The sequence below is a fragment of the Hyalella azteca genome, unplaced genomic scaffold (genome assembly GCF_000764305.2).
Source record: "Hyalella azteca isolate HAZT.00-mixed unplaced genomic scaffold, Hazt_2.0.2 contig14358, whole genome shotgun sequence".
In the NCBI taxonomy this organism is placed as follows: Eukaryota; Metazoa; Arthropoda; class Malacostraca; order Amphipoda; family Hyalellidae; genus Hyalella; species Hyalella azteca.
In genome coordinates, this window is record NW_025944248.1 from 1 (window position 1) to 51,441 (window position 51,441).

General features: G+C 36.9%; 3 protein-coding genes across 4 annotated transcripts; 1 reads left to right on the plus strand and 2 right to left on the minus strand.

Annotated features, from left to right (window-relative positions):
• Positions 1–3,662: 3,662 nt before the first annotated feature.
• LOC108670611 (ras-related protein Rab-4B) lies at positions 3,663–11,421 on the plus strand (the record flags this gene model as incomplete). Its single annotated transcript, XM_018158082.2, is given in 5 exon segments — positions 3,663–3,743; positions 6,641–6,755; positions 7,780–7,997; positions 8,248–8,343; positions 9,381–11,421. Coding segments are annotated over 5 exon segments (632 nt in total), but the record flags the coding sequence as incomplete, so codon positions are not given.
• A 2,712-nt stretch (positions 11,422–14,133) lies between these two features.
• On the minus strand, positions 14,134–31,530 carry LOC108670612 (ubiquitin-fold modifier 1). The gene is made up of 4 exons (XM_018158083.2): positions 31,352–31,530; positions 19,334–19,390; positions 16,469–16,599; positions 14,134–15,067 (listed from the first exon to the last, which is right to left on the minus strand). The coding sequence occupies exons 1-4, from the start codon at positions 31,354–31,356 to the stop codon at positions 14,994–14,996; spliced, it is 267 nt and encodes an 88-aa protein (XP_018013572.1). The 5' UTR covers positions 31,357–31,530; the 3' UTR covers positions 14,134–14,993.
• Positions 31,531–33,623: 2,093 nt separating this feature from the next.
• On the minus strand, positions 33,624–40,506 carry LOC108670613 (SET domain-containing protein SmydA-8-like). 2 transcript variants are annotated; one of them, XM_047884033.1, is made up of 6 exons: positions 40,453–40,506; positions 37,507–37,644; positions 36,792–36,897; positions 34,743–35,790; positions 34,373–34,488; positions 33,624–33,991 (listed from the first exon to the last, which is right to left on the minus strand). In XM_047884033.1, exons 1-6 carry the CDS (start codon positions 40,476–40,478, stop codon positions 33,851–33,853), a joined length of 1,575 nt encoding a protein of 524 aa, XP_047739989.1. In that variant the 5' UTR covers positions 40,479–40,506; the 3' UTR covers positions 33,624–33,850. The 2 variants fall into 2 exon arrangements, with proteins under 2 accessions (XP_047739989.1, XP_018013573.1); XM_018158084.2 differs by lacking the exon at positions 40,453–40,506 and adding an exon at positions 39,697–39,969.
• Positions 40,507–51,441: the final 10,935 nt, after the last annotated feature.

Genomic DNA, 51,441 nt, shown 5'->3' on the forward strand with positions numbered 1-51,441 from the left:
AAAGTTTAGCAGTTTATCCCATCATTTCGTGTGGATTCGAGAACTTTGTGGGTATCGATGAAATCGTGAGAACTTTCTGCGAAAGATGACGTAATTTTTATTTTATTTTGGAACATATTCGTTACAAAAAATTTGTCGATACGGATACACGACTAGTGTTTGCATTTGGGAAGAGTTGCCGACTTTTTATCGGTTTTCGAACCACACGCAAGCAAGATAAAGGAAGCGTGGCTGTCCGGGTGTCCGCAGTTTCTGAACTGACGAGCTCAGTGTAATGAGTATCAATTGTCACTTTGGTGGAAGCTGTAAGGTGGTAAGTTTTCGATACATTTTATTATGTTAACATGATAATATATTACCTATACAGAATTCCATACTGTCCTGGATACCAGACTTATCATACATAGGAAATTGGTTTAAATCTTGAGTAAATGAGGGAATTAAAAATGAACTGATTCTAAAAAATCTCTGGTTTGTCACTATGCAACACGGCTTTGAATTAGATTATTAGAACACTAATGAATATTGAACACTAGTCAATTATGCTTTTAATTAACAACTATTAAGCTTTTATTTAAGCAAATTTTAATTTTTGTACATAGCTTGGAACAATCTGTGTGTGTCCAATTCAAGTTGTGACGGAATTAGTTTTCATGTGTCTAAATCCATTTCTCAACTTATTCATCTATTAATTTATTTACCACTTGAAATCAGTGAATACAAGTACGGTATACTTAAAGGATTCCTAATATATTCACAGATATATTTAAAAGTCTCAAACCATAATATTCTTCCTATACAAACAGTTATTCACTATTTGGTAGAGCAAGGTCAACTGTCAAATTTGACACATTTTTAATGATCTCACTGGGTAGCGTGCATTGTCCCTCTTTGGATCTCAATATTTTCCCGCTAGACGGCCAAGACCTAGTGTTTTGGCAGTAGTTCGACGCGCAAATGTATGACGTCACCATTTCAACCATCAACGAACGCATGGAACTAAAACAAAGCTTAATATAATGGAAAAACTAGAGAGGTGACGGAATTACCCACGATGTCGGAATATACCGCGTTTACCCTAATTTACAGGATTGGAATTTTCCTACTTGTTTCTGAAATCTGGTGGCTCCAACTGGACAAATTTTTGATACCTACATTTGGATTCTTGTGGCCCGATCCTACACTTTTGTTAACAATTAGATAGGATTTGATTCATCTGGCAGAAATTTCACAGTTCCGGAAATGGCGGGAAAGCTTTAGTTGCGACTTGCAGCCCTAATCTAATGGTAGAAGTTTTCCATGCTTGCTGATAAATACTCTTGGTTAGATACTAGTTGTGAAAATTACTATTTCTTTTGAAATATTGCAGGTCTAATCACTTTAATGTAATGTCATTATTGTCTATAATTCCATTAGGTCTGAAATCTTGCACTCACTCGCAGCTTCTAATGTCACGTATTTTTTTTCATTGAAGAAATTGCAGTTCACAAACCTGTCACTCTGTCATTTCATAAAATTTCCAACTTCCGTAATCCAAAATACTTGGTACTGCATAGTGGCAAAGCAAGAGTTTTTTAGACTCTATTTCAAGTTCAATTTCAAGTCCTATGAGCAACCAGAAAAGTATCATGGATACCAGCATCATCCTACTGCCTACCATAAAATGGGGTTACTTTGAACGGCGAGGTATCTTTGACCACTTTTCGTTTTTTGAACAAAAACCCCCAAAACTCAAAAACGATTTGACATAGAAAAATTTTGTCAATGGCCATCAAAGGCCTAATACTGAGGCTATGTAACACTATAGAAAGATTTAAAAAGTTTGCATATCTAATAGGTTAAAAAAATTAATAATGTAACCCACAAAAAAGAGCTATAATATAAAGCCTGTCAGAGTACCCCCTCCAATTTTTTTATTTTTTGGTAAAATAAATCCAGGTTTTGATGCATTGTAGTAGAACTCTTCTAGTTACATATGCAAAAGACAAATTTTAGGAAAGTGTCATAGTTTGCAAATGGGGGGCATTACCTCCCAGTGGGGTAACTTAGACCACCTAATGGCAGCCGTGACGGAGTAACATTGACCGGCTTGGAAATTAAGTTAAAATTACCATAGGTACCTATATAACATATATTATGTTTGATACACCTATTAATGTTATTTTCTTTATGTTTCAGACTCTACAGAGTCTTATATATGGTAATTTTAACTTAATTTCCAAACCGTGTTTCAGACTCTACAGAGTCTTATATATGGTAATTTTAACTTAATTTCCAAACCGGTCAATGTTACCCCATCACGGCTGCCATTAGGTGGTCGCATTTCGCCCATTGGGGGGCGGCGCCCCCCATTTGCAAACTATGACACTTTCCTAAAATTTATCTTTTGCATATGTAACTAAAAGAGTTCTACTACAATGCACCACAACCTGGAGTTATTTGGAGTTATTTTACAAAAAAATAAAATTGATTTTACCACCCAGTCAAAGAAACCCCAAGAGCTGGGGTAACAAAGACCATCACTTTTTTTTTTAATTATATCAAAACTATGAGAGGCAGGAGCCAGCAATTTATGGTGAGTAAAGCTAGAGTATAGACCTGTATTTTGCAGGTTTCAATTTATGTTTAACTTATCTAGTAAAAAAATGGCATCGTTTCGAAATAAAAAAGTGGTCAAAGTTACCCCATTTTACGGTACTACTTGAAACAGAAAGAAATATTTTATTGTCAACCATCATATTTTTTGGAGAAAAAAATTGTAATTTAGGTTAATTACTTTTCATTCTATGTTGCCTGGTGCACAATTCTATTTATGACATTCAATGCACATTTTTGTGATGACTGGTGATTATTAATTCTTTGTTAAGTGAAATCTTTTTCACTGAGCAACGAGCGTGGTAAATTTTTATCAAAATTTTTTGTTGTTGATTGATTTTTTTGGTTAACAGTACGTAGCCTTTGCTGACTGAGGTTCTACTGTGAATGCATTAGTAGGGGTGTCCCTTATTACCCTGTTCTGCAGAAATGGCTGTCATTTTTAAATGAGATAGGCAAACTCTGTCAATCGTATTTTTAAGCTTACATCTGTGTGCAACTTTTAGGGAAGTAAAATTTTTAATACGCCAAATATATATATATATATATTTTTCGCTACAGACCTTAGCAGAGGTACTTTTCCAAAATCACGCTTTTCACACTTTTTTTCATGGATTTTTTAAAGGTAGTAAATGTATGATTTCCTAACTAACTTATTATATGCTACATAGATAGTAAAAATGTTGAATTTTATGCCACTATTTTTAGTTTAGCAATATTTTGATTAGTTTAGCTGCTACAACATTTCTACAAAATGTGGTACGACTGTCCTGATTTACCCTGCCCATCCTTTATTACCTCTTTTGATGGTATATTAGAATAAAATTTTTATTCATACACAGGCATGTTACTGATTGATTTGATTTTAAAGTAACTTACTGCCAGTGAATTCTGTGAAAAATATTCCATTTAGTTATTTTTGTATCGTGATATTTATTCTGTTCACTTACCTTGTATTGGTATAAAAAAACTATTTTACCAACTGAATGAATGCAAAGTGGTACATTTATTACTTTCTTACTGTATATTCATAAAAATGTGCAACTCTAATTGCTCAAATCTTACAGATTTTCTCTTCAAGTTTTTAGTCATTGGAAGTGCTGGGACTGGGAAATCATGTCTGCTTCATCAGTTTATGGAAGGAAAGTGTGAGTTAAGTAATTTTATTGCATTCAAAACACAGATAAATTGTAAAATTGAATTTATATTTAATTGTACTCAAATATAAATTATGCAATTCCCATACAGCAATCCCTTGATTAACGCGGTTAATAAATCCCCGAGTTTTACCGTGTTAAGCAAAACCGCGCTAATCAAACTTAAGAATATATGGGAATAATTATAATGAATCCTCAAAAATAGCAAAGTTACATAATAATTTTTTTTTTTCCACTAAAATTCATCATATTTCCACTAAAATTCATCACTGAATTATGTTTCGAAAGTGAAAAAACAATCTGAATTACTTTTCAGATCACGAGCAGTCTTTGTGATGTATGTACTGGCAGTAGCGGCGCGCCTAACTCCATCGAACGTCGTTCGAACAAGTTCACAACATGTGACGCTACCGTCACACTTATACATCACTGAATTATGTTTCGAAAGTGAAAAAACAATCTGAATTACTTTTCAGATCACAAGCAGTCTTTGTGTTGTATGTACTGGCAGTAGCGGCGCGCCTAACTCCATCGAACGTCGTTCGAACGAGTTCACAACATGTGACGCTACCGTCACACTTGCGGCTAGACTTTAAAGAATTATTGGCTGAAATTCATAAAGTAACAACATTTGGCAAATTTTTCCAAAAGTTGTAACAAAAGTAACAACATAAGATCTAATAAGCAAAAAGTAACACTTTTGTTACGAACGTACCTCTGGCTAGAGGCGGGAAAATGATGCGTTGTGAAAAAAAAGTCGCGCTAATCAAAACTGGCACCGCGTAGATTAAGGGTAGGTCGCAAATTTTTTTTCCGCGTTAATCAAAACCGCGGTATTCAAAACCGTGCTAATCAAGGGATTGCTGTATACACTTGTGCCCAAAATTATTCATACCCCTTCAAAAATATAATGAATCCTAATTTTAAAGAACAAAAAAGATCATTTATAACTTATTCTTCTATGAAAAGTTGTCATCATAATGTACAACAAATTTAATGCTAGAAAATATTTAGAAAATAACTTAACAAGAATTATTTTGGATTTAGTGAGTAACTAACTGTTCATAATTATTTGTACCCTCTTATTCTGGATTATTTATCATAATATTTAAGAAGAACTATTAATGAAAATAGTATCGTAGATACTCAATAATTGTATTTCAAAATTTGGTGTTATTAGGCATTGTAATATTTTTCTCCACAAAGTCTGAAAATATCATTTCTTCCACAATTTAGGGAAGAGCTAATATTTTGCTAAAAGTTTGAAGATGGCAAAGAAACACAAGCTTACTAATGATCTCAGAAACAAAAATGTAAATTCCCACAAAGAAGGACTAGGATATAAAGCAAGATCTAAGAAGTTTGGTGTTCCAACGTCTACAATACAGAGCATTATAAAAAAATTCAATTCTAATTCTAAATTGTGAAAAATTCAATTCTAAAATTCAATTCTAATTCTAAATCTAAACTGAATTCTAAAAATTCAATTCTAGTGGATAACATAGTTGTTAATAGAAGAAAGGGAAAAATTTCACCTAGATGTGCCAGAAACATAATACGGTATGCTCCATTTTCAACAATCCTAGGATTACTAGCAAGGAAATTACATTAAATTTGAATACTTCTGGTGTATAGGTAGGTAGTATCAAGACAAACATTGCAAAGAACAATGGTTCGTAATAGACTGAAGGGTTGTCTACTGAGGAAAACCTCTTTGCTAACAGAAAAGCATGCAAAAGCACGTCTGAAGTTTGCTAAAACTCGTGTTGATTCCCCTTCCTCATTTTTCAGCAAGATTTTGTGAACAGATGAGACTAAAATAGAATTATTTGGGCAAATGGATGTTGCTTACATTTGGAGAAAAAAAGGCAAGGCTCATAATCCAAAGAACACAATCCCCACAGTTAAACATGGGGGTTGGAATCTTATGTTTTTGTTTTTTTTTTCTTCTAGGGGACCAGGAAGTCTGATTAAAGTTAACGGGATCATGAAAAAAGAGCAATGTATTGATATTATCAAAAATTACATCAAACAGGCTGCAGAAAAACTTTCTCTTTGTCCTGATTGGATTCTTCATCAGGATAATGATCCAAAACACACATTGAAAATAGTCAAGAAGTGGTTCAAAGATTGTCAATGTCATGGAATGGCTTAGTCAAAGTCCTGATCTCAATCCAATTGAGAATTTGTGGTGCGGATTGAAAATAGTGGTGAAAAAGAGACAACCTAAAAATTTGAAAAATTAGAACAGTATGCCAAGGAAGAATTGACAAAACTTAGCATTGATACATGCAGGAACCTTGTTGACCATTACCCAAAGCGTTTACAACAAGTAACCAAGAGTAAAGGCCAAGACAACAACGTCAAGATAACAAGTTATCAAGCATAAACAAACAACAAGTTATCAAGAGTAAAGGCCATGCTATTAACTATTGATTCAGGGTATGAATAAATTTGGTCATGCGTCAGTTTTATGTTTCCTTTATATCTCTTTACAAAACTGAAAAAATAATGTTTTTGATTTATAAATACATGTTATATGGTTCATCAAGGGTTTAGATCTCCTTTGAAGTTTTAGATAATTATTTTTTGGTTTATTTCTCATAATTTGTCAAAATGAAGTTAGGGTATGAATAGTACTTTTGGGCACAAGTGTAGTATATGTATGAATACATCATTACACATTTATCTTCAAATCATTTAACTAATCTTTTCACCACTAATAATTTTACTTTTTGCTGCATTTACTGGTTTGGTTGTTGCAAATAATCTTGAACTGAAAAATATATGTTTATTTTCCCCTTTTTGTTTTCTTGTATTTATATCTTTTACTGCAAAAAACTACCTACCTATTTATGCTTCTATGGCTTTTAATGACCAATTTGCAGACAAATCTGACAGCAACCACACAATTGGAGTCGAGTTTGGCTCCCGCATTGTGAGCGTCGGGGGGAAGATGGTCAAACTCCAGATCTGGGACACGGCTGGACAGGAGCGCTTTAGGTTTGAATAACCTCTTTTGATTATAAATATACACATTATGTAATATTTTTTTATATTTTAGTACATGATCAATGATATAGTATTATAACTATCTAAAATAATAGAAAGAAAAATTTCCAACAAAATTTAACAATAACATTAAAGTCTATAAAATTTTGTATTATTTGAAAGCTTAAAAATTTATTTCTTGCTTGTATATATTATATGTACCTTTTTGGCAGATATAAAGTGCAATGGCAGTTCATGTGTTATTTTAACAGTAAATAAAATGAGGTGCTACATATTGGTTTGAATTTTATTATGAAATTCATAACATAATTGTTTAAAATTACATATTTTTGAATGTTCATTTAACAATTTAACCCACTGAATGGTAACAATATTAGTGGTTGCGCCTTCAGACGGGGTAGTTGCAATGATAGAATTCCATTCAGCTTACCTTTTTTGGCAATATAATGGTTCAAACATGATAGCTTAAACTGATATTTTTTCGTTAAGTAGTACATACCAGATGATGTTTCACACACAATTTCCTTGTTGACAAATTTTGTTATGCCAAGTTTTTCCAACAGCCTTGTAAAGAGATTATTACTTCACATTGTAAATCGTGTAACAGATTTTGAATTTTTTCTGATGGATGTTTTTCTTGACAAATATTTTTCACCAGATTTTGCAACAGATTTGAATTTTTTCTGATGGATGTTTTTCTTGACAAATTTTTTCACCATTGATTTCATAATAGAATGCTGTTTGCCAGTTGATATTTACATGAGTTTTACACTCGCTTTGAATGTACAGGTCGGTCCAGTTGATATTTACATGATCTTATTTTATATTTACATGATCTGTACAGGTCGGTGACGCGTTCAAACTACCGTGATCTTATTTTATATTTACATGATCTGTACAGGTCGGTGACTCGATCATACTACCGTGATCTTATTTTATATTTACATGATCTGTACCGGTCGGTGACTCGATCATACTACCATGATCTTATTTTATATTTACATGATCTGTACAGGTCGGTGACTCGATCATATTACCGTGGTGCTGCTGGAGCTCTGCTGGTCTACGACATAAGCAGCAGGGAGAGCTACAATGCACTGGCCAACTGGCTGTCAGATGCACGCACTCTTGCGTCACCGAACATTGTGGTCTTGTGTGTTGGTAATAAGAAGGACTTGGATGCGGAGAGAGAAGTTACCTTCTTGGAAGCGTCTCAGTTTGCGCAGGAGAATGGTAATTTTTGTATGAAGCCTTAACTTAACAATTTTTGTTTGAAGCCTTAACATAACAATTTTTGTTTGAAGCCTTAACAACAATTATTGTTTGAAGCATTAACTTAAAATTTTTTGAAATCTTAACTAATAACTTTGGCTTTGTTCATGGCTAGAAAATTTTAACTTTCTGAAAGCTACAGTCCTATAAACACAGTTAGAGCCAACATTCATCTAGGAAATAAATGTTCTCATGAGGCCACATCTTGCAGAGCTGCTGTTCCTGGAAGCTTCAGCTCTCACGGGAGAGAACGTCGAGGAGGCGTTCCTCAAGTGTGCTAAATGTATCCTTGCTAAAATTGAAACAGGTATTGTCTGGATGATTGTTATCTGTGTAATGACATGTGTGTGAATAAATAATATAATAATAATATATTATAATATAATATAATAATATAAATAATATAAGGCTAAATGTATCCTTGCGAAAATTGAAACAGGTATTGTCTGGAGGATTGTTATCCGTGCAATGACACGTGTGTGAATAAATATAATTGAGGTGACTTACCTGGGCCCATACTTTCAAAAAAAGTTAAGAGATCGTAAGTTCATCAGCCAATCATTGACGGCCTTCCAAGCAAAATCCACCAATCATAGACAAGAAAATAGAGCGTACGTTCTTACGTTAACTTAGCGAGTTTTTAAAGTATGGCCCCTGGAATGTACTGAATGTAGCAGTCTTGTGTCGAAAGTTATGTTCTTGTTAAGGCTGGATTGTCGCTAAGTAGATGCTTATATTTGAATAGAATACCTAGTCAAAGTTCTTGTAAGTTAATCAGTATGTCTCGAGATCGTTTTTGGCGGAAATAAAATGTGTTTCCATGATCCTCAGTGCACTCTATATATTCAGGGTAAGCCATCACTTACCACCTATCTTTAGGATGCTGTTAGTACCTACAAATTTTTTTGTTATTTATTTTCCGTGTTACTATTAGTACAAATTTTCCTTTTGTTATTTATTTACCCTGTTACTATTGGTACAAATTTTCCTTCTGGTATTTATTTTCCCTGTTACTATTAATACAAATTTTCCTTTTGTTATTTATTTACCCTGTTACTATTGGTACAAATTTTCCTTCTGGTATTTATTTTCCGTGTTACTATTAATACAAATTTTCCTTTTGTTATTTATTTACCCTGTTACTATTGGTACAAATTTTTCTTCTGGTATTTATTTTCCCTGTTACTATTAGTACAAATTTTCCTTTTGTTATTTATTTACAATGTTGCTATTAGTACAAATTTTCTTTTTGGTTATTTCTGGTATTTACTACCATACTCTGTGGGCATATGTTTGAAAATTCACAACTAACAGGTATAAAAATAATATTTTTAATCTACGCAGGCGAGCTGGAGCCAGAACGCATAGGGTCGGGCATCCAATACGGCGACGCAGCTCTCAGAAAGCTGCGCCAGACCTCGTCACGACCAAGACCGACCTGCAGTGCACCATCATGTCCTCTATAGTCTGGTCCTTTGTCATTGCCTACAGTTTACGAAAAACTGAACAAAGTTCGGCTGATATTTCTTGGCTGCTACAATGCACTTAGTTTAGTCTGAACTTCTGGCAGAAATTCCTATATGAGATAATGAATTAAATCGGGAGGTCTGCATTTCTGTTTAGTCTGAACTTATGGCAGAAATTCCGATCTGAGATAACAAATTATATCAGGAGGCCCAAATTTCTGCATTATTGCTTCTTCATAACCTCTGATGAAGTCAGTTTTTGGACTCGCATGTTGACTGCTTGTTTAGAAGCAGTGAATGTGCTGTGATGTGTTGGTAGTGGAGCTGCAGTTCGTTAAAACTTCCTCCATTTAAACTCATGCCACAACTGCATGATGAGCACTTTAATAGTGCCTAGTACAGCGAGTAGTGAAGCAAAGTTCAATGAGTATAGTGTTTTAATAGTGAACCGTGTTCTTAAAGCGTAGTCTTTTGTAATGGAGCCTGCGTTGCCTGGGACCAGTCAGGAAGACATTGGGTTTACAGGCGTAGGTTTATTAGGATATTCTATATAAAATAAAGCAATATCACTCCGATGTGCCGGAAGGCGTATTTATTAGCTTTAGTTTTTTATCTGTTCCATGTGCAATTCGGTGATATTTACTTGAACCATAGATATGGTCAGTGCTTGGATGCATGGGTAGGTAGACCTGTCCTTATGTTGAAATTTTGCGTTGGAAAGTTAATTTTATAATATGACTTTGTTGCAAAACTTTTTCTCTTCTTAAAATAAAATAGGCAGAAATATCGAAATGAATTCTTGTAAAGTTACAATGTAAGAAACTTTGATGTTTTTACGTCTTTCCTCGAATTTAGTCGCGGAGTGAGAAATCTCTTGAACGTTTTATAAAATATTATATTGAGCTACATTTTGGAGTATGGAACTATTCGTATGTTTCGAAATTTTTTTTTATAAATTTACGCTCATTCTATTCTATTTCTGTGCGAATTAGTCTAGTCTGACTGCAGTGTTATTGTGACTGAAGAAATTGTGTGGTGGAGGTTTTTTGTTGACGGGGTGCTTGACATTTTAATGATTTTTATGGTCACTGCAACCGTGTTTTATTACAAGAATTTCTGTTTGTAGTGATTCACCGTTGAACGAATCTCTTTCTGTCTATATTTATTGGTCATTTGATGCCTTAACATTGATTTTCAATGCATCAAAACTAACTCACACTAATTAAAAATTAAAGTGTTATTGGTTGAGTCGTGTATTAGCAATGCACCTTTGATGATGATACCATACAGCGATAAATAATCTGCTAATTCTTCAGAATATATTGGCGTAGAAATTGTTAGGGAATGTACATGAAAATTATTGTTACTCAACCCCATGCCCGTCCCTTCTTTGCAATGCTCTCTTTTTCTTTGAAGCTCTCCTTAAGTTCCAAGAAATAAGTCGAGAACTAATGATTTATTTGTGAAATTATACCTTTTTGTAGGAATTCCGCTGTGCATTATTTCAACTAGAATTAGAAATATTGTTACTTTTATTAATGTTTCAATACGCTCTCTCTTTCTTTTGAATGATTTAAAATCAATCCGTGAGTAAGGAAAGTTTTTATTGTCAGCTCTCTCAGGCTATCTATGTTACCGTGACTAATGAGAACTATGGTAATGTTTCCGTACAACGTCTTGACTATTAGTCTTGGTAATTTCCTTCAATTCTGCTAATTGTTTATTTTTAACTTTACATTGTTTATTTTTAGCTTCAACTTTGACTTGCTTATCATCAATTTCAGTGTCAAGAATTCTTTTTATTTTAATAATGGAATTTTGGAGGGATCCACAACATCGCTGTACATTGTCGCAGTCTCAATAGCAGACCCTTATGTTAATTTAAAATGTAATCAACAATTCATATTATTATGCTATTTAAATACTTTTAAATTTGCGCTATATAATATTTCTACTATATATTTTACTCATAAAAAACGCGAAGTGGTAGATTTATCAAACATGATGTCTTTTGGCCAAGTTATGAAGATCAGTAACCTTATTTAATTTAAGTTTTGCTCCTTTCGATCAGGCTGCACATATTTGAATCTGATTTCATTTTCGAAAACTTGATATCAAGTTGGAGACTTCAAGATTTTATGCTTAACTTTTCAACCTGTTTGTACTAGTTTTTTGTTCATAGAATAGGTATGTTGGTTGAAGCCTAACCCAAGATTATTGACGTGTTGCTTAACGTTGTTTCTCTTTCACTTGGATCATTAGAGCAACTTAGATATTCTTTTGTATATTTTCTTGTATTAATGACGTCATACAAGATTCCATGAAACATGTCGCATATGATGACGTATAAGATCCGTTACTCATATATGTTTACAGCACGAGGGCAACACGTGCCGGCTTTTATTAATTGAATCTCAAACACAAGTATTTTTCAACCATGTATGGTCAAGGGGCTCAAGCCTACAGGAGTTATTTCCTTGTCTAGACATGATTGGTATATTATATTTATCTCTTCCCTCTTTATGGTAACTATAATGTGTTTTTTAAGTTAATTATAACGCTATTTTCCCACCGGTTCTTTACTTGGAGACAATTGTGGTTGAAGTTTCACTCGAAATCATCTTTTTTATAGCCTCGAATTTTACTCTTATATGTAATTTCAAATTTTCAATTGTTAAGCCGAGACTTGACATAGGATTCGTGATACAGGAATAATGTCATTAAGAGAACATATTCGGTTATTCTTACTAGTTAATGTCTATGAATTAATATTCTGCCGTTAAACTCTCAAACTAATCTTCAGAAGATGAGGTTAGATAGCCTCTAGGTGGTCAGTGATGGCCGCACAGAGACGAGCGGACTTGGCTGTCCAGCCTCGGGAAACTCAGTTTATTGCTCGGGTGTCGTAGGTGGACTGAGCTTGGTAGCCGTCAAAGGTGGTGCTTCCAGCATGGTTTTGGGTTGATATGCCTGAACAAACTCATGGTACGTGTTACCTGGGGGAAATCTTAATGTCTGGACCTGCTGGGACAAGATCTTGCTCGTCTGGACCTGCTGGGACAAGATCTTGCTCGTCTGGACCTGCTGGGACAAGATAGGTTTTGCTTTGTTGTGGACTGTGCGCCCGACGCGAAATGGGTCAATATTGTTCACCAAGCAGGCACTGTTGACCAGATGCTTGACACACTTGTCACGGTCAGTCGTTTTTCCCAGCCCGGCGTTTAGATCTTTGAATATAATACCGAGATTGTATTGGTATTAGTGAGTTAGACAGGTTTTACTGGAGGTGAACGGTTGAAAATCGCATTCAAGTAATGCAGTTTGCGTTATAAAGTTCATTTTATGATACGACTGTTGCAAAGCGTATATGTGGATCCTATTTCAGAATCTTGTTATTGTACAATCTTGCATTAGTCGGCAACTGGCGTTCCACGGATGATCAGTTCTTTCTTTGGTTTGAATCTTTTAAATATTATTCGGTTATTGATTTGTGTATTGTATTATTAACTGGAAACTATTGCGTTCTACTTACGCTCATAAATATTAGGCTCGTGTTCTTGTAACCAAGTATTCATATAATGATATGGTCAATATATTTAATATTATTTGCCATTATGAAGTATTAAGGTATCCGTACCGGGAATAACTTATATCTACGTGCTACGTAATCTTGGCCTTATGTTTATCTCTCTATTATCTAACAATTCTAAGAACTCTCAGCGGTCATGAGAACCTTAAGTTTTAAGAATCTTGAATTACCGTCAAATAACATCCTTTTTATTTAAAAGTTTCAGTTCATTTAGGCTCGAAATTGGAAATGATGAAAAAAATTGAAAGTTTTTCGATGTAATCCAGTTTCGGAAAGAGCACATTTTTAATGCATGAACTTCACCCGTCCTACATATGGATTGAGATTTTACTCACTATGGTACACATTATTATTTTAATTATTTTAGATTATCAACCATTCAATGTTACGATATATTTAAATGATAACCTACGTCATTCTTTCAGTGGTCCGAACTACCTATCGATACGGATCGTAGTTGTGAATGTGAAAGAAATGTCTCGCTGATCAAAGGAAAAACCTTCCTGGCTGTTATCTATCACTTCAAGACGTTAATGAAAAGCTTTCGAGAATTAATACTCCGGCTTTGAGAAAGATTTGAGCTTAAACCAATATTTGATTGTGTTCACGCACTCCGGTGCACTACACCGAACCTCTAGTGTACTTTACTCATTTTCTTGTTTGACAAATTATTGTACTGCCTCCACAATTTACAGCTCATCAGGGTTAGTTAACCTGCTTTTTATTGATGGTTTTACATATCTAACTGACGTGCCGTTTAAGATCAAAAAATACTGACAAATTGTTTTTTCCATAGGATCCTACAGTGGTGAACAGTCATGCGATTTAAGGTTCAAAATTTGTATAACTTCGCTAGTTTCCATTCTCGGCCGAAAAGCTTCGACTGTTCCTACTTCACGTCATGAATATAATTAACATTCCAGCTATCGATAAACTGCGTGTATTTGTAAAAATATATAATGAGAATGAAATATTGTTTGATTATTTCTTATAATCCTAACGCAGCAAGTTAAGGAAATAATCATAAGGAAAGAGAAAATAATTTCAAGACACCAGTTGTATTCCTTCGAAAAAATTCAAGTAAGAATAAATAGGACCCATTTAGCCATTACACTTGCACTTATATTAATATTAAAAGTAAAAAAAGAATTTAAGGAATGAAGAATTGTGAACGTTAACGAACAATTCGGACCAACACTACAATTGAATAACATTTGGATAATTTTTTACTTAATTCAATCTAAACTAAACTCAGAAGTTTAAGGCGCTTAACCAAAACATGTGTATTTGAAAAGTAAAAAAAATTAATATATCCACAACATGACCAAGGCTAATTCCAAGCGCTTCTAATGATCCCTGCAGTTCTCTGTGAATTTGAGAAAGTTACTAATTTTTAATACATTTTATTGTTCCAGGACCGCTGTAGAGCTGTCAAGCTCAGCGTTATTAGATGTAAATGCAGCCACGAACCAAATCCCAAGTCATGGTTTAATGCAAACAAATTCACAAAACTCGAAGAAATTTGATTAACTTCAAACATTGAAGCAATGTTAGCGCTATGTATGTCACCTAGACCCCTTTGTCCCGGTAAAAAAAGAGCATAAGTGTTACGAGCAGAAAGTACATCAATCTTTGGGCAATGTAACCTATTTATTCTTCCGAATGTAAGCAAGAAAGCTATATCTACGCATAGGCTACCACAATATCCCCCTGATAACACGATTATATCAGCATGCGCCTCTTCTTATTTAAATATGGAATAAAACCGGGCCCTGTGAACGGACTCAGGCGGGAAGAGAAGAAGTGGAAAAAGAAAAGATCGAAATTAGGAAAAAATCGAAAAAATTAAAAAAGAAAATTCGAAAAAATCGAAAATAAGCAGCCATGAAGGAAGGACGAGATTCATCTCTGCCGGGCGCCGACTCGGTCACGTGGTATGAGACGCAGCTCCGACCCGTGCTTCAGAAACACGGTTCCTGCAACACACGTGATTTATAGAACAATAGTTCCAGCAACACAGGTCATTTATAGCACAACAGTTCCTGCAACACAGGTAAATTTTAGCCATACAGTTCCTGCAACACATGTAACACAGGTAGCACAGGTAAATTACAGCACCACAGTTCGTGCAACACACGTAACACAGGTGAATTATAGCACCACAGTTCCTGCAGCACACGTAACACAGGTAAATTATAGCACAGCAGTTCCTGCAACACACATGAATTATAGCACAACAGTTCCTGCAACACACGTGAATTATAGCACAGCAGTTCCTAACGTAAATTGTTCCTGCAACTCACGTAAATTATTGCACAATTATTCCTGCAACTCACGTAAATTATAGCACAACAGTTCCTGCAACACAAGTACCTAACACAGGTAAACTACAGCACAACAGTTCCTGCAACACACGTAACACAGGTAAATTACAGCACAAAAGTTCCTGCAACACAAGTAACACAGTTAAATTATAGCACAACCGTTCCAGCAACACACGTAACACTGTTAAATTACACCATTACGATGCGTTGATAGTACCAACACAGTTCCTTGCAACGCAGGTGAATTACGAGCACTGTGAATGACACACGAGTCGCCACAATAATTAAAGTAGCTCTTCTCCGTTAAAAATGTTATGTCTTATCGAAAGTATTGTACTACGCTATGTTTAACCCTAATTCAGGAAAATGTGCATGGTTAGTAATATCTGCTGGCGAGTTAAATCCACTGGCGGCTTACGAGTCATTGACGGTATAACTCAAGCGAGGCTAAAATGATCTCATACTTCACAATCGTTAGAATTTATTTAGGTACTCATTGTGATGCGGAAGCTCCAATTGCGTCAACGGGAGTGCGGTTAATACGGCGCACATAAATCCAATTAAATTTATCCCCCCTAATAAATGACATATATGTACATGAACCATTAGTGTCAAATGGGAATGAAAGCAAAAGATGGCAGATTTAACCCACTACCGCCGTATGTCACTCCCCGGGAACTAACTTTCAACTTAAATTATACGTAAAATACCTATTGAGTGTAGCAACCTGAGGACGTTTGTACGCAACAGAGAACATTTTAAAGTTGTCGTACGTGGCGGCAAATTATACGTAAGGACGTTTGTACGCAACAGAGAACATTTTAAAGTTGTCGTACGTGGCGGCAACCATCAGTGCAAGTCATTTTGCGCTCACTAGAACGTATCTTTTTTTGGGAAGTAGGCGCGTGATAATATTGCTCCGGTTACTCGTGTCAGGCGGCAGATGTAAACCTTAAGGATCAACATAAGAAATCAAGTTTTTGCCCATTAACATCAACTGATTGAAATGATCTCAGAATGTACCGAACAATAAGTAATAACCACGGCACTTACCGGCAGTTTGGCTAGGGTTGATGCCGATGCCGTCATCAGTGATGATGGCCGACGTCTCGGGCGGCACTTTGAACTCTTCCGCCGCGAACTTCAGCACTGCGGTGAACGGCGTCCCATCGGGCACACTCAGCCTGAGCACATCAATGGCATGTCAGTTCTCCGCGCACATTATTTCCAGTAAACTGTATTTCTGGACAACACCAAATTATTTCTACTCAAAACTTTTCATTCGGTACACTCAGTCTCACCGCGTCAATGTCATGTTAGTCTTCCCCGCACATTATTTCCAGTATTATTTCCAGTATACTGTACTTCGGGACAACACTAAATTATTTCGTCTCAAAATTTATCACTCGGTACACTCAGTCTAGCCGTATAAATGTTAAGTCAGCATTTTCCTCACATTATTTCCAGTTCTTTGAATTCTTTGTACTAAAAATTAATCACCCAGTATACTCAGTCCGGCCAGCAAAGCGATTTCTTAATAAATAAATAATGAACAAATTTTCGTAAATAAGTCAGCATTTCCCTCACATTATTTCCAGTTTTTCGAATTCTTTGTACTAAAAATTCATCACTCAGTACACTCAGTCTGGCTAGGCACAGCAATTTCATGGCAGTACCAAGCCACACAATGAATATAGCAGTGGATCGATTCACTGCTATATTCATTCTAATCAATAGTAATAGCATATCAGTTTACTGATTCGTTATATAGTACGGCACGCACACTTCATATCAGGTTCAGACTTTTTTAAATTATTTTCAGCAAGAGCGTAGGCTCATTAACTAGCCTGGACACAGAACACTCGCGTCATCTCCCGGGTGCACTTTAATCAATATTTTAAGCTTACAAATTCTCTTTAATATAAACTTATGACGCGTGTAATTGTTATAAAAACGTTATACTAGATATAGAGAACCCTCATAAAGCTCAAGTTCAGCATGAGTGGAGACCAGCTTCTCGGAATATTGAATGCCAAATGGCGGCTTGAGGCGAACAAGCGAAGGTGGACAGAGCTTGTGACAACATTGCATGTATGGCTGCATGGTGATCGCTGTGTGATTTCCCAGGTTTTCTATGCATTTTTTTCAACCGATCAACTGTGTGGTTAGTCTCAACTAAAATATAGTTACCACTATGAATAGAATAGTCCAATTTCTTATTGCACTTCAGCAATTGCTTGAAAAAAACAGCAAGCTTGGAACTAGTGAAAGATGCAGGCTTGGCATTTATATCAGGGAGGGGATTTTCTACATGATTTTCTGAAAAGTCATCACACCAAACTCTTGATGCAGAGTTGTGCATTTCCGAGTCAATCATGCAATAGAAAGCTCGTATGAGAGAAACTAGAACTTTAGATAAAACTCCACAGAAACATGGATATTTTTTAAATCCTGCAAGTGGATCTTCACTGCTGCACTTGGAGCACGGCGCTGGCACAATTTGCAGCCATTGCTTCAAGAGCATTTGATGGCATTTGTGTTCCCTGTCACTTTGAACTTTAGTGATCCACGCAACGAACTCAAGATATAAATTAGAATCTTCTTCAACAAGACAAAGTGCTGAAAGAAGTCTTTGGAGAAAATTTAGCTCCTTGAAGCAAAATTTACAAGAGAGACGCCATTTGCGACTTCTTCTTTTAGATGTGGTAGACTGCTGGATCAACTGTTGAGAAAGCCATCTATCTGTGCGTTGCAAATTCACTGCAATTTGAAAGCTTCTTAGGAGCGTGTGGGAATCAACAAAGCAGGTAATTTTATCATCAGATAAATCCTTCAGCTTATTCTGAGCCACGCTAATTTGATTTACAGTTGATTCCAGCTTTGCCTGAAGATCCTCAGTCAAATTTTCAGTAATGAATTCTTTCAAAGTTCTAGAAGAATCTACGCACAAAGAGTTATTCAGCATTAATTTACTTAACAAGATGAATTCAGCATTGTCCATATCAGTGAAACTATAGCCAAGTTGGGAAAGCTTGCGGAAGAGTTTTTCACGGAATTCATGTGGCCTTCTTGGTGAAGGAAGGGCAAAATTCGACAACTCGCTCCCAAGTGATGCAGAAGTTTCAGGATTGTCAGGAATACGAGAGTTCGTTGCAGAAAAGAACTTCTGTACAATACCTGCCCAGCTAATGGCTTTCTTTACATTATCAATGGGCCAAAAATTGTGATGTTCTGCTTTAGGTAAAATAACTTCAAAAAAATACAGTACGCCTTCACCTTGAGATTCCAATTCATTTTGTATTGCACAGCTCTGGCCAGGTTCTTCACCCACCATCATTAACAATACTTCTTAAGAAGAACCAGAATAAGTTAAGACCAGACTTATCTTTCACTAATGGCCAGGCTTATTTATATTTGTTTCAAATTTTTACATCACTATTGACCTGAAAATAAATTAGGAACATGTATCAATGTTTATACAACAGAAGAATATAGTCTATAGGTATGACACCAATCGGGCAAATGTATGATTACAAATTGAAAAGACACCTAAGACATTATTTTTAAAGTAACCATTACTATTGATACTACAGTAAATCAGTACCTATATGTAAAGCAATATTTATATGACTATCAATAAATCAAAAAAATTGTACAGCTGTTATAAAACAATTTTATTCACTTTTAAATACAAACTTCTTGGTATAATAATGAGTGAAGTAGTAGGTATGTGAAATACAATAAAGTTCTCAATCTCAAATCAACGTTTCAAGACAATGAAAATATTTGTTTAATTTTTTAAATATGAGCACCTGATTAGAACATCAATAATTTTTTCCAAATATGATCTTGAATATAAAGAAGGAAGGAATTCATAATTTCTCTGTGGTGGCATGGGTTCCTAGTCATTAAACTTACACTTTGAAGGGTAGTTTAGGATCAGAAGTTAAGGTGATCTTGAAGGTGACTTTAGTTCTGGAAGAAAAACAATTATAATTAAATGGTAATTTAAAAAAAAAATACATAGGTACCGTAAACTGGGGTAACTTTGACCACTTTTTTTTCAAAATGATGCCATTTTTTACTAGATAAGTTAAACTTAAATTGAAACACGCAAAATACAGGTCTATACTCTAGCTTCACTCACCATAAATTGCTGGCTCCTGCCTCTCATAGTTTTGATGTAATTAAAAAAAAATTGCTGGTCTTTTTTACCCCAGCTCTTGGGGTTTCTTTGACCGGGTGGAAAAATCAATTTTATTTTTTGGTAAAATAACTCCAAATAACTCCATGCATTGTAGTGGAACTCTTCTAGTTACATATGCAAAATACAAATTTTAGGAAAGTGTCATAGTTTGCAAATGGGAGGCACCACCCCCAAATGGGCAAAATGTGACCATCTAATGGCAGCCATGATGGGGTAACATTGACCGGTTTGGAAATTAGGTTAAAATTACCATATATAAGACTCTGTAGAGTCTGAAACATGAAGAAAAAAACATTAATAGGTGTATCAAACATAAAATATGTTATATAGGTACCTATGGTAATTTTAACTTAATTTCCAAGCCAGTCAATGTTAACCCGTCACGGCTGTCATTAGGTGGTCAAAGTTACCCCATTGGGGGGCGGCGCCCCCCATTTGCAAACTATGACACTTTCCTAAAATTTGTCTTTTGCATATGTAACTAGAAGAGTTCTACTACAATGCATCGAAACCTGGAGTTATTTTACCAAAAAATAAAAAAATTGGAGGGGGTACTCTGACAGGCTTTAAATAATAGCTCTTTTTCATGGGTCACATTTTTAATTTTTCAACCTATTAGATATGAAAACTTTTTAAATCTTTCTATTGTGTTACGTAGCCTCAGTATTAGGCCTTTAATGCCCATTGACAAAATTTTTCTATGTCAAATAGTTTTTGAGTTTTGGGGGTTTTTGTTAAAAAACCAAAAGTGGTCAAAGTTACCCCGGGAGTCAAAGTTACCCCAGTTTACGGTATGTATTTAAAGGGCAAGGCAAAGATTGGACAAGTGCCTAAGACGAATTTCAAACAAAATTTTCCTACAATTTTGTGCACTTTAAAATTCATCCTTCAACTTAAAGATTTTTAAAATCATATTTAAAATGATTTAATAACAGTACCATAAAATGGGGTAACTTAGACTCCCGGGGTAACTTAGACCACTTTTCATTTTTTCAACAAAAACCCCCAAAACTCAAAAACTATTTGACATAGAAAAATTTTGTCAATGGACATTAAAGGCCTAATACTGAGGCTATATAACACAATAGTAAGATTTAAAAAGTTTGCATATCTAATAGGTTAAAAAATTTAAAAAGTTTGCATATCTAACAGGTTAAAAAATTTAAAATGTGACCCACAAAAAAAAAGCTATTATTTGAAGCCTGTCAGAGTACCCCCTACAATTTTTTTATTTTTTGGTAAAATAACTCCAGGTCTTGATGCATTGTAGTAGAACTCTTCTAGTTACATATGCAAATGACAAATTTTAGGAAAGTGTCATAGTTTGCAAATAGGGGGCACAACCCCCAAATGGGGGAACTTAGACCACCTAATTTCAGCCATCAGGGTAACATAGACCAGCTTGGAAGTTAATATAAAATAGCCATTTATAACATATTTTGTGTTTGACAACCTATTACTGTTTTTTCTTTATGTTTCAGACTCTACAGAGTCTTATATATGGTAATTTTAACTTAATTTCCAAGCCAGTCAATATTACCCCATCAGGGCTGCCATTAGGTAGTCACATTTCCCCCATGCTGGGGTGACGCCCCCCATTAGCAAACTATGACCTTTTCCTCAAGTTTGTCATTTGCATATGTAACTAGAAAAGCTCTACTACAATGCACCAAAACCTGGAGTTATTCAGAGTTATTTTACCAAAAAAATATAATTGATTTTACCACCCAGTCTAAGATACCCCAAAAGCTGGGGTAACAAAGACAATCACTTTTTTTTTTAAATTACATAAAAACTATGAGAGGCAGGAGCCAGCAATTTATGGTGAGGGAACCTAGAGTATAGACCTGCATTTTGCATGTTTCAATTCAAGTTTAATTTAGCTAGTAAAAAAATGGCATCATTTAAAAAAAAGTGGTCTAGGTTACCCCATTTTATGGTAATAGAGATGGTTTCAACTGATGTGTGTGAATTTTATGTATTCAAGGTAACAAGTTATTTTTGATAGTGCCAATTTTTTAACTTTAGTTGGAAAATATCTTGTCAATGGTATTTTGTATGTCATAAAAAATGTTCAGAATACATGCATATACTTGCCATAACAATGAAAATTACTTAACCCTTTATGCCCTGGCGTGACGAATTTGTCACACCAGGGACTAGCTACCTTTTCCAACAATTTCACGTTTTCTGTCATTTTTTCGAAAAATTCACATGAATAAAAAAGTCTTAGATTTATTTTTTACATATGTGTACCAAGTTTCAAAGTTATCTGTCAGTAAATAACCAAAATATAATTTCCAATTTCCAATGGCAATGTCCAATTTCTTTTGGAAATTCTATTTCGGTTATTTACTAACAGATAACTTTGAAACTTGGTACACATATGTAAAAAATAAATCTAAGACTTTTTTGTTTGTAGGAATTTTTCAAAAAAGTGAAAAAAAACGTGAAATTCTTAGAAAACCGCCAAAAAGGGGGTACTGTAGAAATCTATCTCCTCCTATGATTTTCAAGCTACAACATCGAGATGCATATCATTTGATGCGTAAGGACCATATCTATCGATTGGTCTTTGCTGTTTTTCAAAATTTTAATTTTTGTGGGTGGGGTGGGCATTTTTCAAAAAAAATTATTTCTACCCCCACCCTTTCGAATTTCCCCTCCCCTTTTTTCAAAATATTTTCAAAACTTTAACGAAATTGAAAAAAAAGCTTTGACCAATCTCTAGATCTTTTATTTGCAAATCGAACGGTTTATTACTCATTGCTGTAGCTTAAAAACTCTGGGAGGAAATAGGTTTGCAGTGACAATAAGTGTGAATGTTCAGTTGAGCGCGACAAAGTCCCGAGCGCCTCGAAATAAGCATTCAAGGTGACATGGATGCAAGACTAGACATTACTGGAGCCGAAATTCAGTCAAGGATAGTGGGAACGACTGCATGAGCACCATCCCACACGACAGCAGCCGGGTAACTTGAGATCAGCGTCTTCAGGTTGCATATTTATGTGCCCAACCAGTAATTTTCGCCTATATTAAATGTGAAAGAACTCCCCCACCCCTAACACTTTCACGAACTGTCGTCAAGGCATAAATCAACGTACAGAGATGATTTTGGTACCATTGGATAGGTCAGAATGTCAGCTTCGAAGTGAGACTTAAAACCGAAAAAGTGAATTTTACAATTTTTGTCCCAGAAATTCAGGGCGTAAAGGGTTAATGCCCTGCTTCTTAGAGAAGAGAAGTGAGATGGGAATGGTTGCAACGATTCAATGAAATTCATTATCAGTTCCCAGATCACCAGTTTTATCTCTAACCTTGTACTAGTTGGGAAAAGTCCTACTTTTTTCTGAAACCATACCATCAACCAGGGCTACTCAGGACGACTTTGAAGGTATTTCATTCATAACTTCTTAACATGAAACATTTCATAAACAAGTTTAGGCTCATTTCAAAGCTCTTTGCAAGGGCTATCACATGGCTTCTCCAAAAAAATTCTATATGCTATTCGTAACGTGCCAGAAGCAAAAATAAAAAGTGTCCCGAGTAGCCCCGTCGAACGGGGCTACTTGGGACACTTGGAATAAAACTTAATTTTAAAACATTTGAAGCATGCAGAGTGTACTCATCCATTACTAATAGTACTCTGAAGTCCTCCTCTTTCATTGTAGATGATGTAGAGGTAGAATAAATGGCATTTTCTGTGATTTTTACTTGTTTTTCCTTTATTGATATGATATTACCATATACATTAATTACCGTATTATTGATGTGATATTACCATATCCATGAACAGGCCATTGAGAATTTCAACTACCTTGTCCACTGCAAGCTTCGTATCAGCAGCCTTATAGCATTTTTTCTGTATCTGTAAGCTTACAGGACGGCTTGTAATTTCACAGCATTTTAATTGGGTTAGGTGAATTTACTATAAAAAAAGATCATGAAAAACATAGGTACCTGAAACAGAAAGGAATGTTTTAGTGACAACCATCATATGTTTTGGAGAAATAAATCATAGTTTAGGTCAATTACTTTTCATTCTATGATGCCTGGTGCACAATTCTATATATGACATTCTATGCACAATTTTGTGATGACTGATGATGCAGTAAATTTTTGATAAGTGAAATTTTTTTTGCTGAGCGAGGTAAATGTAATCAATATTCTTTGTTTTTAATCAATTTTTTCTTAACTGGAGCCTTTGCTAACTGAGGTTCTACTGTAAATCCGTTTTTGGGGGTGTCCCGAATAGCCCCGGGGTGGTGTCCCGAGTAGCCCCACCGTGCGGAAATGGCCGCCATTTTTGGGGGGATTGAGGTATGTAAATTCCGCAAATAAAGTTTTCATGCTGACACTTGTCTACCACTTTTTTCTAAGCAAAATTTTGTAATAATGTGGGAAATTTCCCACAGTTACTTAGTTTGTTAATTTCTTTTACTTTGTTTCATTAGAATAAGATTATTGTTGCGTTCAATCTAGGGTAAGTTTATTGTTAGGGAGTTCAATTCAGGGCCGGGATTTCCGAAGTCAGAGTTGGAACTGGGACTCCGCAAGACCTTTTTTGTGAACCTACAAATTACCTGTCGTCAGCTGCCGCTACATCATCAGCAATTTTCAACCCTAAGTCTAATCATCTCCCTAGAACTGTGATTGGTCTATTCCTTGGTTTGCGTGCCTGATTTTCTTTCATTTTGTTAAGTTCGCTTAAGTCTATGCTTAATTTTCATGTGAGATGCTTCAGACTTCAATTATCTTATTTATTCAAATTTAATTGTTAACTTGAGTTGACGAGGCTCTAACTAAAGCTCTGTCGTGGAGTTTATGCCAAGTCGCTTTAACTTTAATCTTGCTTCAAACCATCCAATCTTCAACTTTACTAACTGTCTTTCCGTCTGAAGCATCCTCCTTCTACTGATTTCTTCTTTTTTCCTTGAATTCAACTCTTCCCTAAGAGTGCGTTAGCACACTGAGCGGCAATATTATCTCAGGTGATTACATTTTATTTGCCACCAACTAATTTTACTTCACTGCTTTCCGCTCTTGCTAATGTTCCGCATTTATTTTTACTATAATGAAAATTTACGTAAAATCCATTCTTGACAGTATGAACTACAAGCTGGTGTGTAGCTGGTGGTGACTCGGCCGCTTCCATGCCAACTTTTGCAGCAGTTCGTCTCTAGATGCGGTTCCAGCCCTCATATCAAATTGATTTACCAATTTGATGAAGAGATTCCGTTCCTCGGCTGCGAGAATGCAGGCCCTCAAGAACTCTATTCAAGTCAATTCTCTTGCCAATAAACGTTTCTAAAGTTTATCTTGCATCACTGCCTATAATTGAATAACGATTGTATGAAAATAGTCATAATAAGGCAAATATTTTTTTTACTACAGACCTTAGAAGAAGTAACTTTTCAAAATATCGTTTTTCACCATTTGTTTTGGGAATTTTTCAAAGCTAGTAAATGTAATATTTTTTAACTTCCTTTATACTACATAGATAGGAAAAATGTTGATGTTTACACCACTATATTTAGTTTTGACATATTCCAATTAGTCTTGCTACTAAAACAGTTTTATGCTATGTCGGAGCACTGTCCCGAGTTACCCCACCCATCCCGAGTAGCCCCGGTTGACAGTATACTGTAATTTCAGTAGGTGGAAAATCTTTTGGCTTTAACATAGTGTATTTTTGCTCAATTGAATAAATAGTGGTTCACAAACTTGTCATTTCACCAAATTTTGAACTTTTGCAATCCAGTTCCATGCTCCAGCCAAAATATCCTGCATGATGAGTCAACCAAAACGTTTTATCAGTGATTGCAATGTTGCCGGAAGGCATTATTGCTTTTTCTCCACTCAACCCATGTGTCATTAACCAATTTTCCTACTCAATGCATCCATTTGTTTCATATCGTTTCAGAACAGAGGTAATAATTAAATTCCATTCAAGCCAAGTTTAATTCAGTAACTAAAATGCTGCCAAGACAGTTAAATGCATCAAGTAAGTTCTGCAATACTGTTGGGTGAGTGGAGCTCTTCCAGATAATATATATATATATATATATATATATATGTCTTCCTTAATACTGCATTTTCCACATCTTTTTAACCATTGCATTATTTATCTGCATTACTTGAGCTAATTGGGCACAACCCTACCATAATCTAGTTAACCTTGTTTTAAGTGTACATAGACATAATGATGATGCGGTCCTTGTTTTACCTATATAACTTCACTTGCATTATTGTGTCAAATCAACTTCTAATGTTGTTTGCTTTGTGTTTATTAATAATAATTTTTGCTTCAATAACTCTTATAATCTAACTTACTAGACTAAATTTAATTATCAATCCTTAATTTACTAAATATATGTTCATTTTTCAGTTATAGCATGATTGCTTCAAGTTAATCTCTAAATTCAGGCATGATAGATTGTAACCTGCTTTGCATCATAGTCACATTATGCGCAGTATATTTCATTTGTAATTTTTATTTCTTTCAGCTGTCTGAAGACCTTATGCGCCATTGCCCGTCCTGTGCTCCCTATTCCATATCACTAGTTACCAAACACAAAGTCCCATAGACCTAAAGCACTATAAGCAATATTGTCTCTGTACATTTATTGGCATGTCAGTTGTATTTTAAAATCCCATAATAAAACATAACTCTTTTGGCAACTCTTTACTTACACCAATATTAGACCAATTCAGCTTCACTTAAGTGGGTTACGAGTTAATACCCCTGCGGCTGACACAGGAACAGCATAGTTATGGTTACGTCAGACTGCATTATAACTGCATTAATTCTTCATTAAAAATGCAAACAATATATTATCACATGTTCAGTACAATTGTCAAATAAATTACAATTTGGCTATATTCATTGCTTTAAACCACTTTTAGAACCAATCGGTCCAGTCAAATGTAGGGTTTACAAAAGTCTATTGCCATTGATTGTTAATGTAAAGAACTAGACATGTGTTTAGGCTACTAACTTCTTGTAAAAGTTGTACCACATATTTCCATGCTTTGTCACAATTGAAGTAAAAAATGTATAAAAAAAATTTTAAAGACCACACTTTTCATGTGGACTAAAAAGTAGAAAATAATTTTTTGGCAGCTACTAATCTCTGTTTGCTTTCATTCTCTTGGTCTTTTGTATTTCAGTTAAAATATTTTACAACATCTAAAACGAAAAACGTGGGGCGCATATGTATTTAATTGTTTGGTGATTACTTGATATGATGAATATGATGGTTCATTGAACATTTGATAAGTGTATTGCTGATATATCTGATTTGAGCAAATTTTGTTATTTACTGTTGGTATATTGATTTATCAAGTTTCATCCAATATAGGTAGTTTGAAATGTGTATAAGTAATTCAAGCAAGTAAAGATATGAATCATGAATAACGCAGGTCAGGGTATGTGAAAATTTTTAAAGAATCAAATTTTGAGAATTTTAAATGAACGTGTGGACTATATCTAATCAATTTAAGAGGCATATTAAGACATTTGAAAAGGAAATGCATTAAGTATCTAAATAGTTCACCATTAAATAGCTCACTATCAAATCAAAGGTATATGGAGTAACGAATAGTGATAGAGAAATTTGAAATAGTGGTTGAATTCAAAATTGAAATTAAGGCATGCCTAAATGAAGATGCGCCCCACGTTTTTGTTTTAGATGTTGTAAAATATTTTAACTGAAATACAAAAGACCAAGAGAATGAAAGCAAACAGAGATCAGTAGCTGCCGAAAAATTATTTTCTTCTTTTTAGTCCACATGAAAAACGTGGTCTTTAAAAATGTTTTTTATACATTTTATTTTCTACTTTTTAGTTTTATGTTAGTTTGTATGCTTGTGCTGATCAAATCTTGCAATCAAAATTTCAATTTCCTTTTTATAAAGAATAAGAACAACACAACTTCTCTAGCCGTCGCTTCTTTTGGGTGGCCGTTTCCTTCACCATTTTCGAAAGTTATACTCACCAATATATAAATATAAAATGTTCACTGTAATAGAAGATGAAAAGAAATGTGAAAATGACTACAGTAGATTGTCACTGTCCTATCAAATGAACTATTCACTTCACTTCTCTCACTCTAAACTAGCTAAACAAATTTTCACTTCGCAACCACGATTTATTTAATTTTTCAAAACTTTTCTTTCTTTACATTTGTTGTGCGTTTTTAGGGGCGCGCGTTCTCAAATTTTAAAAGTCCGTCACAAGTGCAAGAATTAACCACGTTTGTTAGTTCTGAAAATCGCCGCTTTAGAGGGAATGGCGCTGCGATCAAATTTCCAGCTTGTAAATTAATTTGTTTATAATAGTGATAAATACGCCTGGAAACGTGCAAAAAATTATTGATTATTGTATTGTCATCGGGAGCTGAGCTTCCCTAAAAGTTTCAGAGCACTAGCTAGGGGTAAGTTGGTGAAATATCGATTGCAAGATTTGATCATCACAAACTGACAGACAGACAGACAGACGGACACGAAAGCGAGCTAAGAAAAACGTAAAATTCAACACCTGAAATGAGAATTTTCAAGTAAAATGTGAAAACTAATGTCATGTGAATTTTTTCATTAGAAGTATATTACAAAGTCTATTTGTGGAAAGTTTTCTAGGAGCTAAAGCCATAAGGGAAAATTAATATTGAATAAAATAACTTTGCCACAAATTTATTTGTTGATATTCAACAATAATAAGTACTAATTACACAATTGTATTAAATTTAATAAGAATTAAAATGTATTTTGTGTCAATAATGGTGCACAAAACGTTGCTAAAAATTATTGCTTTAGGGTAAACGCGGTATATTCTGACATCATGGGTAATTCCGTCAACTCTCATTAAGCTTTTTGTCATTAAGCTTTGTTTTAGTTCCATGCATTCGTTGATGGTTGAAATGGTGACGTCATACATTTGCGCATCAAACTACTGCCAAAACACTAGGTCTTGGCCATCTAGCGGGAAAATATTGAGATCCAAAGAGAGACAATGCACGCTACCCAGTGAGATCATCGAAAAATGTGTCAAATTTGACAGTTGACCATGCTTTAACAAATAGTGAATAACTGTTTGTATAGGAAGAATATTATGGTTTGAGACTCCTAAATACATCTGTGAATATATTAGGAATCCTTTAAGTTTACTTGTATTTGCTGATTTCAAGTGGTAAATAAATTAATAGATGATTAAGTTGAGAAATGGATTTAGACACATGAAAACTAATTCCGTCACAACTTGAATTGGACACACACAGATCGTTCCAAGCTGTGTACAAAAATTAAAATTTGCTTAATTAAAAGCTTAATAGTTGTTAATTAAAAGCGTAATTAAGTAGTGTTCAATATTCATTAGCGTTCTAATTCAAAGCCATGTTGTATTCCAATACAGCTCACACAGCAAACAGAATTCAAACATGTGGATGACGGCATTACGTATCAGTAGAATTTGAAGCGCGGACAGAATACGCCTCACCACGAGCCAAATATAGCCACACACAGTGACGAAATATAGGGATTTTGTAGTTTTGCATTCTAAAGGCTTTTAAATAAATATGGCAACATTTTGTGACGTTTCATCGTTGCTGACGCGTAGTGCAGTGTTTTGAGAGTCACGTAAAGCAAACAGAACTTGAGTAATGCATACGGTTATTTTTTTATAGTTTTTCATTTCTCGATGCGTCCTTAATGTGACGGAATATACCGCGTTTACCCTAAATGTATAGCATGCAATGTCACATGCGCTACGTGGCATGTGTGTAATTACCAAAACATCCTGCTTTCAACACTTTTGTGGCATTCAAAACTGATTGAACATGTCGGCATATCCTCGACTTCCCAGATATTGTGAATATTTTTAACTGTGATATGTCATAGTTCTAATATCTTGACCCTAGGGTAAACGCGGTATATTCCGACACATTAAGGACGCATCGAGAAATGAAAAACTATAAAAAAATAACTGTATGCGTTACTCAAGTTCTGTTTGCTTTATTTGACTCGCAAAACACCGTACTATGCGCCAGCAACGATGAAACGTCACAAAATGTTGCCATATTTATTTAAAAGCCTTTAGAATGCAAACCTACAAAATCCCTATATTCCGACACTGTGTGTGGCAATATTCGGCACGTGGTGAGTCGTATTGCATCAGCGCTTCAAATTTAACTGATACGTAATGCCGACATCCACGTGTTCGAATTCCGTTCGCTGTGTGAGCTGTTTCGGGATACAACACGGCTTTTAATTAGAACACTAACGAATATTGAACACTACTTAATTACGTTTTAATTAACAGCTATTAGGCTTTTAATTAAGCAAATTTCAATTTTTGTACAAAGCTTGGAATGATATGTGTGAAAAAAAGTGGTCTAAGTTACCCCATTTTACGGTATTGATCGTGTCGATTTTGCCGGCCGGGAGGATGTCGGTAAGTAGTCCCACCATTGTCATGCAGGTTCGTACTGTTGACGTACAGGTTCATACCCTACTTGCCACAACCAGTCCAGTCATTCATTAGAAGGCACATCTAAAGCCATGTTGCCTTCTTTAGTTCTGTAATTCTTGTCTGATTGAATTGTGATCTATGAATGAATATTCATTACTGTGCTGACTCTTAGAACCTGAGTCCTGAGTTGACGCGTTAGCAATCTAGGCAACTCATATCCAACCACAACACAATGCGGATACATGTTTGTGTGTACGGTCAGTGTGATTACGTAATTTGCGTTGCCGCGCATCCATATATAAACTATTTTAGCTTTCTAAAAGTACGGCGCACGCCGCATTTTTTCACCGGCATAGTACGGTGCACCGCACAGGTTGTTAAAATGACAATATAAATTCCCGCGCACCTGGCACATCTTCCTGACCATGGCCAGTAGCTGTACGCCTGTGCCTGTGCAACCTACGAAAGCTGGACCTGGTCATTTTGTCAGTCATTTTGCAACAAACAAAAGTAAGTATGAATGTATGATATTTTAATATTCAATTCTATATTATTGTATTGTATGTGTAGGCTACAATCTACATCGTATTGCATTGCTGACTCTGAGAAAATGGCAACATGCTCTGTTGCTAATTTGACATTTGAAACTTGTTTATATCAAAGTTAGACTTAATTCTAAATATGAAATTTTAAAAATTATTCAATTTTAAAATATTTATTTGACTTTAACTTTACATGTGAATTTGATAGAAGAATTATAGGTGAGTAGTGAGTTGAAAAGGAAGTAGGCTAACTGAAAAGGAAGTTTTTAGAAAACTTGAAAAACTGCTGAAACTCTATATAAAAATAAAGTCCAATTTATTATTTCTGAATGATTTATGATGAAATTGAGGTTAATAAGAGTTCAAGTTTAAATCTTATAGCCTAGTTATAGGTAGTACATTCATTTTATTTGAACAAAAAAAACTAGAAGTTAGGCTATAGTAATAAGCAACTGCTCATAAAGAATATATTTTTACAATTTACTTTCAACCATAATCAGAAGAAAAATGTGCCCAATTGGGCATTATTATTAGCTATATCCCCATAACATAAGAATATATTAGCTCTCTAACAAGATTCTATTATTTATTCAAATACATGTAAATTTTTACATTATTACACTACTAGGATACACTGAATCAGACTAATAAACGTTAATGAATAAAATCGTGCACAGCTTGAGACAGAATTTGGAATAAAAAAAATCATCGCACTCGCTCACCCCATTATGTGTATAGTTGGACGTTCAACTAAATCATGAATAAGTGGAGAGTGAGGAAGTAAACAAACTTGTCCGAGTTACATCCAGCAGACAGCTGTTGCAGCTGGTGGGAAGGCCGCTACTTCTACTTCTGATGGAAAAACACTGATTGGGAGTTGGAACTAAAGTACACCACGTCATGTAGGAAATTCATTTTAAAATTTAACTGCCAGATTTTAGGTTGAAAAATACACAGGCCTATATTTTCTTCTTTGCTTAAGAACTGATCTAATCATCATCCTAATTCATAGAGTTTGCATCTGGCAGTGGTCGAGGACGCACGTAGTGTTTGCGGGTCCCAACTTTCTCACTTTTTACTATGCCGGTTTGACTTATCTCGCGAATTTTGTAATCTATGAACAAGGCACGAAATGGAAAAGAATCGGCGACAGGCCACATCAGGCCTACACTTCAGAGCCGACATCACTATGTTATGTTATGTTATGTTATATATCACTAGCAAGTTAGCACCGAATCGACACTTCAGCGACGATTCGGTCAAGTTAGCTAGGGATTGATCGGAATGGATTCAAGGATCCCGTAATTTCAAATACCAAATAATTGATAATTTTGAGTTAATAACTTTTCAGTTATTTAGAAAACTTTGAACTGTAACCACTAGGCCACACAGTGGCATATTTGAGATCACAACGACAGGAGGTAATTCTGCGATTTTCAGAATCAACGACAGGTATAATGGCCTAATCAACACTGACAGGAGATGGACGACGTGGGACTGCAAGGTCTCCTTCATGGTTCTTTCCCCAAGGAAGAGGGAAGATGAACGGGAAAAAAGAATATTGGTCTAGAGCATGCTAAAAAATAACAGATAGCAAGCTAGATCCGGGTGGACGACCTAGGGAAAGACCAATGTTTCAGTTTATATGTTGCCAGTGACGGTCATCTTTATGCAACCGGTGACGAGCCTCAAAGCTGGTGCAGAACCTGATGGCTGGGGATGGAGGAGCCGGAGGCAATTGAATGCCAAATAAGGAGATCCTCGTTAATGATTGGTCAGGTAATTGATTTATCGATGTCCGTGATGACTTCCATTCAGAAATCCCAGCTGCTGCCGGTCGGGCTTTTAGTATGCGTAGGGTGACGTCGGCTTTAATGGCAATGGTCTTGACGTGTTGCAGACCTGAGTGACGACGAGGCGGTTAGAAACTGAGATGGCAAAGGTCTTCTCACAGGGATGGAGCATTGACCAAAGGAAACAAGCAAGGGTCGGAGTGGGACGATGCTTACCGACCCCTAAGTACGGCCTGCGACGCACGAGGTGTTGACGGGGAGGGGGATATCCCTGCTGTTTGGCCCGGCAACTGAGTCCGCTGAAGCCAACCGGTATCGCAAATGGGGGCAGTTGATGCAGACAGTGAGGTTATGTTGTGCCTTCAAATTATGCGTGTTGTGGTGTGTATTCGGGGTTAGTGTGGAGGAGCGGACATGCTGGGGTTGAACATTCATGGAGACGATACTGACTTGAGCAGTAGTTGGGGACTTATGGGGCTATTGCTTTGAACACATAATAGACTACTTTACCCTTTGGCACGCTTTCGCACAGGAATGAATATAACAGTTATTGTGATATTGAGCAGTGACGCCAACTAACTTGTATCCCGTTCAAACCCACAAAACGCACGGAACTGTTATCGAAGTCCCACTTGATGTTTAACGGAACTTGAAACTTTTTATTTATAAACGAAATTGCCCGACATCAAGCCTACTATGATTCCACCACATAATTTCATTCTTTGGTAATACCCAACGTAATAAATTTCGTAATGGAGTGCCTGACCAGCCCACAATAATTTCGATTCCAGTTGGATCAGGTACCTTCTTTACATGCTACTTCAGCACTAAGGAAGGAGGTGTTCCAAAAAAGTCTAATAACTGCGTACACGATCATGCTGACGTAATTTTCCCGAATAGTTTTCTTCAGAAACCTAATACTTCATCACCTAATACATTCCTGCGTTTTATGAGATGATACGAGCTCATTCTTTATTTCTGTAGCCTTGATGATGTGATTAACGCAATGGTCTGTTGATCAGCTCCGAATTAAATATGAGCAAAAATTTAAAAAATATATGAGCATACTCTAAGACAAAGCACACAATGTGAAAACAGCGCAAAACATTTCCTCTTACGAGCATCCTTCAATGCGGCACCCATCATGTTTTTCATTGAAGGTTTGAAGGCAGACAGGGAGTTAGTAGTTCAACTGTACTACTCAGGAGGATGATTCAATTTTATTTGGCAAAGTAAAGGCGGTTACACAACTGGAATTCCGATTATGTTAGTTTCGAACCCAAGCAAAACCCAGTATCTCTTCTCACAAAATGAAATTCATTCAACCACAACCCATATACCTGTAATTTCCCAAACTAATCTTTAAACAATTTTGAGCAGTATTTTAAGGACGAAAATATGCTTTAAAGCTCCACATAATTGATAAATTTATTTTCTTTTGCATTTTTTGAAGGCTTGTTTGATCATTGTAAGCAACGCTGCCGCTTGTCGCGCCATTTTGTATTCCTCTTGCAACGGGGACTCCATAGCAAGGATGGTGTGGGCATCCTGCAGCCGCGTGCAGGCCTCCTATGGAGGAATACAATATAATTAGTAAGTGGAAAATATATAATTACTTTGAATGAAGGCTTGAATAGTTATCATTTAATAGTAATAGTGATGCTAGCGTTCATTAGGCCTAATGTGGCCTGTCACCAATTCTTGATATCACAGAATTCTCGCTGCTTGCTGAGCTATGAACCCGAAACTCACTGCTTCAATCATGCTGCTCTCAACTACCCAGCCACTTTTCGATTTTGGACAGAACCTTTACAGGAAGCTGGGATCGAACCCGCTACTCACTTCTCCAATCCTGGTACTCGGAACTTATACCATTCGGCCAACCTGCCAAATGCACGGGTCCTGTTCAGTAGAATCTTGAGTTATTAAATGTAGCTGTTAAAAGCTTACCTGAAGCAGTGGCAGAACTTGAGGCGAACTGCGGTGTTGTTTGTCTTGCATCTTGTAAAGCTCGAAAAATGAAGTTCCTACTTCGAACTGCACCATACCACGCAATCGGGCCAGGCCTGATTCATGGTACAACAAGTGTTGGAGTGGGAAAGTATTTCACAAGGTGGTTAAGAAAAAGTTTATTTTCATTGATGTGATTCCTGAATTTTTTCGAGTCGACAAGATATTTTGGATCATGGAACTTCATTTTACTTCAAATTTGTTTTAGAGCGGAATGACATTGTTAAAATTTCCATGTTAAAGCACACACATAAATTTATTAAATTATGAACTGAAAATATCTGCATGAAAAATATTAGCTTCACTGTACCTGGTAGTAAGGCATCAATGATGTCTATGCTTTCCTTGCCCAACTGAATTTTCCTCTTGAGCAATTTCTCAGCATCACTTTTTGAAGACGAATCAATTTGCGCACCGAGCAACTGCACGAGCGCCAATTTCACATCCACCCTATAATGATGATTTTCGGCTAATATCTCCTTGCTCAATTCCAGGAAATGTTCTGACTCGCTGATGTTGCCCCGAAGTGATGTTAGTTTAGTACCCCAAACTCTGAGTATCTCCTCAGCGTCTGCATGAGGAATGATGGCTTCACAGCTTGGACAAGACCAATTTGAGTCCGGCGTCAAATTAGGAGGAATCAACCCGCCGCATTGAGAGCATTTCAGAGAACCGAAATGAGTCCCGAGCTCAGTGGGATCGCTGCATCTCACGCAGCGGCAAGCAAAGTACTTCGTGGTGGTGAGGTGCTGTTGTCTGCTTGCTGTGCCCCACATGGGGTCGGTGTAGGAGGTGCTGATGTGGTCACCCTTCTTGATGGCAACCGCAGCTCGAACTATGACATTCATTTCTGCATCAAATGTCCTCGTCGAGTTGGCTACGCACGAGTGCTCCAAAAGACATGCCTTACCATATAAGCCTACCAAGTTAGGACCAGGGATCTCAAACCCATTGACTTCCAGAATCCCGCAAATCCTGTAAAGATCTTCGTAATTAAAATCGTTGTATTTGAGATAGCCTCGGATAAAGTCGATCACGTTTGACTTGTCGAGATCTGTAGCTTTGGATTGCTTGCGTTCTTCGATATGCGACTCCATTGCCATTAAAGTTTGCCAGCGTTTAGCATCCTTCCTCAAGGCGAGACATCGAAGGGGCGTTATACACTCGTACATGGCGTTCAAGACGAAGAATTCAGTTATGACAACTTTAGATCGTCTGTTTTGCTGCGTATATTGACACTCCGGAAGATGTCGTTCCACCAGGCTGCACTCTGGGGAGCACATGGGCCATCCACACAGAGGGCACTGGGAGGTGCCGTCTACGGGGGAGTTGCATCCTACGCAAACCGCCACCGTCACCTGTCAAAAATGTTCAAAGCTCATTTAGATACTCAATTTTTCGTTTATTGATGTAAATTTGATTCTTCATTAATATTTTTATTGTAGAATAGGATTGAAATTTAACAGAAGTTGCCTGATGAAGCACATCCAAATGTCATTCCTTTTATTTTAATTTGGATCTATAAAATAATGAGTCAATATATTTAAAATTAGTCATTTAATGACTTAATTATGCAATAAGAAATATTTTTATGCAGAAGGAATATTTTTTACAAGCGGACGTCCTTATACGAGCATGGGGAAGGAGAGTCTCACAATGTAAACCAAGAATACATTAGCGTAAGTTGTGAACGCTTTGTTCAGTTCATGATAGCCAAGCGTTCCTTTATGTTTCCCTCTAACTTTCCACTGGAGAAAGGCAGAGAATGTTTTATAGGGAAAATATCTGTTCTATCGAAACTCCAGACACTCAAAAAAAGAATGGGTAATAGTTTCAAAATATTGCTACGCTTTTTTTTGCGGCAATGGGTCAGGATGACCCATACAAGGGCTAAAAGATCTTCGCTGTTCAAACAAAGTGTCGCTTATTTCTCTGGTTATACAGTAGTTCCCTCTCTCATTTCCCGCTCTCTCATTTCCCCCTCTCTCATTTCCCCCTCTCTCATTTCCCCCTCTCTCATTTCTCTGGTTATACAGTAGTTCCTGTCTCTTATACACATCTAGATGTGTATAAGAGACAGGTGGTGGGACGCGAGCAGTGGCCTCCACTAGGTCAAGCCCAACGTAGTCAAGTGTCCGGGTGTTGTAGTTCTTAGANCTCTCATTTCTCAGGTTGTACAGCAGTTCCCTCTCTCATTTCTCAGGTTGTACAGCAGTTCCCTCTCTCATTTCCCCCTCTCTCATTTCCCAGGTTTTACAGCTGTTCCCTCTCTCATTTCCCCCGCTCTCATTTCCCAGGTTTTACAGCTGTTCCCGCTCTCATTTCTCAGGTTGTACAGCAGTTCCCCCACACATCTCACCTGCCGAGGCCCCAGTACAAGAGGCGGGTCCTTCAGTATGATCTCGCCAGGCTGCAAGTCACGGGACGCAAGGATGTGACGCCCAAGAGTCGAACTTTCGGCCACACTGTGCATTTAAATTTTAAAAAGTTAGGTACCATTAGCCCCGGGCGAAAATATGTTAGTAACGATATGTTAGGATATATATGTCCGAATATATATGTTAGTACCGATATGTTAAGATATATATGGCCGAATATATATGTTATTGCCGATATTATGTTAATAATATGTTAGTACCGATATGCCCGTGCGAAAAGATCAGTAAATGATACCAAGTCTATGAGAAGACTCAAGTAGGAGCGGTTCACAATTGAAAACTTTTTGGAAAATTGAACATATATACAACTTGACTGAGAAGCGTAGCTTAATGTTGTCTCTGCTATGAGCGACAAGGCAAGTCGGCCTATTCTTAAACGCGGATGTTGCTATGTTATTTTAATTTGGATCAATAGAATAATGGGTCGATGCATGTATTTAAAATATATCAATCAATTCTTTAAATTTGTTTCAGACCATTTAATTAAGAATTTGATTCGTTTACTCGATAAATCCATCATCTAAAGCAATCAACGCTAAAACTAATGCTAAAATCATTTCATAGGTATTTTAAACTTGTGCGTGCGTATACAAATTCTAAGTTATTTTCCAATATATTTTCACAACGTTATCTTACACATAAGGATTGCAGAGTTTCTTATGCTGCTGCCAGTGCTGCCGCTGATGCTCTCTGTTGCAGTAATGCGTTACGTGGCATCTGCCACACCTCTGTGACGCGGTCACGCCACACACCGCACAAACGGCCTCATCCTCTCTGGGGGTAGAGCAAACAATGCTTGGAACATGGAGCTAACTATGGTTGAACCATGGGGCAAACAATGACTGAACCATGGGGCAAGCTATGGTTGAAGCATGGAACAAACAATGCTTGGAACATGGAGCTAACTATGGTTGTACCAAGGGGCAAACAATGCATGGAACATGGAGCTAAATATGGTTGAACCATGGAGCAAACTATGGTAGAACCATGGGGCAAACTATGGTTGAACTATGGAGTAAACTATGGTTGAACTATGGGGCAAATTATGGTTGAACCATGGGGGCAAACTACGGTTGAACCATGGGGCAAACTATGGTTGAACTATGGGGCAAACTATGGTTGAACTATGGGGCAAACTATGGTTGAACCATGGGGCAAACAATGCTTGAACCATGGGGCAAACTGTAATTGAACCTTTTGGGGCAAACAATGCTTGAACCATGGGGGCAAACAATGCTTGAACCATGGGGCAAACTGTGGTTGAACCATGGGGCAAACAATGCTTGAACCATGGGGCAAACTGTAATTGAACCATGGGGGCAAACAATGCTTGAACCATGAGGCAAACAATGCTTGAACCATGGGGCAAACTGTGGTTGAATCATGGGGCAAACTATGCTTGAACCATGAGGAAAACAATGCTGGAACCATGTGGCAAACTGTGGTTGAACCATGGGGCTAACTATGCTTGAACCATGAGGCAAACAATGCTTGAACCTTAATTGGGCGAAAAATACTTGAACCATGGGGGCAAACAATGCTTGATCCATGGGGGCAAGTAATGCTTAAACCATGGGGCAAATAATATAACAATGCTTGAACCATGTGGCAAACAATACTTGAACCATGGGGGCAAACAATGCTTGATCCATGGGGGCAAGTAATGCTTAAACCATGGGGCAAATAATATAACAATGCTTGAACCATGTGGCAAACAATACTTGAACCATGGGGGCAAACAATGCTTGATCCATGGGGGCAAGTAATGCTTAAACCATGGGGCAAATAATATAAAAATGCTTGAACCATGTGGCAAACAATACTTGAACCATGGAGCAAACAATGCTTGAACCATGGAGCAAACAATACTTGAACCATGGAGGAAACAATGCTTGAACCATGGAGTAAATAATTCTTGAATAATGAGGCGAACAATGCTTGAACCATGAGGCAAACTGTGGCTGAACCATGGGGCAAAAAATGCTTGACACCTGGGGGCTAACTATGTTAAGTCAAAGATACCAGGTTTAACACACCGGCCACTACCGCATAGTATCGGTGGAACATTGAGAGCTTCATTAGAAAATTGAGATTAGGTTCAAGATTAAGTCTAAATTTATCGATCTCAAAAGTGTTTTCGTCGTAGAATCGTAATGTCACACACGTATAGGGTCTTTTAATCAAATTTCCGACAAACCGATGGCAGAAACTCTCGGCTAAAGACTCATGAACAGAATTAAAGTTATGTCCTCAGAGTGTGTTGCTGCAAAAGTTTTTGCCTTTTTCTTACAGTTGTTTGAGTAATTGATATATTTATAGATAATTACACTAGGATTTTATTCGATAATTTTTTCCTCGGTTGAAAGTTGCTTTACGATCCGGTTAATATTAGGAAGTTTCATCAAGAAATTTTAATTCTACAAATAAAATGATTCAATCCGTTGAGAAGGCATTTAAAAAATGTCTCTCCATTCATTTTGTTGAAGGGTTAATTCAGAGACTAGCACAAGAGTCTACAATTCAAATTTAATCTACAATTATTGGATATGCGTGATTGCTGGAGGACGAATGAATTGACGGCAAAAAATAAGGCTTTCTTTCGATGTAAACGTGCTGGTATAAATTGTCATTCAATCGTCATTGGCCAATGGATAGACGTACGAAGTTTAAGCTATTGGTTGAAAGACTATCCTGTTTAAGCTATTGGTTGAAAGACTATCCTGCGGTGACCAATTTATCTATTGTAATTTAAACTCGAATGCGTAAATATTATTGATATTGATACAAAATTTACATATTATATGGACCCACCAACGAAAACCTTACCTGGACATAATAGCCTAAATTCTCAGCGTCTTTAATCAGATTTATCATAAAGCAACACCATCAGAGTTGAAGATTTGGTCAAGTTTTAAGTGTAGTTTTTTAAAATGCAAGAAATGATATCATTTATAGTGAGGCAAGAGCAGCGAAATTGGTGATAATTAAAGAGATAAAATTTAAAAATTTTGTGTCGTACGATAAGACTATTACAATTTATTTATGCGGTTCACAGTCTGGGAAAACATTGTACTTGCAGGACTTGAGCACCACATGAAGTGCGTCTGGCAACTGGCAGCGACCTGCGCTCGCCACCACATCAGTCTATATATAGACTTACTAGAAAACGAAATAAATAAAATACGATTTTTTTTCTCTCTGTTATCATGCCAAACAACATTTTTCATTGCAAAATTCGTACAAAACCTTGTCGCATCCTGAATATGCTTGGTACAAAGTTTTTGTGTATCTTTTATTTTATTTATATTGTTTTCTAAATAATAATATAATCGTGATTTGTCAAACTATGAATCTCGAAGTTGGAAAGTTGAAGCGAATATTTAGCTAGCAGTCTGTATGTTCAGACGATTTGCTTTGCTCATAGAATTTCAGCGAGTGATAATTAAAGCGTTTTTTTATGAAAAATATTTATCTTAATAGATAGGTATATTGAAAAAATAATCAATATTATTAGGACCATAATCCGATACGATAGCAATTAAATCGACACAGAAAAGCAATTTCCTTAATTTTTCTACTTACGGCGTTGGTTGACACGAAAGACCCATTCAGCAGGCACTACAGCTGACAGCCGCTTCAGCAGTTCAAACGACTGGCGACTCTGAGTGGCGAGGTCAACAGAGCGTGGGATGAAAACAAGCGTAGAGATTCGGGACGTTTGCGGTCATTCGTCACTTGGCAGTTTTAATTAATTCAAGGTTCAAGTGCTTTATCGCATTTTTGTCATTGATAGATAATTTCTTACAACAAATTGTTCAGATTAATAACTTTTCCAGTATTTATTTGTACGATAACGCAGGAATAAGGTCACCAAGTTGTAGTTTTGCTAATGCCCAATTGTGTGCCATGGGTGATGGGATGATGGGTCCGGGGTCTGACAAGCACATAGAATTCCCGTTTTTAGATCAAGCCTTAAGTATTGTTTGTATTAGTTACGAGCTCTATTTTGGTAGTCATGTTTTCACCCATGCTAGTGCCAGGCGTTGAATTCTACGTTAATCATTATCATGGTTAGAAAGTCGAAACTTGTAAATTGGTTTAATCATTTTATTTATTTACATGTACCGTCAATGCCACTAATTTCGCCACAGCACTCACCACACGCCTCACCGTCACCGACCTTTAAAAGAAGCGATCTATAATGTAAACAAAACAACCGCAAATTGTGAACTAGCTTTGAGTCTTTTGACCAGAGTAGCGAGTACCTGTATTAAATTTACCTGATTGTTAATTTTACTGAATATCGGCAAGAAGAGTGCAGTACCTCACTGTGGGCCTGTGGGCTGTGGCGACTCTGGTCTCTGTTGTCTGTAGCTCAAAATCAAAGCCTCCATTGAGGCTTCCAGTTCCTGTTTAATTGTTTTATGAATGTATTTCTTTATCTCCCACATTATCAGTACTGCCTACTGGCTCCTGGTATAGGTTTATAATTGGGATCACTAATAACTATTGATATGGATTTCTTACACTGTTACACACTTACAGCATTAAATTGACACACACTGTCAATTTAATTTGGAATTTTTGCTAGACCTGAGCGCAGTGAAGCAAGTGTGCCACTTGCAAGAGCATGTTTTTGATATAAAATTTCCAAAATACCTACCTCAGATAGTCCAGACTCCAGATTGTATTGTTGTTACTTAGATAAAACTAATATTTTCAGCCAATTTTTCTAAAATTGCAAGCTGCAAAAAATCCTTCGAAAAAGAAGTTTTTAAAAAAAATTCTAATAGAGGTCAGGGTGTAGTTCAACTCTCATTGACACATACTCACATAGGTACAATAAGGTATGTAACCTCAGCAGTAACTGCACATAGGTACCCTGCAGCAAGTCACCAAAAACCATATAATACTGGGCAGAACTACAATTTTTATGGTTTGGTTGCCACATAATAATTGGACAATTTTTTTTAGTAGTCCAGAAAGATGTTTTTCAGTTCACATTTGTTCATTAAGTTGATAATTTCTTTTGAAGGTTGGGTGTCCATGACTTCGTTATACAAGTGCTACTATACACAACACAAGTGCTAAACATAACACTATGTAGTTGCGTTGATGGTAGATAATAGAGGGTAAGAATTACAGTTTTACTGTCTCAATATGGATATCTGAGAGCTCCTCTAGATTACCCAGCCATCCATTTGGATCCACTGCGTTGTGAGGGAAGGAGGCAAGTGTTGAGAGGATTGGCAGATCTTCTTCTGAAGGTGTATGATGGGGTCGCCTGCCGAAGACCACCACTGCCATGGATGTAATGGACCATCATGATTCCTGCCTTCCGGAACGTAGCCTTCAACACTTCTGGACCATCATATCTAGGCCGTGAGTCAAGCTAGCCCTCAGTCGAACGGCCATTAGTCGAAGGACGATAAATTTTGGAACAGAACTATGCTATCTGAAACCTAACCTCAGATGCGGTGAACGTAAAATTACGCAATTTAACGATGCCCGTAAGTCATATTCTATCCGCGGCCTGGTGGTGCACGGCAGGTTTTATGCAAGGCCGGAGGAGTACTAAGCCGAGTGGTTCACGGCTGATTGGTGGGTGTCCGGTGAGATCCAAGGCGTTCGATTCAGGGCTTATTGGTCCACAAAACTGGTGGTGCACAGCTGCGCTCCCGTATGATGTAACCTTTAATGTCATGTAATTACGTTAATGATTTTGTCATTAATTTGGTAATAAAAATTATGTCACAGTTTCAATATTTTTCCAGGTTTGACGTTAAGTTAAGATGGAATGTGACAAGCTGCCTCGACACGGCAACAAGAGTGATAGGTCAAGGAAGAAAATGTCAGCACCAAACCTTTTAGATGCTCATGTGAAAGGATCTCTTCAGAAAGGTTGAATTCTAGTGGATATATTTTGCTTTATTTTTGTCTCTTCAAATTTTGTAATATCAATGTGATATGTCAAATTATGTAAATTATTTCTTTAGATTTGATAATCAATATTCTAAGTTGCGTCATAATTTATCTCACATGTTTTATATGCATTAAATATAAAGTTTAAATATTATATTTGAGAGCATTTGACTGGTCTGGCTACAAACTTATATAAAAATTCAGTAATAAGACAAGTATTGATATTATCAAATCTGAAATAGTCTTTGAATATACGTAGTACTTGGTGATTTACTGGTCATTTCTTCCTAATGCATGGGCTGTGCTTCACTAAATTAAGTCGCTAAAATTTCAAATATTGGGGTATTAAATAAGTTAATACTTTTCTTTTGACTGTATCTGTAGATAACATTTTGGAATCATACATTTTCAGAGGGAAGGCTGCAACTAGGAATGTCAGGTTGTATACACTGGTGATAGAACTTTGATATAATCGAATATAAATATAAATAGATCATTGGGCACGTCAGGCCTATACCTTGACAAGAATGTTTCAACCCAGTAACGCCGACAATTCCCTGCGGATTATTAAAACACTTTTTTCCATTTAAGGGACTTATTTATGTATCTTCTAAAGACTTTTAACTTTTTTATTATTACTCAAAATACAGACTGGCAAGTATACTTCCCACCCGGCTATAAAAAATCATATGTCCAAGTGAAGAGATAACCAGAGTGGGTAAAAAAAAGAAAAAAAAAGATTCGATCAAAAGGCCAGTCTAGTCAAGAAAAGTACAAGAATCGGCGACAGGCCTATGCAGGCCTATTCTTTAATGCCGAAGATACTATACTATACTACTACTATACTAGACTCTTCCTTTCCTTGCGTTCTTAGTTGCTGTAACACTGCAATACCAGGGGTCTCTGGCTCAGTAGTTGTTGCATTTGTTGCTGGGATTTCTGCTGTTGTTCGTGCAATTTCAACAGCTGCTGCATTTGTTGTTGAATCTGATCTACTTGCCTCTGTAGGCCTAAAAAATTTCTGCGCTTGATATCGAGTCCTTTTTGTTCTTCTTCACTCCGGTAGGTTGTGTTGGCCGGTGGGGTAATTTTTGGATCTGCCCTGTTCCTTTGATTACGATAGATTTGACCTTTCCAGAACTGATTTTTTTCAACCATGTAATTTTTTCTGATGTTTTGAGTTTGGCAGTAGAATCTTTCCGGTGTTCCTAGGAGGAACTTTCAGAGTCACGTCTCTCTTCGGCAGTACCACTCAACTGCAGGTTGAGTTTAAGGTGGTGAAACCGACAGGAATCACGTTTGCAAGCAACATATTTAATAGTATTCCAGCATAAGAACGGACGGTAATATTGACAGTCTCTCCCGTTTTTTGCATCCGCGTTGGTTTTTGCTTCCAAATGTTGCAAATTTGTGACAGATCTCAGGGTGTGAATAGTTACAGCTCATTTCTGCATTCTTCCAATAGCACTTGCCCTGAAGATATATCCATCAAACGCGTTTCTTCTCTTCTTGACTTTGCCAACGACTCGTAGGCTGGTTGAGATTCTTCCCACTGCCATTGAATTAAATAATTATTTAATCATAATTTATTTATTTCTTAAAAACTAGCATCTTATATCAAATGAATTATCGTCGACCTCACTTTTTAATATTTTGAATTTATGCTCACGAGTACAATTACAACGCTGGAGCACAATATCAACAACACGCAGTATAATTAACTTTCCTATTTATTGTATGGTGAGTGGTAGCCTTCGTGCCAATTATTCCATTCTGCTTTCTGAGTTGATTAAAAATAAAATATTCATTTGACCCATACGTCTTACGAGACACTATATATGATTACTCCGCTTTAGGAGGAAACTCGTCTCGTCCCAGGTGTAGTTGTAGGGCACAACCCACCTCGGCCCTGGTGTAGTTGTAGGGCACAACCCACCTCGTCCGAAGTGTAGTTGTAGGGCACAACCCACCTCGTCCCTGGTGTAGTTTTACGGCGCTAAGCGGTTGCCGACGACAGCAAAGGGCATGCCTGCAGGCTTAAGACTCAGCGCACTGCACAGCTGCGCTAACAGCGGCAGTAGCAGGGGTAACATCTTCAGATTTATTCAAAAAAGCTTTCTTCATTCGCTAATTTCACCTGGAATTCCTATAACAGTGAAATCTGTGAGATCTACGTATATTTATTAGGCGAATGACTATACAGGCCACCGTTACTTATTAATACAATTACATCAGGTATAGTTGAGTTCTGGCAGTGATCGAGGACGCACGTAGTGTTTGCGGGTCCCAACTTTCTCACTTTTTACTATGCCGGTTTGACTTATCTCGCGAATTTTGTACCGAAACGATTTCAGTGAAAGGTTCAATTTTAGTGCAGTTCAATCAAAATTGTGTGAATAGTAAGAAAAGCGGCTAGTACAAGTATTTTATTCCCGACAAATTCTAGTGCGTGAAACGAGGGCAAGTTTTTGAAACCCTCGGTGACTGCCTGAAACCGGAGAACAAGCGGTGCCTTGACTACGCTCAGGCCTCACCTTCCTATACCCTCCCCACCCTCTTGGCCCCTACACCTCCCCCTCTCCACCCGCCTCACTCGTTGATTCCCCCACCACACCTCTGTGTTTCCCTCGCCAGCTGCAGCTCAGCTGTTTTTCCAGCCTTAATTTTCGAGGGAACTTTACTATACTCAACTCAACTCAGTAGCGTTAGAGCCTGAGAAAGTGAATGAGAAGAAGAGCCTTCTTTACAGCTCATGGCTGCAGTGCATGAGTGAAGCCAGCGATGGCCGTGCCCGGGTCGCCTTACCCATCTTACTGCCTGACCAGGGGCCATACTTTCAAATTCGCTAAGTGAACGTAAGTATTTACGCTCTATTTATTGTCTATGATTGGTGGATTTTGCTTGAAAGGCCGTCAATGCTTGGCTGATGAACTTACGATCTCTTAACTTTTTTGAAAGTATGGGCCCCGAGCAGTGGCAGCGCTCTGTAACCACCCAACACCTCCATGAGTCACCTCAACAAGTCGTTCTCAGCCAGGTGAATGACTACTTGTATTCTCACATAATGATGGATGTCTGTCAGCTTACGTACTGTATTTCCCAGGCACTTTTTTCACTTGTTAAAGGTATTTTAAAATTATTTAATCATTTACTATTCAGATTTTAATATTTCTACTACCATGAAGTTGTATTTCCAGAAAGAAGTGTTATATTGTGTTCGCACTCAGTTATGGAAAGATCGGGTTCCAAAGGCCGGGCTTGTGAATCAAGTCACGAAAAATACAAGAATCGGCAACAGGTCATGGGCATATTTCTTCAGTGCCGACACTTCTATTCTATTCTATTCTATTCTCTTCTATTCTCTTCTATTCTATTCTATTCTATTCTATTCTATTCTATTCTAAGGCAGAGGGAGCGACGACTCCGAGCAGTGGGTCGAGGTCGGCTGCAATGTCTTCTACAAGGGCTGTGTCGGTGAGCACGAGAAATATCTCCGAAATGTTTGCTAGGAAGTTTAAAAAAAATTAGTATCATACGATGAAAATATAGTTTGTGAGAAAAGATTGCATTTCTAATGAAGTGCTCTGCGATTTTTAGTAACTTTACAAATCTGTATGCCTGAAATTATAAACATAACCACCATCTACACTTGAAGGTACTCGTAGAATAGCTATTTTAAGATCGAATACAATGACAATTCCCTTTTACTAAATTGGGCTTACTAGTATCAAGGGGTATCCGGTTACAACCATCTAATGTTTTAGTCCTAAAAATTAACTAATTCATGAAATTGTTAGTTCTGTTCTATTACTGTTCTTGTTCTTGTTTATATCTGTTCTTGAAATTGTTAGTTCTGACTACTTTCTAAAACTAGAAAAAAATGTACTCTATGACAAAAACTCGAACGATCAAATGCGACATTTTGAAAATTTTCTCGTCACTTTTTATTCTTCTATGAGATCGGGATATATTGACGCTATATAGACCAGTGATTTCGTGACCGCGTTCATTTTATGACAAAAATTGAAAGCTCAAATGCAACATTTGACATATCCCTGTTCACTTATATTCTTCTATGACGTGACAATGACCACTGCTATTACATTGTAGGCACGGTGAAGTACATTGGCAACGTGGATTTCGAGCTGGGCACGTGGCTGGGCATTTCGAGCTGGGCACGTGGCTGGGCATTTCGAGCTGGGAGTCATGAAAAGATCCGGTCAAATGACACGAGTTTAGATCTATGAACAAGGCACGAAATGGAAAAGAATCGGCGACAGGCCACATCAGGCCTACACTTCAGAGCCGACATCACTATGTTATGTTATGTTATGTTATTAAAATCCGCTACTGTGTTTTTTTTATAGACACATAGTTTTCTTTTGATGTTGTTGGAAAATATATTCTCCGCATGCTTTATTTACCGAAATATCCGGACTTCTTTTGTAAGGTCAAATTATAAAGCGGAAATTGCAGGTTTTGGGAGGTCAGCCGGAGAGAGTTGAAGGAGACACGTGACACTGAATACAGGAGATTCCCTAGCATCCACGATACGCTACCTTCCACATGTCCAGTGTTCCGAACAATTTAATCATGAAGCTGTAATCATAGATAAACTTCCGCCCAGTTGTAAGACACAACACAATTTGTGCCCAATTGTATAAATTTTATTAACCTGCTTTGTGAATAAAGTTGTTACGCTAACAACGCCTGTCAGTGCCTTGTATAGATCCACAGTTATCGAATCAATAGTTAAACAACGCAAATAAGCTTACGATCACTATAGGCCTGTATGAGGTGCCTCAGCCGATGTTGCCGAAAATTGCTTTTCGGCAACACCTTCAGAATTATATACATAAGTTATCTTTTCTCTCTAATTTTGAACTTAACTCCCTACAACAGCGAAATATGACCGAACCACGTAGAATTTTTAAGTAAATTACTGTATGTTTCACCATAACTTATTAAAATCTGCTGCAATATTTTTATTCCAAATCATATTGTGTCATTTTAATCTGTAGTTGCAAGCGAAATATTTTTTAGTCCAGAATACTAAATTTCGTTTCAATAGGATAGGATATTTGCTCGATGTTGAAAATATTTCGTTTCAAGTTATGGTCAAATATGGTCACATTGTAGCGGTCCGACTTTCTGTCGTACGCGCTCTTCTTCGTTCGTTCCGACGCATTACTCGGAGCTGAAATTGGACATGAGCCGGAGTTGGCTCACTCTCGATTGAGCCGCCTGCCAGGACGGGCGTGGCAGGACGCAGTAATTGGTCGGCAAGGAAGTTACTCAGATCCTGTCCGATGCTGCCGTCAACCATTCATTCAAAACCAGGTTCTTGTATTTTGCCTATTCATTCATCTGCCATGGACGGGTGCGGCTGCAGGCAATCGGAGCTAAAGTGCCAGTCTCAAGACGGTAACGCTTCCGGCTCTGTACGTCGCCAGGACTTGGTCGATGATTTGAATATTTCTCTCCTACCGGTTGAACAGCGTAGAAGGAAGCAGCAACTTGTTGGCAACGTTGGACAGGAGCCCCGTTGTAATCTCGGCAAGCAATGCGCTCCTCCGCTAGTTTCCCACACTTTGATTTGATTCGACTTGTCTATCTTCGCTGAACCGACTTCTTCTCGGCGACAACACCGATGACCTTACGGATGGGCCCAGCCAAATTTAATGTTCTTCATGTGCTTTAATGTTTAACCATCCGTTTACCGCCTGATGGCTACCTAAGATTATTACTGAATGTACTTCTCATGGATTCGCTTGTTCATTTAAATACTTTGTTCATTAAATATATAGTTCATGCTTTGATTTATATAGTTTGTTCATTCTTTCTAACTATCCCGTTGGGGTAGCCCATATGTGTTGCCCCTCTCCCGCAACATATATTTTTTCCCATATATGTTGCGGGAGAGGGGGCAACAACATCATTTTCAATTCTTATGTTTTTATAATAAAAATCGCTATTATATTGAGCTACTATGAGGGTTTTCTTCAAACTTTAATAATTCATTGTTTATTACTCGGCCCTAAATACAAACAAAGAAATCTTATATTATACCACCAAATCCTGATTAAATTTCACACCAAACATTAATAACTCCTCACAATAGCAATGCCAATACATTAATGAGATTAGAAGCTCGCGTTAAAGACTTGCAGCCGAGTTCCACATTGTTAATTAAACATCAAAGCAAGATACGTCAATACGAGGTCTTGTTTCTCCTCGGTGAAGCGTTGCGTGGCGTAAACTTATGTTGAATTGCCTCATTGTTTATTGATGTGCGCAATAACGGGTTCGCGGGAACAGCAGGAGGTTTGAGGAAATGCTCTTTAGAAGTAAGGGCTGTCGCAAATAGGCATCCTCACATATACAGCGCCGCAAGAACCGTTATAACTGCAGATAAAAATAGAATTAAATGTTTATTTTACGCACGTGTCGGCAAGGAACTCGTCAAAATCTTCACTGAACACCGGAAACGTAATTAGAGCATCACAGAAATTTTATTGTGGTTTCTTATTTTACAACACTTGTCTTTAACTTCACTTCTTGTTGTTTGTCTGCCACAAATCTTGTAATCAAATTAATACACTTCTACTTATCCTATCGATCTGAAATTTTGCACACTTGTGTAAAGTTGGAGATAATGCATGAATCAAATGTCAAAATAAATTATTTTAAAAATTGGAAAAAAAATTCAATATTAAAAAAATTAAAAAAATAATTTTGGCAGCTACAAATCTTATAACTGATATTTGACACACTTTTTCCTGTCTAATTGATCTGAAATTTTGCACACTTGTGTGAAGTCAGAGGCAATGCGTGAATCAATTAACAGAATAAATAATTTAAAAAATATATTTATATAATAAAAAAATGTATATATCTAAAAAATTGAAAAATTAATTTTTTTAGTATTCGAAAATTAAATGAGAAATTCATTGTACATCTGCAAGATTGGAGACACTGGATTCTTTGGAAGTGTTGTCTTTAAAAATTATTTTTTTGAACGTATATTATTTATCTTCTTGGTAACGGAGACGCGTGGATGGTGACACTGAAGCGTTAACTTGTAATTACAGCTCTGGAGTTGAATTGCACTGTTGATAACGGTTGAAGGCGTATCTCGATGAGAACTCTCTAGGAATTTTATCGATTGGTCTGGCTATAACGAATCTAAGAACGGCATCTAATTGCATTAGATGTGCACTAAAATTTCTTCTTCTTCAAACGTGTTCACCAAGTTAGGAGAAATTTAACGTTCTCATATTTTTATTCAGCATGAAAGACATAGTCTGTGGTATTCGCACTTGAAACTGATCAATTGTTTTTGGCGGTCAATTGAACTATTTAGAATTAAATTGATAAACATATCCGCAATAACTTCTGCACATTTTCGTGTTACTGGTTCTTTCTTATCATCGAATTAATTTGCAACTTTAATAACTCACTTAAAGAAGTTATCCCAAATTTGTTTGGCATAGAAATATAATCTTGGTCCTGATAATCTTTACAATTCAAGAATATCGTTTCTCAAAATGCAATAACTATGAAGCCCATAATTCCGATTACAGTAAATAATTATTCAGATGAAGTAACGTTCAATAAAAAAGATATCAGTTCAAATCAGCACTCGCTCGAAAAGCCCGTTCAAGTCTGTTTCCAGATTGGGATTGGAAACAGTTTGATTTGAAATTTTGGAATTGAACATTCACTCGCAAAAGAAAGTCACATATCAAACTCTCCCCTCAACCAATCTGACAAAATTTAGCATTTAAAAATAAAAATCTCGGGTAATTTCCCGATACTGTTTTTAAGTATCGGGGAAGCGTATAAGCCCTTTTGTACATATATTTACGGCCTCAGGCTTCAAAAACATAAACTTTTACCCTAACTTTAACAAATATATTTAACATTAAGTGTTCAATTTAAAATAATATTTCCGTCACTCGTTGCTAGTAATTATTAAGGAGTACGTAACGGAGGAGCTGACCTCCTATGTACAACGATTGTCTGTTGTTCGGTCTGCCACTGTTAGAAAAATTACCGTTAACGGTATTACCGGCGTTTCAGTGGCCGGTCGGCACGTGAAAAGAAACACCGTGCCGCCGTTTTTATTATAATTTAACACTAGAAATCCGTAAAACATCTGATAAAAACGGTGAAACTGTTTATTTTCACGGGGCGACCGGCCACTGGAACACTGGTGGGACGGTTTTTAGCGCATTTTCTCATTTATGGAAAAAATGCACTATTGTGCTCGCCATGTGCATGTCCGTCTGTCCGTCCATCCGTGACCTCAAGTTGTCGTCGACGAGAAAATGCGCTCTCTGTCACTCACTGCAGGGAGTACTGAGTTATATTTTTTCTAACAGTCTGGACCGCTCTTCATGTAGGTATTTATTAAAGTGACCTGCGCGAACACTTCGCATAGTGGGCAACACCAACCGCACGACGTGGTCATGACCATCCCTGCGCCACCGCCGTGCTTACCGCGAGCCGCGGTGCATGGGGTTACCGCGAGCCGTGGTGTGATCGCCGCATTTACAGAGCCGTGGTGTGATCGCCGCATGTACAGAGCCGTGGTGTGATCGCCGCATGTACAGAGCCGTGGTGTGATCGCCGCATGTACAGAGCCGT

Coding starts and splice junctions, on each gene's coding strand:
- LOC108670612 (XM_018158083.2), bottom strand. Junction 16,600..19,333: donor CCTAAACTACCCTTCAAAGT/GTAAGTTTAATG, acceptor TGATGTGCTCAG/GCTGAGTGTGCCCGATGGGA. Junction 15,068..16,468: donor CAACCCTAGCCAAACTGCCG/GTAAGTGCCGTG, acceptor CGTGTGTTGCAG/GAACCGTGTTTCTGAAGCAC.
- LOC108670613 (XM_047884033.1), bottom strand. CDS start 40,478: ATGGGTCTTTCGTGTCAACCAACGCC. Junction 36,898..37,506: donor AAACTCTGCAATCCTTATGT/GTAAGATAACGT, acceptor TTAAATGCACAG/TGTGGCCGAAAGTTCGACTC. Junction 34,489..34,742: donor CATTGATGCCTTACTACCAG/GTACAGTGAAGC, acceptor ACCATGAATCAG/GCCTGGCCCGATTGCGTGGT.